General features: G+C 34.5%; 6 protein-coding genes and 1 long non-coding RNA gene across 12 annotated transcripts in view; 4 read left to right on the top strand and 3 right to left on the bottom strand.

Annotated features, from left to right (window-relative positions):
- The first annotated feature begins 14,160 nt into the window (after positions 1-14,160).
- Positions 14,161-17,298, top strand: LOC130950962 (uncharacterized). Its single transcript, XR_009073784.1, has 4 exons — positions 14,161-14,366; positions 15,313-15,558; positions 15,776-16,610; positions 16,708-17,298. It is a non-coding gene; the product is annotated as an uncharacterized LOC130950962 (long non-coding RNA).
- Positions 17,299-18,691: 1,393 nt separating this feature from the next.
- LOC130949234 (uncharacterized) lies at positions 18,692-21,316 on the top strand. Its single transcript, XM_057878012.1, has one exon. It carries the CDS (start codon positions 18,692-18,694, stop codon positions 21,314-21,316), a length of 2,625 nt encoding a protein of 874 aa, XP_057733995.1.
- Positions 21,317-22,106: 790 nt separating this feature from the next.
- On the bottom strand, positions 22,107-27,729 carry LOC130950568 (DNA-directed RNA polymerase 2A-like). The gene is made up of 8 exons (XM_057879099.1): positions 27,678-27,729; positions 23,766-23,850; positions 23,410-23,562; positions 23,245-23,319; positions 23,036-23,125; positions 22,766-22,813; positions 22,375-22,489; positions 22,107-22,287 (listed from the first exon to the last, which is right to left on the bottom strand). Exons 1-5 carry the CDS (start codon positions 27,725-27,727, stop codon positions 23,093-23,095), a joined length of 396 nt encoding a protein of 131 aa, XP_057735082.1. The 5' UTR covers positions 27,728-27,729; the 3' UTR covers positions 22,107-22,287; positions 22,375-22,489; positions 22,766-22,813; positions 23,036-23,092.
- Positions 24,564-27,414, top strand: LOC130950567 (beta-carotene isomerase D27, chloroplastic). The gene is made up of 8 exons (XM_057879098.1): positions 24,564-24,838; positions 24,969-25,067; positions 25,521-25,625; positions 26,061-26,160; positions 26,298-26,389; positions 26,719-26,799; positions 26,914-26,982; positions 27,073-27,414. Exons 1-8 carry the CDS (start codon positions 24,713-24,715, stop codon positions 27,208-27,210), a joined length of 810 nt encoding a protein of 269 aa, XP_057735081.1. The 5' UTR covers positions 24,564-24,712; the 3' UTR covers positions 27,211-27,414.
- LOC130950569 (signal recognition particle 14 kDa protein-like) lies at positions 27,706-30,218 on the bottom strand. 3 transcript variants are annotated; one of them, XM_057879101.1, is made up of 5 exons: positions 30,064-30,218; positions 29,597-29,690; positions 29,369-29,478; positions 28,106-28,262; positions 27,770-28,038 (listed from the first exon to the last, which is right to left on the bottom strand). In XM_057879101.1, the coding sequence occupies exons 1-4, from the start codon at positions 30,064-30,066 to the stop codon at positions 28,107-28,109; spliced, it is 363 nt and encodes a 120-aa protein (XP_057735084.1). In that variant the 5' UTR covers positions 30,067-30,218; the 3' UTR covers positions 27,770-28,038; position 28,106. The 3 variants fall into 3 exon arrangements, with proteins under 3 accessions (XP_057735085.1, XP_057735084.1, XP_057735083.1); XM_057879102.1 differs by having other exon boundaries at positions 27,706-28,262; positions 29,593-29,690; positions 30,064-30,184; XM_057879100.1 differs by having other exon boundaries at positions 27,775-28,262.
- Positions 30,219-33,609: 3,391 nt separating this feature from the next.
- LOC130947981 (pentatricopeptide repeat-containing protein At1g02370, mitochondrial-like) lies at positions 33,610-36,701 on the top strand. 4 transcript variants are annotated; one of them, XR_009072892.1, is made up of 4 exons: positions 33,610-33,950; positions 34,239-35,726; positions 35,857-35,946; positions 36,050-36,701. XR_009072892.1 is itself a non-coding variant. In XM_057876693.1 (2 exons), exons 1-2 carry the CDS (start codon positions 33,699-33,701, stop codon positions 35,436-35,438), a joined length of 1,452 nt encoding a protein of 483 aa, XP_057732676.1. In that variant the 5' UTR covers positions 33,610-33,698; the 3' UTR covers positions 35,439-36,701. The 4 variants fall into 4 exon arrangements, 1 of the variants encoding a protein (XP_057732676.1); XR_009072891.1 differs by having other exon boundaries at positions 35,857-36,701; XR_009072890.1 differs by having other exon boundaries at positions 34,239-36,453; positions 36,567-36,701.
- Positions 36,702-65,800: 29,099 nt separating this feature from the next.
- The window catches only part of LOC130947402 (uncharacterized), a 5,878-nt gene continuing 31 nt past the window's right edge, over positions 65,801-71,647 (bottom strand). Inside the window, exons 1-8 of the mRNA XM_057876097.1 lie at positions 70,701-71,647; positions 70,523-70,590; positions 70,186-70,252; positions 69,903-70,057; positions 69,694-69,770; positions 68,095-68,163; positions 67,217-67,317; positions 65,801-66,393 (exon numbers count right to left, since the gene is read on the bottom strand). The exon at positions 70,701-71,647 is cut by the window's right edge and continues 31 nt beyond it. Of these exons, the coding sequence (XP_057732080.1) occupies positions 66,079-66,393; positions 67,217-67,317; positions 68,095-68,163; positions 69,694-69,770; positions 69,903-70,057; positions 70,186-70,252; positions 70,523-70,590; positions 70,701-70,967 (1,119 nt within the window). The 5' untranslated portion in view covers positions 70,968-71,647 and the 3' untranslated portion in view covers positions 65,801-66,078. The remainder of the gene's footprint in view (positions 66,394-67,216; positions 67,318-68,094; positions 68,164-69,693; positions 69,771-69,902; positions 70,058-70,185; positions 70,253-70,522; positions 70,591-70,700) is intronic.

Genomic DNA, 71,647 nt, shown 5'->3' with positions numbered 1-71,647 from the left:
CCTCTATGGCCTGCTCTGTGATGGGTACCTCAATCCCCCTAACAAGTACCGAATCAAGGGTGTGGCGGAAGAAATTGCAGTAGAACTCCTGCACCCAAGATTGGTTCACCCGGCTCAATTCCCTATCCAAGAAGGCCAAACCCATCCGGTCAATACGCTGGTGGATGATGTCGGTCAAATCTGATGGAATAACCAGCTTCTTTTCAGTATTCAGATTCTTTGAATTGTAGCTTGGGAATCTGAGTTCACAATAGAGATTGGGGAATTTGACCGTATCCTGAGCCGGTAGTAATTGGTTTGCTTTATCCATATCATGTAGCGGGTTTTGAGCATAGGCAAGCAGTGAAGCAAAAGTGGGATTTGGTGTTTTCTTTCTCTTTTTGGAGGATGATGCATTTCCTTTCCCTTTATCCGACATCCTGAAAAGTAGAATAGAATATAGGCAATTAAACACTTAGCATAAAGCAAGTAAAACAATTTTCAGGCTGTAAGATAGATGGCAAGCAAACATGATGTGAATTAAACTTGAAACATGGACATCAAGTAAGAATCAGAGAACATAGCCATAAACCAAGAATTCAATGTTTCCAACAATGTGCACAATTTATAAGGAATAGGCATGTTCATCATCATGGTTCAAAGTGATGGTCAAGAGGGTTAAAAATGCCAGTGAATGTCAATTCCAGGAGTCAGATAAAAAAGACGGAAATTAGCCCAATTATGAACTTGCGTGCATTAGGCAAATGTTCAAAGAATTAATATGCCAAGTTCAATTTGTCAATAAAGACTAGGAAGAAAATAATTCTTGAAAATTGGGCAGCATTCCGGTTTAAAATTGGACGTTCCCGGATTGCAACATAGCACAAGCAACATGAATATAGTATCAACCAATCACAGTAGCAATAAGAAAGCATCCAGGCAGCACAAATGGCATACAGAGCGACTCAAATTTGGTACTTAGCAAACAAGCAAACAAACAGAAAATAAACACAAACGGAGCACTTATCAGGCCTAGAATCCTCTATCCAGCCCTAGCTACCTAACCGCAATTATTTCTAACTAATCCTAACATACAACATTTGAAATCAGACTAACTAACAGAAATATACAGTAATTAACGGAAAGGAACAGTTAAAGAGAACAGAAATTGGAGCAGGAACCTGGGAGCGGGGAAGAACCGAGAATGGGAAAGGGAAATGGGACTGGGCAGGGTCGGCAGTAATCACTGAGAGGTGCCGCCGTGGACGGTGGCGGTGAGTGGGTGACGGCAGCCGCGGTTTTGCAAGGGAGCAGAGAGAGAGAGTGAATGGCGGCTAGTGGATGAGAGAGAGAGAGAGCGAATGGGAGTGGGTGGTGACGACGGCGCAGCCGCCGGCGGTGGTGAAGGTGGTGACGGGTAGAGGTGGCTGTGGTGGTTGGCGTTCGGGCAGGGGTGGATGGACGAGAGAGGGAGAGGACGTGGGCGATTGGGGTGATGGCGAGAGAAGGGGTTGGCCGTGCGGTGGTGGCCGGCGAAGCAGCGGCGGTTGAGGGTGAGAGGGGGAAGAAGATGAAAATGGGGGAAAAAATGGGGGTGCGCGACTGCGCAGTGCGCGTCGCGCATTAGGTTATCATTATTTTGAATCGACGCGCGCGCGCACCGTGCGCGTCCGCGCGCATTGGAGGATCTAGGGACCTACGCGTGCGCGCATAATGCGCTCACGCATGGATGATCAAAATAGGCAAGGACGCGTGCGCGTACTGCGCGCGCACGCGTGCAAGGAGTTGGGCTGGAGGCTTAAAGTTGGCCCACATGAGGCCTAACTCTCTGGTCAATGGCCTGGAGGTTGCACTACTAGGCCTGCGCGTACGCGGCATGTGCGCGTCCGCGTATAATTGGCAGTTCACCATAAGACGCGCAAGCGCGATACGTGCGCTCGCGTCTTTTTCTTTTCTTGGTTTATGGACGCGCACGCGGTACGTATGCGTCCGCGCGAGTTGAGTTGGGCCAGGGGCTTATTGTTTGCCCAGAGCCGGCTCAACTCTCTGGGTGTTGGCCCAGAAGTTGCAGCAGCCGATTGACGCGTACGCGGCAGGTGTGCGTACGCGTGCGTTTCCTTATAATTGTATGGACGCGCACGCACATAGTGCGCGTAAGCGTGGAGTGAGTTGGGCTTGAGGCACAATGCTGGCCTATGAGAGGCCCAACTCTCTGGAATATGGGTGATTATGCATCCGCTCATGGACGCATGCGCGTAGATGGTGCACGCGCGTCCACCCCCTCTTTTTTTTTTTTTTTTTGAAATGCCTAAAAGCTCCAATTGCCCAAAGACTCCCCATGGTGCCTGCAACTCCTTATTTAGTCAAAATCACACACTTTCTAAAATGCAAGTTGGTTTTGAGATTTATTCTATTTCTACTAAGCACAACATACATGTTAATATGCTAGCAACTAGTGTTCACAAACAAGCTAATTATGAAGTGAAAAACTACCTACAATGGTAACTCAAACCACTTATTAAACCAAATTAAAAGAATATGGAAAGAGTTTACCATGGTGGGGTGTCTCCCACCTAGCACTTTTTAGTTAAAGTCCTTAAGTTGGACATTTTGAGATGCTTGTTGTCATGGTGGCTTATGTTTGTACTCTTCTTCGAATTCCCACCAATGTTTGCTCTTCCAATAGCCTCCGGGGTCCCAATTTAAACGTACAAGGCCTTCAAGGGGGCCTAAGCAAGTAACAGTGCCCTTAAGTTGATAGTGGTCTATGTATGTTCCGGGGTCCCATACTTTATTTGTCAACCCCTTTTCTTCTTGATCTTCATGCTTCCAATAGGGTGACAAATTTATTGAATTCTCTTTGTAACTCATACTCATCATCCTAGTTCCATTGAATTTGGCTTCACTCCACTTTTGGAACTCTAAGTTTGATCTTCCGTCCTTTATGTGCCTTGTTTTCCATTGTCCACCAACATCTAATCCGTTCTTACTCTCTAACCCGCAAAGAGTTCTAAGTTGACCGTCCGTTTCTAACAACGCATATTGATATGGGCCAAGAAAATTAAAGGATGAGATGATTACCCACTCAATTTGTGATTGGGACGGCGACTTAGCAAGGAAGATATTCAATGATCTTGACGTTGTAGGTTCCACTTCCTTTGGCTCCCCCATGACGATTTCCATCTTTTGATAACTCTTTTTAAATTCTTCTTGTTTGCTAACTTCCTTCAAACCTTTATCATTGATCAAGTTATGTGTTGGAGGTTGCACACCCTCCTCAACATTGGCTTTACATTCGAAGGGGGAAGCTTCAACAAGATCACCATTGTCACTTGATGTAGAGTTATTTTCATTGACGGAACTTCCTTCTTGTTCAACCTCCTCTAGATCTTCTTCCACTTCTTTATCTTCAACAACCTTCATTTCCTCCGCTTGTTGCAACACACACTCCATTTCCTTGTGCCCAACTTGAGACTCTAAAGTCTCTCTCATACCTCCATCTTTGGTTGCTTTCTCACAATCATCCGTGAACTCGTTTCGCTTGTGATATGAATCCCAAGAATCTATCTTTTGACGGATGGTTGCTTGAAGTCGATCCATTTCTTCCTTGAAACGATCCCTTAATTCTTGTTCCGCTTTACTAACATAAGTAGGATCATATTGCTCTTGGATTAATGGACATTGATATGCTTCCATGGAGGTTTGTGGCGGAGAGGAGAAATCATGATATGGTTGGAAAGAAGATTCATCAAAGCTTTGAGGTGGGAAGTCATTTTGGTTATTGGTAGAGGGTGAAATTGTACGGGACGTAAATTCTTGGAGGGTAGAGGTGAAACTAGTGAAGGCGGTTTGGAGCTCTTCTTGCTCTTGAAGAATGATACTAAGTGCATCATCCATGGGGACTTGGGTTGGAGGGTAAAAATGTTGGAGTGGTGGTGATTCAAGGGTTGCTTGTTCGTAATCGTCACAAGGGTATGCATAGGGGGAATATAGATTTGGATCATATGTGGGCACTTGGTGGAAGTAAGGTGTGGGTTGAAAGTATGGTGCATAGAATGGTGGTGGTTGAGAGGTATAACCATGATAAGAATCATCATATTCATAGGAATGATATGCATTATAGGAAGGATTACCATCATAGTAGCTTGAAGGGGAAGGTTGCCATGATGATTGCTCATATGGATATGGCTCCCTTCCTGAAAATTCATCTATCCCATAATGTGAGCCATCATTCAAGTTTTCATCGCCTACAAAATAGTCATAGTCATATCCAAAACCACAAGGATGAGAGTTCATAGTGGCAAATAAGAACAAAACTAATAGAGATCTAAAACTAATGGAAACCAACAAACAAACAAAAGACAAACATATTCACAATATTCACATATTTACATTAACCAAAGACATGGCACTCATGCGCATTCCCCGGCAACGGCGCCATTTTTGACGAATGAATTTTTGCCGGTATAGAAATTATCAAGTGATCAATCGTAGTATAGTCTAAACCGACGCAAAATCCATCATCAAACAAATCTACAATCTATAATCGAGAGTATTAGTCCCGAGTCGTTCTTCCCTAGGAATGCTACAAGGGTGCATGTATTGGTTAAGTGGTCTTTTTGTGGCTTGAAGAGTGTGGCATAAAAGTGTGAATAAAAGAAAACAACAATCAATCAACATCAAAAGCCTTGGCCAAGGTTGAACATTGGAAGTTCCATCACTATAGCTTCCCTCAATTGTGATAACGAAGGAGTGTTGCTTCACTTAGTTAACCCCTAATTATAGAAGAAAGTCAAGTAAAAGTAACCAACTCAAGTCACAAGTCCTAGTCTTACCCTAGGGAAGTCTAGCTTTAGTGCACTCTAAGTCAATTAGCAATCCTCAATTCTTAATCAACAATTGACATCCATTATTCAAGTGTCTCCAATGACTCAACCACTAGGCCAAGTGAGGGAATACTACTCCATTTCTAAAGTTGGCATTTTCTCAAACATTTGGAGTGCAAGAATGAAAGACATAGTAAAATTGAGAGAAGATTTAGAATCAAAGTAATTCAACACAAGAGATTAACAACAATTAACAATGAATCAACAATGGAAATGAGATCTTCAATGAATCAATAGAATCCAAAACAACAAAGTTAAACCTAAGTTCTACAAGAATTGAACAATTACAAACACTAATTGAGACTAGAGAAGATGATCTACAATATGAACAAAGTAAATTGAGTGTTGTAATAGATCTCACCAGAGAATGGTTGGGAATTGAGAAAATGAAGGTGAATCCTAGAGAGAAGTTGGAGTTTCTCACTCTACAAATGTAACTAACTAAAACTATCTATCTAATGATGTAAAATTAGTCTATGGATGTGAATGTGTGTTAATCCCCTTCAATCCTTGGCTCTTATATGCATTTTGGCACCAAAGTTGGTTGCTGAAACCTTCCAAAATCGCCAGGCACGTGTTGTAATAAAAGAATCACGTGCGGGCTACGACGCGTGCGCGCACGGTACGCGTGCGCGTCCTTGTCCTGTGTCGCAATGTGCGCGCGAGCGCCTTGTGCGCGTACGCGTGCTTGGCCGAAATCAATTCTTTGGCTTTTTGTGCTTCTCTCCACTTGCATGCTTCCTTCCTTGCTTTCTTTGATCCATGCCTAGCCTATTTCAATCCTGGAATTACTAGCAAACACATCAAGGCATCTTATAGAATCAAAGAGGAACTAGAATTCATCAAAATAAGGCTTAAAAAGCATGTTTTTACACTTAGGCACAAATACGGGAGAGATAACAAAACCATGCTAATTTATAGGCTAAATGTGACAAAAGGTTATCAGAATACTCTAAATTCAATACAAGACAAACTCTCAAATTGGGGTTTGTCACGTACGTACGTGTATTTTTTTGTTTGTATTTTTTGGGATGGAGAAATTGAATAGTAGAGAAAAGTATAATAATGGAAAAGTTTGTTATTTATTTGCTTCAATGGCAAAATAAGAATCAAATTGGAGCTTAGCTTTAACAATTCAGTTTTGAATCAATGGGAACCAAAATTCCAGATATGAGAATTAAAATACTTGAAAAGTGAGGTCATGTTCTTTTTTTTTTTAATTTACCTTTAATTAAAGTTGGTTTATAATTATTGTTTGGAGAGTGAGGCCACTTTTACCTTTGATTTTTTTACATTGGTTTTGGATTTTGCTTCTAATGTGTTTTGTTTAATTTATAATATTTTCTGTTTGTTAATTTATGCCAATGCTCCTATTGAAAGTGTAAACCGACGGTTCACTTCAATGACTTATGATCAGAAAAACGACGATTCTGTTTCTGAAATCCAATCACAGTTTGCCTAAACCATATTTGAGCTATTAGAACCTGAGAACTACATGGTAGTAAATAAATCTTGATTGCAAAATTTCACTTAATGTACCTCATAGATAACTATTTCCTATTGTTTCAATCTGTGTCAAGTTTCACTCCATATTGCAAAGCTAAAGGTGTTGTGCTTTGCATCACTTGTGCTGGTTCTGGCCTATACGTTGACTCCATATTGGAAAGCCATGGCATAATTGTCAAAGTTCGTTGCTTAGGTATCTTCTGGTGCAAAGAATTCCAAAAGAAATGGAGGATTTAGGTTAATATGATGCTGGTACCCTTGTATAAACCCTTACTTTTTTCATGCTGCAGGATCTTAAATACTATATGCTAAAGGAAGACGTCAGTCCTTGTATCTTTGGTCCAGTAGAGAAGCAGAGATGGTCTTATGCATGTGCAAAGCAAATGACCGATAGGCTAATATAAGGTAAAGAATATACTTTTTTCTCTTTTATGGTTAGCTATAATTAGATTTTATTTTCTCTGTTAACTTAATTATATTGCTGTGCAAGACTATAGCTGAGCATGCAGAGAATGGCCTCAAGTTCACAATTGTGAGACCCTATAACTAGATTGGCCTAAGAATGGACTTCATTCCTGGTGTGGATGGACCATGTGATGGTGTCCCCATAGTTCTAGCTTGCTTCAGTAATGTAACATCAACTGCCTGGTTCTGTTTCTAGTAAATGTCTTTCATGATTTTGATACATATCAGCTACTTGAGATGTTAATTCTCTTTTGGGTCCTAAAGAAATGAACTGAACTAGCCCAAACTCTAAAGCGATGAACAGGCCTTGGATGCTAAAAAAAATTTATTTTTTCAGGTACCACTATTTCAGCACATGGATGATATGGTCTTAGAGAACATTTGTGACCGTGTGCGAAAAACTGGGATGATGGAGAGCAGTAGCAGTAGAAAGAGCAAGTTTGCAGATGAGATAAGTGGAATTAACACAGGACCTCCTTCACCAACTTCATCTAATGAATCCTATGTTACAAATTAATTATTAGAGCAGCGAAAATTGTTCAAATGAGTTAGAAAATTGAATAGGAGTTGCTTGTAGCATAGGTCTTTTAATTTACTAGTATGAGGAAAATTATTTAGAGCCCTTTGGATACCCATTAACAACTTTTAATTTACTCAATACACTTTGTTGATGAATGGTTGTTATCTATTTTTATAGGTGATGTATCAATACACTTTGTTTATGTTTTGAATTATATTGACTTGTTTGTTTATAGTATTTTTCTTTTAGTTTGATAATACGATGAATTTGTTTATTTTTTGAAATATTATAAATATTCGAATACAAAATAGATAAAAATTTGTATTTATTAAATTTATATTTATTTTGTATGAAAACAAGTTTATTTTGCAATGAAAAAATAAAAAAAATTATTTTACCTTACCGACGGATTTTTAGATGGATTTTCCGTCTGTATTTAGAGTTTGGAATGGTTTTCCAAGATTCCAATTACCGACAGAAAATTCGTCTGTAATTATCGATGAAAAATCCGTCAAAAAATTTGTCTATAATTACCGACGAAAAATCCGTCGAAAAGTTTGACGTTTCAGGGAAATGGATGGAGAACTTACAAAGGGAAAATCCGTCGGTAACTGGTAAAAATCCGTCGGTAATTTTCCGACGAAAAAAATCCATCGGTAAATAATTTTCGACGAGGCTTTTACAGAGGGACAAAATCCGTCGACAATTTCATCAGTAACCAAAAATCTGTCTGGAATAAAGACCAAATATGTCTGTATTAAACAATTTTCTAGTTGTGGGCTACCGATACTATGACTCATGACCTCCATGATTTTAACAGCTTGACTATACCCTCAAAAGCCCATATTAAAACAGCTAGTGGAGAATTAATTACTGTTAAAGGAGGAGGCTCCATTACTTTTTCAAAAAAATTGAAACTAAAAAATTGCCTCTATGTCCATGCACTATCATCAAAATTATTGTCTATTAGTCAAGTAACAAAGGAACTAAATTGTGTGGTACTCATGTACTCTACTTTTTGTCTTTTACAGGACATTCTTACGAAGGAGATCATTGGGTGTGGTACTGAGCGAGAAGGTCTTTACTACGTCGATGAAGTAGCACACTAGGGTCATGCCATGCTTGCTCATGGAACGGTTACTGGGCAACTTTGGTTATGGCACAAGCGTCTCGTACATCCTACATTTGGGTACCTCAAGTTTTTATTTCCTAGTCTTTTTACAAGTAGCACTGAACCCCTCAAATGTGAAACTTGTATTCGTGCAAAAAATTACAGAGTTTCTTTTCCTCCAACCAACACTAGAGTCAATTCCAGTTTTCTCTAATACATTCTGATATGTGGGTAGTCCAGTCCCTATTTTCCATAATAATTTTCAATATTTTGTGTTATTTGTGAACGATTTCTCTTGCATGACTTGGGTATATTTTTTAAAACATAAATCTGAAGTGCCTGATAAATTCTTTGCTTTCTATCAAATTATTCAAACTCAATTCAACAAGAAAATCCAAGTACTTCACTAAGATAATAGTGGAGAATTTATAAACCAATGAATGCGCGATTTTTTTATAAAAAATGGTCTTATCCATCAAACTTCCTACCCAAATACACCCCAACAAAATGGTGTGGCTGAGCGGCGAAATCGTAAGTTACTTGAGATGACTTGAGCCATGCTTTTTGATGCACAAGTTCCAAAAACCTTTTGGCCTAAAGCTATAGCGACCTCTGCCTACTTACTGAATCGTCTATCTACCCAAGTTCTCCACCACACAACACCCTTACAAGTCTTGGCTACTCAGACTCTAATCCCGCCTATTCTAACTTTACCACCTCAAGTATTTGGATGTTCCGTCTTTATCCATATCCCCAAAGTCAATAGAACCGAATTTGATCCTTGTGTAGAAAAATGTATTTTCGTTGGATATGCTACACACCAAAAGGGGTATAGGTGCTATAATCCAATCTCTCATCGTATTCATATGACCATAGATTGTGATTTTTTAAAATCCAAATTTTACTTCAGTCGCCAACATAGCATTCAGGGAGAGAACAATAATGAACCACCAAGTTGGCTAAATAATCTTTGTTGCCCAGAAACTGTTCAAACAGAGCAAGTAGATAGAGCTACCGAGCATACTTCACTTAATGTAGAAAATAACTCGGTACATACAACCAGTGAGAGTCCTTTTGAGAATGTCAGACAAGAGGTAAGTAATTGCCAATCTGATAATTTACTCCTTGTTTTTAATAAGGCCACTAACAATAACAGTATAGCACTGGAACATGAAGAACCAGAGCCCAATACCTTTAATGAGGCCACTAACAATAACAGAGGGATGCCTCCTAATCAGTACTTACCAGAACATGTTTCCCGTAACTCAAGATATCCGATAAGGGTGGCTAGAGAAGGAATAGCAAATATTGCAAAAGCTTTTTCTACCACACTCTTGATAGAAGACATTCCAAGAACTGTCTGGGAAGCCAATGAGAAAGCTGAATGGTGAAAAGCCATGAATACAGAAATGGAAGCTCAAGAGAAGAACGAAACTTGGGAGAAGTGTATCCTACCGATAGGAAAAAAGTCAGTCGGGTGCTGATGATTAAATTTTTGATGGTATAGAATTTCACAAATGAATTCTCGTTGCAAGTATAGTTTCTAAACCAATCAATAATCCTTTCATACAAAAAGTTGTTTGTCACTAGTACAAACCCCTAAAATTTATAAACCGAAGTATTCAAACCTCGGGTCGTTCTCCCTAGGAATTACAATAAAGTGTCTTGTTATTGGTTTGAGTTGTTTTGGGGTTTTGATAAGAGGCATGAAAGTAAATGGCGATAAAAATAAACCAACAACTATAAAAGGCTCTTGGCAAGGTATGAAAATTAGAAGTCCTATCCTAGTTATCCTTCTCAATTGTGATGAGAATTGTTCATTGCTACCACTTAGTTAACCCTCACTAGATAAAGGAAAGTCAAGTGGATGAATTGACTTGAGCCACAAGTTCTAGCCAACTCCCAAGGAAAGACTAGCTTTAGTGCACTCCAAACCAATTAGCAATCTCTCCAATTGTCAATCAACAAAGAAATTAGATAACTCAAGTGTCACTAATTACTCTACCTAGGCCAAGAGGAACAAAATCTACACTAAAACTAAAAGAGACATTTTAACAAACACATAAAGTGCAATAAAAGTAAACAACATAAATTGCAAGAATTAAAGAGAGATCTAACTACAAAGGCAAGAGATTAACAATGGAAAAGCAAAGAAGAACAATTATTATGAATTACCTCTTATTGAATTGAAAGAATGTAGAGGGAACAATACTAGATCTACAACAAAATGTAAGAACAACATAAAGGAAATTACAACAAAAGAGTAGAAGAAGATGAATCTAACAACAAAGAATTGAAAGGTAGAAGTAAAAGAAAGCAAAGATTAAAACCTAGATCTAAGAACTAATCCTAATCCTAATCCTAATTCTAGAGAGAAGTGAGAGCTTCTCTCTCTAGAAACTAACTAAAAGCTAAACTAAACTAATTGGTAACTAACATCTAAAGTATGAGAGTATGCGAAGTGTGTTGATTCCCCTTCAATCCTTGGCTTAAATAGCATCAGAAATGAGTTGGATTGGGCCCACAAGGCTTCTAAAATCGCTGGCCACATGTTGCTTTAAGTGAACTAGGTGGCAGCAACGGCGCGTGCGCGTACTTTGCGCGTGCGCGCCACCATACGTGTAGCAACTATGGCAAATCTTATATCGTTTCGAAGCCCCGGATGTTAGCTTTCTAACCCAACTGGAACCGCATCATTTGGACCTCTGTAGCTCAAGTTATGGTCGTTTAAGTGCAAAGAGGTCGGCTTGACAGCTTTCCGGTTCTTTCATTTCTTCATGAGTTCTCCACCTTTTCATGCTTCTTTCTTCATTCCCTTGATCCAATCTTTGCCTTCTAAATCTGAAATCACTTAGCAAACATATCAAGGCATCTAATGGAATCAAGGAGAATTAAATTTAGCTATTTTAAGACCTAAAAAGCATGTTTTCACTCTTAAGCACAATTAAAGGAGAATATACAAAACCATACTATTTCATTGAATAAATGTGGGTAAAAGGTGATAAAATCTCCTAAATTCAATACAAGACAAACCGTCAAATTGGGGTTTGTCAGGTGCAAATGGGTTTTCACCATTAAACACAAGGCAGATGGCACCATTGAATGGTACAAGGCAAGGTTGGTGGCCAATGGTTATATACAGACCTATGGTATCGACTACACTGAAACTTTTTCACCGGTTGCAAAGATTAATACTATCAGGGTGTTATTTTCAGTTGCAGCAAATGAAGATTGGCCACTCCATCAATTTAACGTTAAGAATGCTTTCTTACATGAAGAGTTGAAAGAAGAAGTGTACATGGAAGCTCCTCCAAGTTTCTCAACGGGATTTAGAAAACATGAAGTTTGTCGGTTAAAGAAGGCTCTTTATGGGCTTAAACAATTTCCATGTGCCTGGTTTAGAAGATTTACATTGGTCATGAAAAGGTATGGGTACAAGCAAAGAAACTCTGATCATACCCTTTTTTTGAAAAAACGGGGAAATTTAACCACTTGCCTAATAATCTATGTGGATGATATGATCATAACGGGAAGTGATGCTGACGAAATTACAAAATTGAGAAGAAACATATTTACAAACTTCGAAATGAAGGATTTGGGAAGACTAAAATATTTCTTAGGAATAGAGGTTCTACGTTCCAGCAAAGGAATTTTTATCTCTCAAATAAAGTACATTTTGGACCTTCTGGCAGAAACAGAAATGGTGAATTACAAACCAATAGATACGCCCATGCAAGTTAATCACAAGTTGAAGATAGCAGAAGGTGCCACCCTAGCAGATAAGGACAGGTACCAGCTGGGAATAGTAAGTCAGTTTATGCATAAGTCATAAGAAGATCGTATGAAAGCCGCCATGAGGATAGTTCGATATTTGAAGGGAGCTCCAGGAAGTGAAGTCATATTAAAAAAGAATGGCTATTTAAAAGTTGAGGCATATACTGACGCAGATTGGGCGGGCTGGTTGCTTTACACTTTGGAGGCAACTTGGTAACTTGGAGAAGTAAGAAGCAGAAAGTTGTAGCACTTTCAAGTGCAGAAGCAGAATTTCGAAGGATCGTTAAAGGCATAACTGAAGTATTGTGAATAAGAAAATTGATGAATGAAATTGGATTTCCACCACAATTGCCAAGCAGTTGAAATGTGACAACAAAGCCACAATCATCATTTCAGAGAATCCCGTACAACATGATAGAACAAAACATGTTGAGGTGGATCGACACTTTATCAAAGAAAAAATTGAAAATGGCATTATTGAGCTTCTATCAGTTGGCTGATATTCTTACTAAAGCGATTTCAAGACAAGCTCTTACTAAAGTACTAACCAAGCTAAGTATTGGTGATCCCACTACTCACCTTAAGGAGAGTATTAGAATATCATAATTAGGAAACAAAATCAGAAAATATCAAAGAGGGTAAAAAAATTCAATGTAATTTATTAGGATATTATTTCATAATTAACGTACTCATTAACATACTCTTGGTTTATATATTGGTAAGAATGTTGTAATCACAAGTGAGAATGATAACAAATAATACTTTTCTGAATAATTCTTCTTTTATTTCCTAAACACTTTGTCTCATGATAACATATAGTAGGTCTTTCAAAAAACAAAAGTATATATTATATTAAGTGAGTGAAAGGAAAGAGAAGAAAAGGGAATGAAGGTGGTGAGAGAAGACGGAGTGTATGTTGAAATGTGGGAGGTATTGAGAGAAAGTGAGTTAAAAAAAAAGAGAAGTAAATAGATGATAAAGACATTTTAGACATTTTAAATTTTAAGTAAAATTTCAATAGAATAGAATTTTAAATTGAACCTATTTGAACTGAAATTGATTTTAAGAGAAAACAATGGAATTAAATTGAATTCCATCTAAACTAATTTAAATATTTTTATTTGAAATACTAAAATTGAATTCATTTTCCATAGAAATTAAATTTTAAAAAATTTTCAAACACCTTATAAAAGTATGTTTTATTTGTATTTTTATTTTTATTTTTAATATTTTTTATTTTTTAAATTTTATAAAAAAATAAAAAAATAAAAATTTTTTATTTTTTTATTTTTTTATAAAATTTAAAAAATAAAAAATATTCACAAACCAAACAAAAATCAATAAAAAAATCCATCGACTCAACGTTTTAAATATTGACAAAAAAAGAGGCAAAATTAATTTTCATAACCTCAAAACAGGAATTTCGATTGAAGAAGAGGCTTGAAGAATATAATGGATGCAGAGAGAAATAAATAGAGAGAGAAGATTCAGCCACTCAAGGTTTTAAAGATCGACAATAAGACAAAATTAGGTTTTCAAACATTAACTCAAAAATTCGGATGGAAAGAGAGGCTCGATGAATATAATGAATATAGAAAGAATATGAAATCTCGATTAATGGTTGTAAAAGAATAAATAATAAATAATTAAAAAAAGATTAATTCTAAATTTTATTTTTAAATAATGTATAAAAAACTATTTTATAAAGTGACCACTCACATAAAGTAAAACTAATAAATAATTTGATATGTTTAATTCGATTATTTAATAGGCCACAGATTTGTTACTACCACTTTCATGTGGGAGTAAGGTTAACCAACATAAAAATATTTATAAATTAAACCTTGTGTTTTTGTTTTCGGAAAAATCAATAATTAAAAATTTGCCTCTCTGTTTTTTACTTTTTACACTTTTTTTCTCGTTCAATCAAAATTTTTAAGAGATGAATCAGTTACTTCTGCTAGGGTTTATCATTCATTCTTCACCCTTCTCCAGATGAGACAATCCTTTTTAGCATTCCTCTTTCCCCCTTCTCTTTTTATATATTGCCGCTTTGTTCTTCTTCTTCACTACTAACTCCGGTCTCGGTCCTTCTCTCGCACCTCTGCCCTTGCGAACTACTCTTGTAAGGTTTTATTTTATTTTATTGTCTTTTCTATGAAAATTATGTGAATTTAGATGCTCTTGTTTCAGGTAGGATTTCATGATAAATTTGAGACTCGATGCAAGTATAACTTGTACCTAACTCAGTATTTCTATCTATGTAAGGATCTATGTAAATAGACAATGCTTGTCCAGAACACATGTTTCTGACCAGTAAAGATTGATGAACTATTTAAAATTATTTCTCTTTAGTTGATAATGGCATAAGATGGTAAACATTTATGAGGAATGCATTTCATGGCTTTCACTTGGTCCGTGAAGCATCCACCCTTATATCCGGAACATGAAATTTATCATGCAACATTTTAACTGGTGTCTGAAGTTTCGATAATGTTTGGTAGTATTTGATATAATACAAATGTTCTAGGAATACTGGTTTGAAAAAATCTTGAAAATAAGGTGTGAATTGTAGCAAGAGGCCTAAGTTGCTTGTAAAATTTGTGAAAATTTAGATGTTAGTAAAACGAGAATGATGTTAATATTTTACCTTCAAGATGGTGTAAGATGGTGTTTCTTTTTATAAACTTGTGTTTATTATGATGAAGTGCATGAAGAAACTAGGTTGCAGTTCCTATATTCTCTAATTGTAATAAAGTATTGAGTAGCACTTTGTTTCTTGTTTGCATTTAGAACTTGTACCTCTGATTTTTTTTCATCATTATTTTCTTTTTGTGCTTAATTTGTGACATGCTGTGATTTTTAGAATTTTTTTGTTTTGACAGAGGATATACTCATAATCTAAACTGCTTAATGCTATTTACATGCTTTTATCTCCTTTTTAAGAAGCTGTTCTTTTAGACTGTGGAGAAAATATGATATTTCATGTGCTATCTTGGTTTATGTATACCATATGTATAAAGTGATGCACTAAAACTAAAAGCACTATGGTTATTACTTGCATTGTATAGCGACGGTGATGATGAATTTTTTTGACCGCACAAAGAAAACGTCTTCTCGCCAGAAGCTTGGTGAAAACCAATCTATTGAGACTGCTGATACTCTTCTGGATAAAAAAGATGCCATTATCCAAGAGATGAATGAGAAGAAAGAGTTTCTTATAATTGAAAAGAATAAGATGTTATCAGAGTTTGCCAAACAAGATGAAGTTGATGATTCCCTTGATGCTTACATGTCTGGACTTTCATCCCAACTTGGTAAGAGTTATATTTGTTTGCTTTTTTTGGTTGCTTGCTTATATTTGCACATATTCATTGTATGCAATTGTGTGCTTTGATGTGTTTGGAAGTAATGCTAGAAAATGAGTTGTCTCGTTCCTTCAAACTCTAACTTTATGTGCAATTACAAGTCTTAAATTGGACATTTCATTAGCACACGTTAGCTTATCCTTGCTGATTTTGTTGTTGCTGTCAGTTCAAGACAAAAGTGTGCAGCTTGAGAAGGAATTGTCAACTCTTTAGTCCGAGTTGGATAGGATTTGCTACTTATTGAAGATTGTTGACCCAACAGGCGAAGCTGTCAAGAGAAGGGAGTTGAAAACACAAGAACCCAAATCAAACAAATCTCAAGAAGTTGCCTCTAACTTAAAAAAGAAACCACAAGCAAAAACCCAGAAAATCAGTGAATCTTGTACTAAGGTCGATAAGAAGAAACCACTTGTGGAAACCCAGAATAACAGTGACACTTGTGCAAAGGCAGATAACTCCATACAAGAAGGGAAACCTGGAGATGCAACTATGGATTTGGACAAGTCAGAACCTGGAAGTGACAAAGTGGAGGGTGAGAATGTTGTATACACGATTCCAAAGCCCCAGTGGCTTGGGGCTCTAGAGGACAGGGTTACAGATGATAACCAACATCAATAGCCCATTTGCATGATACGGACGAGTCCAACCAGTTCGTTGACTATAAGGACAGGAACAAAATTTTGGGTTCAGGTGATGCTGCAAAGACTAGAGAATCTAATATTGAGTCTACTGCTCCTGGTCTGATTTTAAGGAAAAGAAAACAAGTTGAGATGACAGGTGCAAATAGTAATGATGTCACTCGGCAATCGACTTCTGCTCCTGTGGGTGAAAAAATGGCTGAGGATGTTGTGGCTTTATTATAAAGCACAAAAGGGGATTGTATGCAACTGATGATGTGGAAAACCAAGATAAGGAGAAGAGGAAGCCTAAAAGAGTGCTTGGGCCTGAGAAACCATCATTTTTGAACGATCAGACAGATGACACATGGGTTCCCCCTCAAGGTAAGCATAATTGGTTTCAATGTCCTTACTATATGATTGGATTGTCATTTTTTCAGAATGTTCATATTTTCCTATATCGTGTGTGCAAGACAATCAGGTGATGGACAAACTTCTTTGAATGACAAATATGGCTACTGAACAGATTTATGCATAACGTTGCCGATTTCAAGAAATAATGGATATCGAGGGAGGATTTGGAAGAACCTGGTAAGATTCATTGAACTTGCAGAGTTGGTTGGACAACTCATTGACCTGCATCCTTTTATCAACTGGAAGTGGAAGGATGACGATGAGGTTACTTGGTGTTTAAGTTACAACAGTAGTGTATTTAGCAGACATGGCAAGTTGAGATGCACTTTACCATTGGTACAGCCACAGGATATCAGAATGCTACTAACAAGTAACTTTCTCTTTTTTTTTTTTAAAGTACAGAATGGAATCATTTGGAAAACAATTTTGTTGCTGCCACTGTAAAGGTTTATTTGAAGTAGGTATGTGGTGTTAAGAGGATTAATGGAGGGCTCCATTGTCATAGGGAAATGACATTTCAATATTTCATCATGTTAAAGGTGGTTTGCAAACATAGATGCTTATGAAAAATCTTCATTGTTTTTCCATATGCATGAAGATGTTTATTTAAGGAAGGAAAGATGAGTACTTCATCTGGTCTCTGAAATTTCATGAGCTAAAAAGGACTCATATTTTTTTTCTATTTTTGGTGCATATAATGTCTACAATAAATTATCTTAAACATGTTATAAAATAATAAAAAAGAATGTTTCTTTTATATTTAATTATTTACAAAAGAAAGCTTGTAGAAAATACACATGTAAAACCTTATCTAAGGTACACATTCGCTATTCTCTTGATATCAAAAGATGGTCTTGCAACTATCCCTGGGATAGTTTTCATGGAGACTTGTGAGCTGAACTTATTCGCAGATTTCTTCCCAAATTTTTAAAATTAATAACTACTACACTCACTAACTAGCAATGCCAAGCTTTATCCCTTGGCTATTTTTTTCTTGAAAGCATCATGGTTGCAAAAGCTACGAAAGCTTCTATCTGGTATTAAGGTATATACCCTCAAAAATTTCCAGTGGGACGAGTGAATTTATATTATCATACCAGACAAGAATCCTCCTCAAGACCCTGGATGCCTTCAAAGATATATAATGCCACTGAGGAACGGCCTGTATTGTGAGCGCATTCGGAAGAACTGTTGTCGCTATTATGCACATGTCGAAATAACTCAGAATGCAGTCAATAAACCCTAAAAAAAGAGTCCATGCCCTACAGAGGGCTGCAGAAAGATCAGTTGAAGAAATATGGTGACTCTAAAACTTTCCTTAGGTCGAAGTCTCCCCGTTCCGATAATGGGGGGAACATTAATGTTGAGAAAGATCCCTGGAAGCTCTCCTTTAACTGCTCACAAATAAGAACAGGTTAACAGATCTAGCAGTAACTTAGAAATTACAAAGAGGCTATTGATACAAATATAAAATAAAATAAATTAACCATTAATATCAACCTTTGCATCTAGTCACATAAGTTTCCCCATCTACTAAAAACATAGAATGGTTTTTCCCGTCATTTTTTTTGAGAAATTCAAACCAGGTTTCAGGTTGCAGAAAACAAAGCACAATACTAAAAGAAGTATCCACTATTTAATTACACAAATAAGTATGAAAATAGGGTAAAAAACCATAATAAGCCAACTGGCTCAGAAAATTACGTAAATACGCCAAAGCAAAAATCGTTACAGCAATAAGCCAGATCGTATTTTTATATAATTCGAACCAGGTTGGTTCGAACTCCATTTATTAGTAAATCGAACCAGGTTGGTTCGAATTATGGTTTTTTTTTGTTAGTAATTCGAACCAGCCTGGTTCGAATTAGTAATGAAGGTAATTCGAACCAAGGTGGTTCGAATTATAGAGAGAGAATGTCTGCATGTAATTCGAACCAGGCTGGTTCGAATTACACCAATCATAGTTCGAACCAGGCCGGTTCGAACTATGTGTGAGACTGACTGTATATATATGGTTCCAAATGTGAGTTACTCTCATTAGAGGGAGAAGGATGGCTAGTGAGGAGAGTTTTGTTGTTTTGGTGCACCACAGAGGATCTGTTAATAGAAAAACTCGTTCCGGAGTAAAGTTCACAGATAAGAATCCTCTATGTATTGTCATAACATCTACGACGAGTTACGATGACCTTGTTAGCGCTGTACTAATGAAGCTTGGTCTGGAGGGTGCGAAGCGGGTAAAGAAGTTTTTCTATCGCATTCCAGTCACGGTGCTACAGAATACGGTGAAGTATGATTGCTTCACGATTAATAATGATGCGGACTTGCAAGTAATGTTTCTCTGTCGGCGGCAGTTTCCGGAGGTGAGGACACCGGAGTTGTTGGCCCGGCTGGTTGATGTTGTATCCAGCTCCGGCGGTTCGAACAGGAATACGAACACTATAGCGAATGCAGCAGGTTCTAGTTCCCGGCCTGCCGTTGCTTCCTCGTCCGTCCCTGTGTACGAACCAGTGGTCCAACATGTCGCCTCCCCATCTTTCGCTGTTGACCTCAATGCCACCGAAGGCGACGAGGTAGTGGAAAGGGAAAATTTGCCGAACGCTTTAGTGGGAGTTGCACCTGTTGGCGTAGGAGACGGTTTTTTGGACGATGAAGACGAGGATGACGTCGAGCCGGATATGATTGACGATGATAGCGCTGATGATATTGGAGCGACTGGGCCTGCATTGGAGGTAGGTGGTTCTAGCTCTGGCACACAGCAGTATCCACCACATTTTTCCTCATTGGACTTGGACGCCATGAGACATGAGGGGGTTTTAGGGCACGCTGTTGGATTCGGAGCTAGAGATGCGGAAGGGAGTACTGGTCTGACAGAGTTCCAGGTTGGTCAGCAATTCCAGGATAAAGATGAGGCCCTTTTAAGTGTGAAGACTTACAGCATCCGGCGAGGGGTACAGTACAAGGTGGTGGAGTCCGATCACCGCCGGTATGTGGGCAAGTGTTCCGAGTTTGGGAATGGGTGCACATGGTTGATTCGACTGAGTCTCCGGAAGCGCAAGGGCATCTGGGAGGTCAAACGGTACAATGGACCTCACACTTGCCTGGCCACATCCATCTCTAGTGACCACAGGAGTTTGGATTATCATGTGATTTCGGCTTTCATTATGCCAATGGTTAGGGCCGATGCATCCGTGAGCATCAAGGTGCTCCTGAACGCCACGGCAGCGCACTTTGGTTTTAGGCCGACTTACCGGAGGGTTTGGATGGCGAAGCAGAAATCTATTGCCCTCATATACGGTGACTGGGATGAGTCCTACAACGACCTGCCTAGGTGGGTCTTGGGTGTCCAGCTGACGATGCCTGGGAGTGTTGTGGTCCTGAAGACGAGCCCGGTTCGAGTTGGAGGACAGGTGGACGAATCTCAAGCGTACTTCCACAGACTTTTCTGGACTTTCCCGCCCTGCATCGAGGCATTCCGTCATTGCAAGCCGCTAATCAGCATTGACGGCACACATTTGTATGGGAAGTATGGGGGAACGTTGCTCATCGCGATTGCACAGGATGGGAACTCCAACATTCTACCTGTGGCATTCGCACTAGTAGAGGGTGAGAACGCGGAATCCTGGACATTCTTTCTCTCACACCTTCGACAGCACGTGACCCCGCAGCCCGGTCTGCTGGTTATATCGGACAGGCACAACGGCATCAAGGCTGCGCTTGAGGCCCCTGACGGCGGTTGGCTACCGCCATCTGCGTACCGTGCATTCTGCATACGACACGTTGCGGCTAATTTTGCCCTAACCTTCAAGGGCAAAGACGCTAGGAGGCTACTAGTGAACGCGGCGTATGCGAAGACCGAGGTTGAATTTGATTACTGGTTTGATATCCTGCGATCTGAAGATCCGGCGATGTGTGAGTGGGCGAACCGGATTGATTACTCGTTGTGGACTCAGCATCGTGATGAGGGGCGGAGATTCGGTCACATGACGACGAACATCTCCGAGTGTGTGAACTCTATCCTGAAGGGGGTCAGAAATCTCCCTGTAGCATCCCTGGTGAAGGCAACATATTGTAGGCTTGCGGAACTGTTTGTTCGCAAGGGGAGAGAGGCTGAGGCCCAGATGGGAACAGGACAACAATTCAGTCAGCATTTGGTGAAGTGTATTGAGGCCAACATGAAGACGGCCAGGTGCTTCACGGTGACGCTGTATGACCGGGATAACTCCGAGTTCACTGTAGCAGAGACTACTCCGACTGGTTCTTTCTCCTTGGGTACTTACAGAGTATCACTTGCCTCTCGGACATGTGACTGCGGGTACTTCCAGGCTCTTCATTTCCCGTGTCAGCACGCACTTGCGTGCTGTGCATACTCACGGGTCACCTGGACCTCTTACGTTCACAGCGTCTATCAGATTAGCTCGGTCTTCAATGTGTATCGGATGGGATTCACACCTCCCATCCCGGAGGGCTTCTGGCCACCTTACGACGGGCCCACAGTGATTCCAGACCCTGCCATGAGGCGTGCCAGAGAGGGTCGTCCTAGATCCACTAGGATACGGACGAACATGGACGAGGCGGATCCGAATCGGCCAAAGAGGTGCAGCCTATGTCGCCAACCTGGACACACGCGACGTAGTTGCCCACAGGTTGCAGGCTCGTCTCAGACAGGACACCATTAGTATGCATGTTGTTAGTGTTAGCATTATCTACATTAGTGCGCATCTTGCTAGTCTTAGAGTTATTTAGATTATATCCCATGTTGTTAGTGTCAGTATTATTTACATTAGTGCACATGACTTTTAGTTTGATTGTTGCGAGTAGTAATGAATATGGCTTTTTTAATTATGTATTTTTTTTCTTTAAAGTTCAATCATGTATGATCCTGGTTTGTACTTTTTTGTTATGTTATAGTCTGTTTATCTATGTTTTTTTTTAATTTGTGTTCTGGGACATTCATTTTGTATGATCAATGAATCTTGAAACAGTTTAGCGTTTATTTTCTCTTATTGAACTGTGTCCGGGTTGGCGACATAGGCCGCATCTCTTTGGCTGATTCGGATATGCCTCGTCCATAGATACACAGCTTAGTCAGTCTCACACATAGTTCGAACCGGCCTGGTTCGAACTATGATTGGTGTAATTCGAACCAGCCTGGTTCGAATTACATGCAGACATTCTCTCTCTATAATTCGAACCACCTTGGTTCGAATTACCTTCATTACTAATTCGAACCAGGCTGGTTCGAATTACTAACAAAAAAAAAACCATAATTCGAACCAACCTGGTTCGATTTACTAATAAATAGAGTTCGAACCAACCTGGTTCGAATTATATAAAAATACGATCTGGCTTATTGCTGTAACGATTTTTGCTTTGGCGTATTTACGTAATTTTCTGAGCCAGTTGGCTTATTATGGTTTTTTACCCATGAAAATACCAACGAAACTAAAGATAATAAAATCAATTTCCCCTCAAATATTCCCAAGAATACCAGAGATTAAAAATAATAGCATATCATGTAAATGACGTTAACATCTAAACCATACATTTTCCAGTACTGGGGGCTCATAGGGTTCAACAAACTTCTCTCTGAGTATTCTGTTCATTCTATCCACATCACACGAATGTGTCCAATATGAGTCATGAACCCCTAAATGTATGAACAGAAATCACTCCTTGTAAGCATTTTAATCATTATAAATCAAATCTGAATGAGAAGAACCTAACTAGCAAAAACCTGCAAAATTCAAGCCTTCTTTTTTGCAGGCCACCGCAGCCATCATCATATGAGTACCATCAAGTGAGTGAACAAAATTTGAGGGAAATGCTGTCCTCTGCCTCTTTGCCATGACCTAGAATATTTATAGAACAAAATAATTTCATATTATTGTTAAAAATTTAAATCCTAAGCTGTTATTTAGGTCATTGAAGGAGTACAAATTTCTGAATAGTTTCAATGTTATTTAGTTTCCCTATGTTTTGAATCTTGGTGTTATTTTCATATCATAACTTCTTATAAATTATAATCAATAGGGATGCCTTGGGCAAAGCATAAAATAGTTAATAGATAAAATCTAATTGCCTCCGAAGTAAATGATCCAAATATCTATACATGATGTTAAGCTTACTTTATCTGTTTCTCGTTGCGATGTCAACATCTGAAGTGAAGTTTTGACCTGTAACCCATCACATAATAATAGCATTAACCTATATAAAGCCATAAACTCAGAATTTGAGGGTATATTTGTCATGGAGAATTTTGGAAGGGATGATGAATTGAGGTTTAAAGTAAACAATATTTTGAAGTTCTTTTTTTAAAAATTGAAAGAATAAAATGATAATCCTCCATCCAAACATATCCTAAGAAATATATTTCATGAAAATTCTACTATACTTACAATATGCCTTCCAAGTTTCCGGTAAAGTTGCACAACAGGAAGTCCAAGAGGAGTGGTCTAGTGGACTGGCTGATTTTCAGATACAATTACCTATTCAAGGTCATTGTCATACCAATTCTGTTACTAATACAACGACGACAACAAAAGGACGAAACAAGAATCAGAATATATGCATCACACATGTAGGTAGAAGAAAGATTGTAACATACTTTTGCATAGTCACAAAGCCATTTCATAATATTCCGTGCACCTTGAAACATCTCCTCCAAGGTAGTTAAGGTGACCTGAGAAGGAAATGAGATTAAACAAGCAATACATGTTATGCTACAAGGATAATATATATCTATAATACAGAGTTATTTTCACCCTCTCACCTTTGCAGCATAACAAGAAGCGCCAAAGAGTTCGTCATCATCTAAACCGGATTCTCTTTCTTTCAACCTCCTCTTTATCTGCTCCCGCGCACCAATGTACGTGACACCATATACTGATGTCATCATTGTCTGCTTAACCAATTTTCTATCCACCTAACAGTATACAAGATCAGATCAAAATTATCTTCTACACGAGAACAAAAAACAATAAATAAACGAACCATAATTGCTAATTAGAAAATTTATTTTCAAATGCCTTAAGAACCTAAGATTCCAGATGAAATTGTAACTTATTCTTTCAAAAAACACGAGATTACATTTATGCACCAAGTAACACCAAAAAGATGGCATAGAACCTGATTAACTAGTCTCCTTGCATGTAGGGTATCGGAAAATATTGCAGGATCTTCCTGAGCATCCTTTTGCATAATGTGCAATACTCTGCATGAAAATGACATTTGTAAGACTGAGTTGTTTATTAGGAGTTTTCTCTCTTTCCTGAGAAATTTCAAATCCGAAACTTAAATTAATTTAACCTTTTTTTTGTTCTTTTTAAGCTCTGCAAATATCAGAATATGATCAATATACACAAATAAAATGCAGATTAAGAAAAAGCATAACAAATGTAGTGTGGAGTAAAGGTTGTCTATTGAAAAAGAGTAACGAGGAGAGGTAAATTATGACAATATGTTAAGTACCTAAGAAAAGTGGAAAACTGCACCTTAAAAAGGCTAGTTCGCAAGGACAGAAGTGCGAGAGAAGGACCGAGACCGGAATTAGCAGTGAGGAAGAAGAACAAAGCGGCAATATATAAAAAGAGAAGGGGGAGGAGAAATGCTAAAAAGGATTGTCTCATCTGGAGAAGGATAAAGAATGAATGATAAACTCTAGCAGAAGTAATTGATTCATCTCTCAGAAATTTTGATTAAACGAAAAAGAAAATGTGTAAAAAATAAAAAATAAAGAGACAAATTTTAATTATTGATTTTTTCAAAAATAAAAACACATGATCTAATTTATAAATATTTTTATGTTGGTTAACCTTATTCCCACATAAAAACATAAAAGTGGGAGTAACAAATTCGTGGCCTATTTTATAAATACAACTAGCGAAATTTTTTTTGAAATTACAAAAAAAATTGTAAAAAATTTCCTTTTTAAGCGAAACCAATAAACCTACACTCTCCGCCGGTGCCCACTTACCCAGTTGCTTTACACCCCATCACCATAAACTGATAAACTAAAAAAAAAAAAGTAGTGTTAAATTCAGTTTAGACAGTTGTTACGTAAGTCTTGCAGAGAAATGAAAGCGTTAGGCCTTGTTGGTGCTCGTGCCCCAACGGGGTTTACAACTTCTTTCCACGAACCTAAGCAGAAGCGTCTTCGGAACAATCCGTTTTGCGTTTCTTGCTCTTCTTCGTCCAAAACGGTGCGCATCTTCCTTTAATTTTTTCACTTTTCTTCTCTTGCTCCCAATTCGCTTTGGAAATCTATGTTTCACGGAGCCTCTGTGCAGTGCACGGTAACCTAAGAATGTGAATTAATTGAATTGAATTCAGGTACAAGAACAAGCTAAAACTGCTGTTCTAAAATCTGAATACAAGCCCGGAGTGTTTGATGATTTTTTCCTCAATTTATTCCGCAACAAATTGGTACAGGTAATGAACATTTTTTTTCTCATTTGAGTTTACTTTTGATACCCGTAAAGCATTTTTTTATGATTATTTATGCGATTAATATAAAAGATAGTTATTTTTACTAATGAGATATTATATAATTAAATACATGTATAATACTATTTTACGGTGCATCAAAATTAAATTTTGTTAATTAGTGACATTGGTTGAGGTAATGCATAATAAGTTAACTGCCAGCGTTAAGTCCTAATTGATTTAGGACACTTATTTAATTACACTGAAGTTTTAATCATGTTACCTTACCTTACTGTGATAACTGATAACTACAGTTGAATTAGAGATGTTTAGAGATTTACAATTTGTAAATTCAGAGAATTTCAGAGACCAAATTGGATATTACTTGAAAATTCGTTTTTTTTAATTGTTGCATCATAGATTTATACGTGGTAAACTGTTTTGTACCGATTGTAACAGGAGGTAGGATGGGACTCACAGAGACCTGGATATGATGGGCTTATCGAAGTTGTGAACCGTCTAATGATGAAGGGCAAAACAAATTCTGATACCATAGAAGCAGCGGTACTTTCTGTTTTTGTTTTTGTTTTTGTTTGTTTGTTTGTTTTTTTTTTCAATGTTGTCCACCAGTCATCCTTTTGGAATTAACCTAAGCATTCATCTCTTTCCTAATTGGAAGTCTTCCTAATGCGCAATAAAAGGTTTGGGTGCAATTTTTTAAAATTATTTTATATTATAAACTGACCAAATAAGAATTTATCATTTCCAAGATAATGATTGCCATTGCCCAAGATTATAACTTGTAAGAATAAAATTCTACTACTGTTTTTACCAAAAAAGTTTGGCAAGTGCCTTATAAGACATTAATCCTTATGTTTATATGCATAACTTAGGTTGTCAAATTTATACTATTTCACGCAAATCTATGTTCTTATAAATTCTAGATTGTCATGTTGTCCGCTGGCTAGCTTGTGACTTGTGACTTGTGACTTGTGACAGGTACGAGTATTGAGGGCTCTGTTCCCTCCATTCCTTTTGGAGCTCTATAAAATCTTTATAGCTCCTTTGGGAAGGGGCAAAATTGCTGCTATGATGGTTGGTGAGTCTGATCAGATACCAACTCATTTATTTTTTTCATATGAATCACCTTCCATTCTTTATTCATGCCTGATCTTCCCCCGAACATATTAGGCTAAGAAACTTGGTTAGATATCCTAAAATGTTTTGGGTTTGAAGCAAGGGTTACCGCACTGACTTGTCAATGGCTCATGGGCCCATGCAAAGTCAATTCCGTGGAGCTACCGGATGGAACCTTATGTAGTAGTGGGGTGATTACCTATACTTTTGCCTGTGCTTGATCTCTCTGGCTGTGCTTGGTAAGTTTCTTGGACAGAAATACATAGACACTGGCAGAGACAAAATATCTTTGTCCCAACTCTCCTTGTGTTATGGTAAATAAAAAATTGGCAAATTTTGTCTCTGGTAAAAAGATATTTTATTTCGTTTTGTATCACTTTGTTTTCTAGAAAATGTTGTGTCTCTATTCTGTCCTAAGAAAGTTACCGAATCAGCCACTTTTGAGTTTTGTAAACTTGAAGCAATACTCTTTGTAATCTTAGATGTGTTGTATAAGTGATGCAGTTTCAAAATCTTGAAGGTGTTTGTGGAGAGATGTAAGTACTTGGAGGAAAGCAAGTGTGTTGGTATTTGCATCAACACTTGTAAGTTTCCAACTCAGGTTAGTGATACTTGAACATTCTCACCCACATTTTGTTTTCACATTAATCTTTCGAGATAGAATTATTATGCCGCACTATTTCAATGATTTAGTCCGAGTCATTTTTTGATCTAGACGTTCTTCAAGGATCATATGGGAGTTCCATTACTTATGGAACCCAATTTTGCTGATTACAGCTGTCAGGTAAGTATTGTATAATCTCTTCTGGATCTCCATTTTATGAGATAAACCTTCCCATCATAAATTTCTTACCATGTCCAAATAAATTTGCAGTTCAAATTCGGAGTTCTTGCCCCACCGCATGAGGACGATAGTGTCTTGAAGGAACCTTGCTTGGAAATATGTCCGAATGCAGCAAAACGAAGAACAGTTGCCCGAAATATAGATGTAACTACGTGCCCGAAGACATAACTTCTGGTCAGGGGCTTTCAGAGCATTGATGTACATGGCTTCAAAATACCATGCACATTATTGCCCCAACTTGTCTTTGAGCAAGGAACTGAGGTTATGGATATTCTTGCTTCATAGTTGTAAATTACATTTTAAGTATATATACAAAATTTAAGAAACATTTTTTTTGTGTATTTTTAACAAGTAATCTTGGCGAAACGCTTTTTACATTTAAGAAAAACAAGTTAAAACACAGAGACCGAGTACAAATTTTATCTCATATAAGTCGAACTGTCATAGTTTGTATGTCTGAATTGCTCAACAACTAAAGTATGAAACCTTGATAGCATAAATCGCCTATACCTAAATTATTTACGTCCGCACATGTATCACAATTTATCAATATGTGGCATTCAATCATTTTGAAATCTAAAACAAATGCTTCCAATAATGGCGACAAAATCAAATATGATGGACAAGTCTCATACCTATGATGCAGCAACCTCAACCTCATTTCCAATTTTCTAAACCCAATCATGATTCAATGAGTTCAAGTGAGATTAACTCTGAACAAGTTAAAAACATGCAATATAATGAAAAAAAGGAATATATCCTACAAATTCAATTTATAATCTCCAAGGATCTAACAAAAAAAAATTATGATCTCCAAGGGAATTGAAGGAAGATTCTAACCTATTGCCACCCGAAGGAACATCAGTCTCAAGAAAAAATATATATGTAACAAATCGCATGCTTTAGACCCCAAAATTGCTTTAGAATGTATTCCTCTTTCCCTTCACTCCTCACTTTGCCCATGACCAAAACAAAAGGACTGAGGGGCATAGCATCCTTCAGATAAAAATAAGTCAGCAGAAAATATTGTTTGTATAGAAGCTCAAGCAGCAAAGGTTGTTACTTTAAGATTTCTTAGGTCTCTTTGAAGTGCCTTCTCTCTTATCAGCCTCCGCAGATTTCTTCTTGTCTTTCCTTTCTCTCTTCTTCAATGCAGTCATGTGGGCCTTTAATATAGTTGCATAAGAAGCTTGAAAGCGCTGATGATCCTTTGTTCCAACCTTTCCAATTAATTACCCGAAATTTGGAATATCAGAAGTGGAAACAACATATATGCAAATTAAAAAGTTGATATAAAAAAGTTAAAAAAAGATAACTACTAAGTGACATCAACTTCAAAGATGTTTATCAAGAAGTTAGACTTCTAACTGCAACTCATCATCACTTAGATTTATACTCCTGTTTTGGTTCTAATGCTATTCCCACAGATCATGTTGTTATGGTCATCAACTCGTCGTCCATGCTTTGATCTAAATATTTGAACTACTATTAGACAGTATTCCCAGAGTGTATGAAACTCAGTCATTGAATTTTTACAGAGCAACGTGTTTCTCATTAATAAATCTGAATACTTGCATCAAAGAACTCCATCAATTACCCACCAAATTCATTCCTCTGGACATCTACCACATGGAAACTCTTCTGAGGGCTGAGGTCGTGAGGTAATTCATTTAAGTGAAGTGCCAATAATGGCAATAAGATAGCATGAAAGAACAACATTCGAAATAAGAAAAAAAAAAGGCTAACAATAGAAGAAAAATGTTTTGCAATCTAAAACTCAAACAGAAAAACATTCCACACAAGCAAGAAATAATGCAATAAATAAAACAAGTTTCACAGCTAAGAAGCTGTTCCACCATAATCACATCTCCGGTTCATTTTCCCAGTCCAATAGAAAAACAAAGACCAGGTCATCTTTAAAAGAAATACAATGAAGACTGAAAGGAGGTCTTTGGCATATTCAGAACAAATCATACAGAATGGTTTCACATAAGTTGCAAAAAAATATACAATTGAATTGGTTTAGATCGATTTTGTGATCTCTACTTTTTCTTTATTGAGAATTAGTTTGAGATTCTACTTCTATGTCATTCTCTCTTTCACTTTATATCTTTTTGGTGATTAATCTACTCTAACCAAGAGCACTAAATCATTATGAATGGGATCGAAGAATAACATGCCAGGGGATTAGAGAAGTTTTATGCCTACAACTACTCAAAGGATAATCTAAGTTCAGTACTTGAAACTTGCATCACCAAGCATGAAGGTTCTGAAAGCAGACTGAGAAACCAAAATGACGAGTTCAGAATATACAAGAGATACGTACGGATGTAGAAATTGTCTTCTTCCCATTGGTGGCACGAATAAGGCATTTATAGTCAATCGCTTCACCAGCTGCGGCCATTTTATTCCTCACGGCTTTAGACTTCAAGGATGCTAAAGGCACACCAAGAACATGAAAAGGAGGCATAATGAACTAAATTCGGTTTGCAGAAATATAAAACCAAAAACATTTGATCAACCAAGAAGCCAACACTAACACACACATACACACATCGTTTAAGTGTAACCCAAACAGAGCCCGTCTCGGTGCTGCGCTCGAACATGGTGGTGAGTTCATTGAGAAACGGATCTAGCTGTAGAAGAACCTAGTAAAAAAAAAATTCAAAATAGCAAGGGTTAGACTTCAAACAAAAAGATGTTAATTCTTGCAAAATATTGCATATTCATCAAGATAACATGCCGATTTTTCCAGCATACTCCGCATTTATTTTTTTTATAAATAATAACGATAACAAAAAATGAAGGAGAAAAAAAAAACAGAATCGGTTTTCATGGTGAATCGTAACCAAAATTACAGGATTAGTCAAAGTAGATGATGAATTGTGTGTTATAGGGAATGGGAATGGTTAAGGGATCAATTGTATTTGTGAGACGATCTGAAACTAGTTTGAAATACGAAACTAACTTGTAGACTGGAATTCACCGGGGGGGGAGAGAGAGAGAGAGAGAGTAGGTTACCATGGTTGATGGCTTAGGGTTGCAGAATGCAGTGCAGGTGAGAGCTTCTGATGTGGGAGCTGAACATGCAGTAGTCGCGTATAAGGCTCTTCAGTTTAAGGGATGAGAAGAACGACGACTAGTCAATTAGCTCAAAGACAAGCAAGCATAAAAATAATAAAACAAAATAATACATACATTGAACAACGTAAATAACGATTTAAAAAAAAATTTAAAATTTAGATTTCTAATCAATTAAATAATTATTAACGAATTTTAAAATTTAAAAAATTAGGATTATCACCTAAACACGTTTATGCTACTTACAATTATTCCTAATTCTATCATAATTACGTTTTTGACATTTATATCAGTTTCTCTTATATCGATGACCATTACTTACCGTCATTGTCGGAAACGCAAAAGAATATCATCGTTCCTCCTTTCCGCCGTACCAACTTTTCTCCAAACCTCTTTCAGCGCCGCCATTATTCATCCCACCAGCTCCCTCACGGGCGTTGATCTCTCTCTATCCGGACACTATCGTCGCTTCCAAGTTCTTGTCGTCGTTGTTCCTTTGACCACCAACTCCGCTCATTACCATCCTTGCTTCACCAGACACCCTTATTAATGTGGGTTGTATACGTGGCGCCACTATTGCTGTCTCATGATTCGTGGGCGGCGCTGCTGTTGTCTCATCGTCGTTCTTCTTCCGTCAGTATGGTTCTCCTCCTCTTCCTTTTTTTTCCTCCTTTTTTTTTTTTTAGAATGTGGATGCTCATTTTATTAGGTATATAAATTGTTATTTTTATTTTAAAGTAAATGTTCATTTAATTTGGATTAAGTTTATGTAGATACAATGAAATTTTCTAGATGTTCATTTTACTAGATATATGGATGATTATTTTCATTCTAAAACGATCTTGATGGAGAAAAAGTTCGGCGAGATTGAGACTAGTCGGTGAAAAAAAGACTTATGGTGCAATTAAAATTCAGATTTCTATTTAACTAAATAATTATGAACAAATTTTAAAATTTTAAAAATCAGAAATTTAAAATTTAAAATTTTGAAATCAGTAGTATCGACGGATAGTTAAAATTTGAAAATGTAAGGCAAAAAGCTTTTTTGTTAGTTGATTTGAATGGTTGTTTTTTTTTTATTCTTTAGTAGGCCAATACATCAGCTTATTGTTTACGTTGTTCAAATTCTCTATTGTCAATCTAGCAGAATACTATACTAAATTATAATAAGTAAGTAAGTTTTAGTAATTTTTAGAGTTGTATCTAATTTTTAAAATGGTTTTTGAAATTAATAGCTATTTAAATTTGGAATAAATTACTTAAATAAAATAATTAAAAATCAAATTTATTAGATTACAACTTTCTGAAACTACATATTTGTATGCAACTTTTTTATAACTATGTAAATCGTTACAAACACCAGCAAATTTAAAAATGAACGTAATCAGTTATTGGTAGCCGCAGTTTACGTTGAAATGGAGTTGAATAGAAATTGTTATAGACTGTAGTGGTTCCTAAAGGACGTGCAATATACATAAACTGCTGCTGGTTATAGTGATTTATGTATAAATAGGGGTATGTAAAAATCACTGTTCAAGGCTGCACTGGAGATACCTAATGGTAGTTGGTTAAGAAGACCAGTCAAGCTGGTGACATTTCTGTTAGCCATCCGACACATACATCGATACAACCATGTCAATGCGGCTAAACCCTAACTATAATTACCCATCTCGTCAAGTTTCACCACAAATGGCAACCACCAACCCGGTTCGCACTTTTGTCGCCAAACAGTTGAGTGAAAACCAGCATCATCATATAGGCACGTGCGTATATGCAAGTAGTATCCTCACTTGCATCAGCTGGTAGCATCCTAAACTTCTCGTGAAACCATGTGAAGTGGACTGCCATCTGCTTGACCTTATTCGGCGGTGGCAATTCACCGAATAATTCCTGAAACCACTCCCAAGCTGGTCTGTCATCTTCCATAAAATTTTCAAAATCAGTGAGACACCCACTAACAGCCTTCCCATCGACGGATGCCGAAGGCAGGGCTAGTGACTGGAGTGAAGTCGTAACAAGGTAGCCGTACTGGAAGGTGCGGCTGGATCACCTCCTTTTCAGGGAGAGCTAATGCTTGTTGGGTAGTTTGGTTTGACACGGCTTCACACCCCAAAAGAAGCGAGCTACGTCTGAGTTAAATTTGGAGATGGAAATTTTCGGACAACCCCAGCTGATACGCCATATCTTGCAGCGTGATGGTGCACTCTTCGAATAGCAAGTGAAAAGTGTGCATCTCAGGACACCATCTCTCAATGAATACGCATACCATAGGCTCATCCAACCAGAATCAACGGTTGTTCACCCTGGTCAAGTGGTACAAATCAACCCTCTTCAAATAAAGTATAATCCTTTCATGCATAAACATATTTTGTTGCTTTCGAATGCTGTAAATACACCTACTTGGATGTACTATATGATATAAATAACCACACCGTAATTAAATTCTAATACGTACAAGCCTAAACTCTAAATAATCACTACAAATGTCCTAATTCGATTCAATATATACATTTTAAAATATTTAATATATATGACTGTATATAAAAATAGAATGAATGCTAATGTACTTTAGAACAAGTAATAAATATGCCAATTTTTTTAATTTTTTAGTCTACATTTAGAATTTGAAATAATAAATTTCAAAATTTAAATCTTAAATTTTAAATACTAAACTATAAATCTTAAATTATATATTCTAATTTGTATACTCTAAATACTAGATTCCATATTCCAAACTCTAATACTAAAAAGAACAAACTAACCTCTTCAATGATAGCTCCGACGATATGTATAATGCTGTTGAGTCGGTATAAGTGGATCGTCTACTATGCTCCTACTTGAATATGCACACTCCAAAAAATCTAAATTTTCTCTTAGCCACTTCCTCCCTTTTTAAAAAATTTCCTCCCTCTAGCTAAATGAACACTCCACACCAAATGAAGAATTTGCGACTGGCTATAATCAGCAGCGATTTATGTATATTATACGTTCTTCAGAAACCGCTACAGTTTATAATAATTTTTGTCCAGCTTCATTTTAACGTAAATTGCGACTATTAATAACGAATTGCGTACAATTTCAAATATACAATTTCAAAAAAATACAATCTAATAAATTTAATTTTCAATTATTTTATTTAAATAATTTATTCTTAAATTTGTCTTTAAAATTATACTCCAACACATAATTTCAAACATTCTTCATTTATAGTTTATGATTAAAAAATTGAATTGATTTTTAGCAATGTAATAATTCACTGATGTGGCAAAAAATATTTTAAAATTTGATTTCTTTCTTCCTTAAACCTCTAATTCTCGAATACAACATTTAATAAATATTAAATAAGATAAATTTTGATTACTTTTAACTAATATTTTTTTATTACCAAATATTTCGGTAGGAATAACAGATGCTATTTTTTTGGTGACTCAAAAAATTACAAAAGAAAAAGAAAACAAAGAAAAGCAAAACGATGCAGTACCTGTGTGTTCTGATAAACCCTAACAAAACCCCAAGAGGAGTGATAATAAACAGAACAAGGTTGCTCTCAGCGTTGCGACCAAAAATTGATTGAGATGAATTGCAAGCGTCTAATTTCCGGAGGGTCATGGCTGCTCCGCCGGCTGTGCACGGCTGCCACTGAGGCTCTGCCACCGAAGAAGAAGGAATCTCTTTATCGGAAGATATCATCGCTGAACATGACCGGAGGGAGCGTGTCTCAGATACTGAACCAGTACGTAATGGAAGGCAACGTCATCAGCAAACGTGAGCTCGAAAGATATGTCGTGGAGCTCCGAAAGTATCGTAAGTTCCAGCACGCACTTGAGGTATATCCACAATTTCAACGATGAGCGTGAATGGGATTAAGATTTTACATTTCTTTTTGTTTTATTTCATTTTAGGTTAATATTATGATCATTTTTCATATGCATATAGGAATAACGGCTGGGAAAAAAATATATCATTTTGTGAAAACTGGGCTGTGTTATGACAAAAATGTAGTGAATGATCATTTTGGTTCTTGGTAATAGCTAATTTCACATTGTCATTAGCTCTATCATGTCATAAACAGTGATAGAATTTCATGTATCTGGATTTTATTTTGTGCTGAGCAGATAATGGAATGGTTGGAGAGGAGGAAAATTAACTTTGCTTTGAATGATTATGCGGTGTACTTAGATCTTGTGTCGAAGACCAAAGGGGTGGCTGCAGCTGAGAATTACTTTAGTGGTCTTCCACCGCGTGCCAAGAACAAGTTTACATATGGTGCTCTTTTGAACTGTTACTGCAAGGAACTAATGACAGACAAGGCACTGGCTCATTTTAGAAAGATGGATGAGTTGCATTATGTCACTAACCTGGCCTTCAACAACTTGATGACTCTGTATATAAGGCTGGGTCAGCCCGAGAAGGTGCCTCAGCTGGTGGAAGATATGAAGCAGAGGAAGATCCCCTTGAATGATTTCACATATCATATATGGATGAATAGCCTCGGGAATCTGAATGATCTCGATGGTGTTGAAAGAGTCTATGACGAGATGAAAAGAGAAAACAATGACAAAATTGATTGGCATACTTATTGCAACCTTACTTCTATCTATGTAAAGGCCAAACAGTTTGAGAAAGCCGAGTCTATGCTTAAGATGCTAGAAGAAAAGGCGAAACCCTCAATGCGGGACGCTTATCATTTCATGCTTTACCTCTACGCAGGCACTTCTAATCTACAAGAGGTTCATAGAGTGTGGAACTCCCTCAAGACGGTCTCCCCAGTGACCAGCACAAGTTATTTGACTATGATGCGTGCCCTTCGGAAGCTTAATGATACGGAAGGTATAATAAAATGCTTTAAGGATTGGGAATCTAACACTGTTGGTTATGATATAAGGTTGGTTAGTATTGCTGTCAGTGCTTACTTGAGTCAGAACCTGTATGAAGAAGCTGAATCACTCTTTAAAGAGGCTACTTGTAAGAGCAAAGGACCTTTCTTTAAGATTCACGAATCGTTCATGATCTACTTCTTGGAGAAGCGTCAGTTGGATAATGCCATGAGCCACCTTGAAGCACTGGTTTCAGAAAGCAAATGGCACCCTACACCAGAATTAGTAGGTGCCTTTCTGAAGTATTATGAAGAGACAGATCTTGATGGTGTTGAGGAGTTATGCAGGATTTTCAAGAGTTACAATTATGATGATTCCTGGCTTACAACGTACATTACAGCATCGAAAGTGTCTCCTGAAGCTCATCAAATGTTGAAAGAAGATTCTCAAGCAAACCATGAACTTCAGAACCTGCAAACTGACATGCACTCTGGATAGGTTCCTCCTGGAAGATCAATCCTTTCTGCAGCATGCAGATGAAATATATTGAATCATGATTTGATGATTAATAGGAGGTTTAGTTTTGAGGTTGACATTTTGCAAATCATGGTGTGGACCAAAGCCTTTTGTTCTTTTCATAATTTTCTTCCAAACATTGTTTTGGAGTTCCAAATTATGAGCAGCTATAGAATTCACCATCTAGGAAAGATGGCATAGACGATGCCGTTCAGACCACCCTTACAATCTATGGCTGAAATCTCAGCCAAGTTTTATTTTGCTTTGCCTGTATCCTTTTAACTATTTTCGTTATCTTATCCTTGTTTTTTAGCATATTAGTATCACTCTATTTGTTATGTTCTGCCTAGTCTCAATCCACTCGTATTTGGTTTGGATTGTTAACTTAATTGTCTGGCAGACTGCAAGTTGTCATGGTCACATGGCAGGTTTTTGTTCTGTTTCTTCTGTTTTATGAACTAAGAAGTCATTCACAAGGCTCAATGTAAAGGTCATTATTGTCTTGTATTCTTCTTCTTGTTCCTTCTCCCTATTTATAAGCAAGCCATTGATAAGCCGAAAGAATCTAAGAAATCTTATTATGACTCCAAAAGCACGGCTGCTAAGGGAGGAGCAAGAGACGAGTTGAAGTCCAAGTCTGACTATCAACTGGAGGCCACTTTGCTGGACCAGGATGGGGAACAGGATCAATAAAGATAGGATTGGGATGAGACAGGGATGGGGGAGAGGGACCGAACAAAATTCAGGGATCATGATTGGGGGTGGATTAAGGAGCATCTTACTAACAGTGAAACAGCTTGATTGAAGAAAGCTCTAATCTCTGGTGTATCACTGTGGGCTGTGGCTAGTTGAAAGTGAGGATTTCTGATCCAGATGATGGTTATTCTTGATCTTGGAAGGGTCCAAAGAAATTCAGATATTTAATGGGCCACTTCTCCATGATGCATTACAAAATTGCTTATTCCATAAGGAATTCTGTTGGTTCAAATAAATTACGGTATATTTCCATTATTTTGATTCATCACTTAATTTTTATTTTTTTCAATTTGACTTCTGCACTGGTGTTTGCTTTTTATTTTCAATCTTTTGTTCTGGGTGATTCCATATTAGGTTCATAATTGTTCCTGGGATGGAAACAGTTCGGGAGATGTCCCTATCTCATTCTCTAAGTACGTTTCACACCTTTATCTCTGTAATTTTGTTCCAAAGATGGTTACTGTTGCCTAAGGAATTACTGTAAGAGAATAACTGGATTGAGAGTACACAATTTTCATTCAGAATGGGTATAACAAACAGAATCACAATTTTCATTCACGAAGAAAGCTGGTACGCTGGTGAGGAAAATAAGATTGATAGAGTTTGAGAACATTACTGAATGAGATTAAACAGGGAGTAATGGCTCTCGCAATATTTTGAGTTTTCCTATAATTGAAATGGAAGAAAAGAAAAGCAATTAACAGCAGCAGTAACAATGTTGTGATGGTAGCTTAATGACAAACTACTAAAAAGTCACATTTGTAGAAGCAATGCATCACTTGGAAGAAGAGTGAGAAGGATTATAAAGAATAAAGATGAGAGACAAAGCCCTAAAGAAATTATTACACTCTCGTGCCTCTATAGGATGTAATCTTAGACGACGGTTGGTTATGAGAATAGGATATGAGAATAGGATAAGATAAGATAGTGAGAAGATGACAAAAAAGACACAAATACAAAAATTAGTATCTTTGTATTTTGTTTGGTAATAAATTAGAATAAATTATAAAAATTTAATTTATTCTTATTTTTTTAATTAAAAAAATTTAAAAAAAATATAATAATAAAAAATATAATTAGAAAAATTAATAAGAGCAATGAAAGAAAAAAAAGTTGCATCTTTTGTTAATGTCTCTGTATCCTTTTTGTCAGAACAAAAACAAAATAAATTAATTTAGTATTTCTAGATACAATATCTCTGTTTATATTTCATATGCTAAATATGATTTTATGTCTTTGTGTCTTTGTCTCTAGACTTGTTTTGTTTTGTGCCGACAAGGAATATGAGAATTATACATCAATTCTTGATAAGTGAAAAACCACATACAAATACAATACTAGAATACATAGTTGTAAGAACCGAATCAGTGATCGAATCGGCCAAGTTATTAGTTTTATTGGTTCAACTGATGAATTGCTAGTCTAACCGATAAAATCCGTCTCATATAAATAAAAAATCTAAAATTAAAATTTAAAATACATATTTTACTAATATTTTAAGAACAAATAAGTCTCGAATTCTAAAAATAACTAATATAAAGATAGATATAAAATTAGTCTCTACTATTATAATAGTATCTTAATTGAATACAATAAAAATAACAATCCATGAATTATATCTAAAGATTAATTTTAAAGTCTAAATATTTTTATATAATTAAATAATTATATATAAATTTATTTTTTTTCTCAAATTAAGCAATTTTTATTTTATTTTAATATTAATTATCATTTTTTATTTTAAAATTAATTAATTTGTACTTCAATTAAAAATTAATAAATTTAAAAAATGTTAAATATAAAAAATATTGAATTTATTATTATTATTATATATATATATATATGTGTATTAGTTAGAATATTATATAAAATGCAATATATATTATAAAAAGTATAAAAGATACCAAAAAAATAAATTAGTGCAGTGGTATTAGAAGAGTCAAGTTTGACTTACACGGTTACACCTCTTGCAATGTATTTTAAAAAATTTCTCAATCCCCCATGCTGATGTCAACATGACATGATGTCATTAACGTGCGCATTGACTGTGCTTGTTAATTATTTAATCGGACCGATTTGTACTAATTTTGATTGGTTCGTACTTCGTACTAGTTTAATCGATTTGTATCAATTTTGACTGATTTATTTTTTTAAACAGTTAGAACACTAATTCGGATTGGGTGAATTTTAGTATACAGAGCAAAATTGGTACAGATTTAAAAATTTAGTTACATCACACTTTTTAAAGTCACACTTTAAATTGTAACTCTTCACACAAAAAAGCGTCACCTAATAGAAAAAAGTAAATTAGAAGATTTAAGAGAAGAAATAATCAAGTTATCAAAATTAATAGATCAAAAATTAATGATTTTAACTAATATTAACTGTAATGACACCGAATTCTTAAAATCAATACAAAATGATTTTTCTCAAAATCTTTATTTTACTATAAGTTTTATTGAAGGACTTCAAAAACCTGAAAAAACTTATTTTTCACACGGAATTTCTAAGAAATGTTACCATGGAAATGATTCCCCACATCTTTATCATACTTTTAACCCACAATTAAATTCTATAGTAGATATGCTTGAAGAAATATTAGTATCTATAAAATTTCAAAGAAATAAAGAAAAAGAGAATCCCAAAGAAGAAAAATTTCAAAATATAATCAACATAACAGATCTAAAAGTAAAACCACCACTAAAATTATGAATATTGAAGAAAAATTAGAAGAAGTTACTATGCTTTTTAAACAATTAAAAATGGCTCAAGAAAATAATATTATGGAACAAGGATTTCAAATAGAAGGAGAATTAGTAAATTCTGAAAATATAGAAAATGAAGAACACATCCTAGATTATTCAAGTGACGAAGAACCAGCAATTCCGATACAAGTAAAAAATGAAGCTGGAACATCTAAAGATAACCAATCTCAATATAAATGGGAAACTGGTTTTGATAATTATGCTTTTAAAAAAGGGTTTATAAATAAAGATTCAAAATATACAAAAATACCATCAAAATACGTTCCTAAAATCCAGGAAATGGAAGGAGAAAGAATGCTTGATTTAGATTGTAAAAAGAATGAAAAAGAAATTTTCAAAAATTGGTTGAATTCCTTTTTATTAGAAGCTTTTACTAATCCAAAGCTTAGTGAATTGTCTGGAAGAGATATTTGGAATTACATAGGATTTCATACTAAAGGAACTATAAGAGATTATATGACATCAATAGAAAACCAAATAATAGAAGATTTAGCAACAAAAACAACAGCTTATGATAAGATATTATATATAATGATGATTCTATATAAAGAATTTTTTGGAAAAAATATTATAGATCATAGACAAGAAGTCTATAATAAGGAATATGAAGAAGCAAAAAACCATTTAGTTAATATCCAGATATATGATCTATGTAATGTGGAATCTTATATATGTGAATATAGAATACATTATTACAAATTAAAAGAAGAAGATAAAAATCATTATCTTAGTATGTATATAACAAAACTTCCATATCCTGCTAATGAATTTATAATGGGAAGATTTATAAGAGAAATAAATAGAGGGACAATTGAAAATAATTTTGGTGGAGCAACCGCTGCAATAAGAGAGGAAATAAAAGAACGTTGTATGCAAGAAGCCACTCAAAAAAGATTTGCAAATATAATTAGAATTTGCTGTCAGGATAATGAAGAGATATCCCAAAAATATGGGCTTAATAAAAATTTTCAGAGAAAAAAAAATATCAATTTAGAAAAAGAAAATACTATCCAAACTGGAGAAAAAAGAGGTATTTTAGAACAAGAAATAACAATAAAAACAAAAGGCAAAAAAGTGACTATTGCCCAAATAAAAAAGAAAACTGTAAGTGTTGGTATTGCCAAGAAGAAGGACACTATGCAAATGAATGTCCGAAAAAGAAGGATAAAAAAGATCTTACTAAACAAATAGAAATTGCTAAGTCTTGTTTTATGGAACCTTTAGAGGAATCTGATGATAACCTAGACTATATTTTTGAATATGTCTTAGAAACAGACTCAGAGGCTGAGTAATAATGCCACATTTATTACTATAAAAATAACAGAAAAATTTATAAATGCTTTTATAGATTCTGGAGCAACACAATGCTTTGCTAGTTCAAATATAAAACTTGATTGGAAAAAATTAAAGAAACCATTAAGAGTTAGAATAGCTGACAAATCAATACATAAAATTGACCAAAAAACAGAGATGACTGAAATTTTTATTCAAAATTATAGGTTCATTGTTCCATCTATATATATGTTAGATTCTGGAATGGATTTTATCATAGGAAATAACTTTTTAAAACTATATCATCCATTCATTCAAGAATTAACATATATAGTTTTAAAAGCTCCACACGATTCTTCATTAAATCAAAAATCAAAACGTATAAAAATACCAACTACTACTATAAATAAGATCTTAAAATTTAAAATATTTTCTATATTAGAAACATGTTATTTAAATTTATACTTTCAGATAAACATTCCAAAAAATAATCTTGAAATAAAGATAGAGAAACTTTTGGATGAAATTTGTGCTGAAAATCCTTTAGATATTAAAAATACAAATAACGAATTAGTAAGCATTAAATTAAAAGATCCTACAAAAGAGATAAATGTTCCAAATAAAATTCCTTATTCCGCAAGAGATAGAGAAGAGTTCTCTTTAGAATATAGAGATCTTTTGGAAAAAGGAATTATAAGATTAAGTAAAAGTCCTCATGCGGCTCCAACCTTTTATGTCGAAAACAATAATGAAATTAAAAGGGGAAAACGAAGAATGGTTATTAACTATAAGAAGATGAATGAAGCAACTATTGGTGATGCTCATAAACTTCCAAGAAAAGATTCTATTTTAAAAAAGATAAAAGGAGCAACTTGGTTTTCGTCTCTTGATGCAAAATCAGGATATTGGCAACTTCGTTTAGACGAAGAAACAAAGAAATTAACTGCTTTTACTTGCCCAACAAAAGAATCAACAAGTGTGTTACTCTATGAATGGAATGTATTACCATTCGGATTAAAACAAGCTCCAGGTATTTATCAAAGATTTATGGAAGAAAATCTAAAAGAGTTAAATGAATTTGTTTTAGTGTATATTGATGATATACTAATTTTTACAAAACAGGATAAAGAAGATCATCTTCAAAAATTATTAATAGTTTTAGAAAGATGTAAAGAAAAAGGACTAGTTCTTAGCAAAAAGAAAGCAAGAATAGCAAAACAAGAAATAGAGTTTCTTGGATTAATTCTATCCACTCAAGAAAAGCTAAAACTTCAGCCAAATGTCCTAGAAAAGGTAAATTTATTTCCTAATAAAATAGAAGATAGAAAATAATTACAAAGATTTTTAGGATGTATAAATTATATTTCTGATCAAGGATTTTTAAAGAATATAACAGAATACACTAAAAACTTATTTCCAAAAATAAGTACTAAAAAAGAATGGAAATGGGATGAAAAAGACAGTATGCAAATTCAAAGGATTAAAGAATTATGTGAAAAACTTCCAGAACTTTATATTCCAGAAGAAAATGACTACTTAATAGTAGAAACAGATGCTTCAGACATAACCTGGTCAGGATGTCTAAAAGCTAAGAAAGCTATAAAAAGTTTGGAACAAGAAAAAGAATCACTAGATTCTAAATATTCCCCAAAGAAATTACTTTGCAGGTATATTTCAAGGACTTTTACTCCAACAGAATGGAGATATACCACTCATGAAAAGGAAACTCTAGCAGCAATTAAATCTCTTAAGAAATGGAAAATTGATTTACTACCCAGAGAATTTACATTAAGAACAGATTCAAGTTATCTAACAGGTTTCATACGATATAATTTAAAAGTTGATTATAATCATGGACGATTGGTAAGATGGCAATTATTTTTGTTACAATATCCAATAAAAATTGAATATTTTAAGGGTGACAAAAATGTTATTGCAGATACATTAACAAGAGAATGGAGTTCGTCTACAACGCATTAGATCAAGAAATTCAGAAATACGAACAAGAACTTGAAAAATGCAAGCATTGTCAGCAAATAAGGACACAGATCCAATCCCTAAAGAAGGCCGTCGAAGCAATGAAATCAACACAACAACCAAAACCATCAGAGTTCAGCCAGCTAAGCGTAGTGGACAAATCAGGTGAAGAAAAAATTCCAGAAAATAAAACAATTGCTGAAATTATCAAAAAATCCACCCAAGATAAAAAATATTATGTAATTTATAATGGCCCCATAAAAGGAGTATATGATGCCTGGGAAAAAGCAGCACCATTTACACATCAATCAAGGATAATTCATAAAGGAGGGTTTTTAACATTGGAAGAAGCAAAGGAATCTTTCAGGGAATATGAAGCTCTTCATCCAGAGCAAACCCTAAAAAGAGCAGATAAAGCTCCAATTCAAACCCAGAGAACAAGAATAATAAGAAACATTCCTACAAGGGCTGAAATCAAAGAAAAGAAAAGGGTCTGTAGATCAAATCTCAGAGAAACCCTTAACATAGTCCTAAATTGGACTGAAGAAAAAAGGGCAATCTTGGGATATTATCCTATTGCCAAAGAACAGCTAACAAAGCTGGTTATATTTCCATATGCTTCCCCATCTGACACCTATCAGTTTTTCCAGTATGGATTAATTGATACAATTTTAATTTTTAATGACTTGAAAATTATTAGTGAGTTTCCTGCAGGATTCATTGATGCAATAAAGAGATTTAAAAATATGATTGACAACGTAAATCCAAGGGATATATCCCTAAAATTTACGAATAGTCAACCTATTTTTAATGAAGAAGAAGAATGCTTGGTTCCAGCACATCAAGTAATCTTCATGTCCGTCTTCCCAGGAAATTTTCAACCAATTGATCAAGTTCAAGATTTAACAATCTACAGTCATGAAGGAAGACTAACCAGCACACTAGCAAGGGTCTTCGAAAGAACTCAAAAGATAACAAGGGAATCTCACACAAGAATCAATTATAAAAGCAGAAATACTTTGCTTGTGTCCAGTAAAAGGAATGAGATTGAAGAAAGAGAGATGAGACTCTTAGTGGAATTTGAATCAGCATTCTACAATTTATCTGGACTCTTAGAAAAGCTCCCCGAAGGGATAAAGAGGAATCTCTGCTATTTGATAAAAGACAGAGAAGACCACAAGTGCCAGCTATGTGTCTCAGAGTTATCTGAAGAAAGCAATAATGAAACGGAATCAACCCACATGATAAAGGAAGGAGACAACGCCTCTGAAGGCCACATAATGAAAGAGGAGGACAACACATCTGAAGCATCTCTCAACATTATTGCATAATGACGTAAGCGCTTAGGTCATAGAGCACCAACAATGTAGCTGGTGCAAGATAATAAACAATGACGTAAGCAATGACGTCATAAGAAGGGTAAGGATGGGAATTGTCCATCAGACCCAACCATTATAAATAGGTTGCTTAGGCAATTGTAGAAGGTATCAAACCATAGAAAGCAGGAGGCTAAGAGTACTCATATGCTAGGAGAGCAAGGAGGAAGCTGCCGAGGCGATTCTATAGTTTGAAGAAGAATTCCCTTAGGAAAAACCAATTCTAAACTCCCTTCTGGAGTTAGTATCTACAATCTCCCCTCTGGAGATAAAAACATCTTATGTAAAATATACTAAATAAAGGAAGTTTTTCTCCAGAAAGGTACGCCTTTATCCTAATTTCTTAGTTATGAATTATTTAGAAAGCTTAGAATTAACAGAAGAATCTGATTATTATAGATTAACTGCTTTATTAGATAATGAAAGACAGGCTGTTCTAAAAACAGAATTAAATCTCAAATCAAATGAAAATTTCAATAAACAAAATCTTTTAAAAGAAGTTTTTAATAGAAAAATATAATATACTATGGAAAAATTCAACTTGAAGCCCCTATAAAGATAAAATCCGCCAATGGAGAACTTGAAATAGCTTTGATAAATGATGAAGAATTGAGTAAACAGATTGAGAAAATTAAAGATCAACAAAAAAGATCTAAAATTGGATGGATTCATATTAGTACTATACAAGTCTTAATCAAATCTACATATATGAAAGGAATTAATTCACCAATAAGCTTAGCAATCTGTGATAAAAGAATTACTGATGACCCAATAGATCAAATAATTGGAATTGTTCATGGAAACTTGGCAAACGTAAATGTTAAATTCAATGCCCATCTTGGATATGCTATACCTTTATCAACTGAAAACCTTGGAAGATCTATAAGCTTGGCTTATAAATTTCATAGAAAGAATCTAATGGAACAAGACGATGAACCTTTTTCAATTACATATGCAATAAATTATGCTTTAACAAATAGCCATCATAGTATAATATTTAAAAACAGAGAAAGAATTTATGTTGATGAATTATTTCAGAAAATTGTAAAAACAGAAATACCAAAATATAAAGCTATTGAAAACCCAGTTCTATTATTAAAAGAACCATCAGGAAAATTAGTTTCATCAAATTTTCAAATAAGAGAATCTAAAATTAATAGCCCGTTAAGTTTATCCAAGTTAAAAATTAAAGAAAATTCTGAAATAAAAGAATTAACAAAAAAGGTCGAAAAATTAAATGAAACCCTAAACATTAAATTATGACAATAAATAAAGAAAAAATATATGTAACTTATCAAGACAAGAAACAAGAGCTCTTTGAAAGAGAAAATCGGTTGAATTATTTACAGTTTTCTGAAATAAATCAAAGAGCATTTGAAGCTCTAAAAATAATTTATGACAAGTTAAAAAGAGAAGTCGAAGAACTAGAAAAATTAATAGAATCTCTAGAAAATAGTGATGAATCAATGATAGAATTTGCAGAAATTTTAAGATAAATAATGAAGCATACAAAGATTGAAAGACCAGAAAATAAAATAAATAGGAAAAGGGCGAAAAAATTAAAAAGTAAAATAAAGGAGTATAAAAGGGAATTAAATAATCTTCAGTTCGAAATTAATGACCTTATAATAAAAAGGATAGAAATAAGAATAAATATAAACAAGTTGGAGCTAAACTTAAAAAATTTATAAATGCCTGAAAAACCATATTATGACTTAAAAGAATTAAAGCTATTGAAAGAAAAAATGGAGAATGAAATTGAAAAATTAAAGAGATATCTAGAAACAACAGAAAGTGTAGAAATAAAAGAGGTTCTTGAAGATTTAAAAAATTATATTAAAGAAAAAGACAAACAGATAAAAGATTTTATATACAATAATCCATGCAAAAAAGAATATTATAAACTAAAACAAGATTGAAAAACTATAAAAATAAAATCAGAATTAGTAATAGTAGAAATTGTCAATACTTTTTATGAAATTATAAACTATAAAGTACCACCAACCAAATCTATACAAATTATAAACTTATTCGAAGGAAAATATGAAGAGTTAATAGAAATTTTGAAAATAGAAATTTTGGAAAAGAAATTACATCTAAAAATTGGTATCAGAGCCAAGTTAACGATTAAGGGTAATACTTTCTTTTTAAGCAATACTTTTTATGACACGCTTTTTCAGTCACAAAATGACAAAAATCTGGATACTAGATGGCCCCTTCGAATTAACATAGAATTTGATTTATCGATTTTTCTATCAAATTAGTCGGTCCAATTCAATTTTAGTAACATAGTAGGATATCACATATTAATATAATCAAGAAAGTAGAAACTTGTGACAATGGATTAGTTAACGGGTCTTTAAAATTTTAATAATACAATTGAGACTTATAACTCACCCCTAAAATTCTAATAGTATTAATAATATCTTTATGTGTAAGATCTAATATACATATATGATTGCTCTCTTTCAGGAAAAGCTCTTATGTAATTTTCAACTTAAATTTATTAATTTTTCACCAATTTTAGGCTCCACCTAATCGCTTGAGTCCAACTCTATGCTGTTAGAATGTAAAAACAATGTTCAACTATTTGGCAAAGAGGAAAATTTAGGTAAGTATTTAGTTTTTATCTAATAAGTATGTAGTCAATAATTCTAATTTACTTTTTTTTTTCACAAAAGTGAAGCTACTTAATTAGTTAGTTCATTTGTTTCTCTTTAAGTTAATTATATACTAATTAGAAAACTGATATTTGTATCTATTTATATATAATAAGTAATTAGTACATGGTTAGTTAATTGACAAGTATATAAGTCTATTATTTGACAAATGTATAATTTATTCGGTTGCCAAGTGATATAATAAAGAATCAAGTAAAACAGTCATGTAAATAGACAAAAAAGATTTTATAATCCAGATAAATCTAAAATATTTAAAATAGTCATAATAGGCTATCCAAATGATGTTTATTCCATTCAAAAAGGTTATCCCGCGCCCTAATAAGTAAGCATTTTACAAAAGATACCACTCAAAGAAATTTTCTTGCCATCAAGTTGCTACTAGACCTAAAAAAAATGGAAGAACAATATGGTTTAGTAACGGATGTGAATCCAAGAAAGCTTCACTAGTATTTCAAAGTGTATGTTAGAATATAGGAGACTCCAAACAAATATAACGAGAAAGAGATTGGGTCTATTAAAATAATTCTCAAAGATATAAAGATATCATTTTCACAATTAAACATATATTTTGCATGTTTACTGTTAATATTTTTATAGTGATGTGATCCAAAAATCTGTAAAAATATATTATTTATGTTCGAAATTGCTTGCTATGATAAAACAGGGTGGTAGAATTCATTGCACTATTCTTAGGGGTTAGCAAAGAGATAGAGTGGTGTTATTCTAGAATTTTAAATGTATACAATGTCTGATTTCATTGTGTTTAATAACAAAAAATAAAGATAAGAATGATGTGAGAATCGAACACTGCAAATCAGCTCGTTAATGCAGATTTGTTTAAATACACAGTCACCTAGGCGGGTAATTAACAACTACTAAAAAAATTAAATTTAATAATTTGAAAAATATCTTATGTTGTGGAGAGGTAGCAACTAGCTAAGTAGAATATCTTAATTAGAAATGTTCATGAGCCGGGTTTGAGTAGACCCCAACTCAGCCATAGTCAAATCCAGCCATAAAAGGTCACCGGGTCCATTTTGACTCGACCTTAAAGTGGTTTGAAATAAACTAGGTTAAACTGAATCGATTCAATGTAAAATTAGTATAAACACATTTGTAAATTTTATATATTAAAATAATAATATTTTACTTTTAAAAATTAAATTTAACAAATGTTATATCATATTTATATCAAAATAAATTATTTTAAAACCAAAAGCGTAATATGATATTACTAATTTTATTCAAACATATATATTTTTATTGTAAAAAATAACCTTAGATCGGTCTGGGTGACCTGAAGCATAATATGAATCCGACACGAAAATAACACCAGGTAGAAATGATAAATCTAAACCCAACAAAATATACCTCTGGTTTGGCTCGGGTTTTAGGCTAGATCGGGTCTTAAACACCCTAATCTCAACAATTTAATTAGTATTTTGTTTGGTATTATTCAGAGAAAGAAAGTTCTTATGTATTAAAAAAAAAACAAACGTAAGAATAAACAAAGCATAAGGAAATTGCAGAACCCATTTGATGAATTGGGTAAGAAAGGAAGCCTAGAAAGAATGGAGATTAACTCATCAATGAAACAAAGGTGAATCACAAAAGTACCAAATAACAATGAGCCTACATATATACACTCATCTCTAATAAATTGAGATCTAAATCAACCTAGTGTAGTTTGACAGCTGTACAATACTAACAAACTATCATGCAAAAACTGTTGTATGCTCATCTAACTAACTACAAATGTTAATTACATTTATTGAACTAATTTGTTACCTAATAAAATGAAAGGCTGAAATAGGTTTCAAAGAGTTTGAGATGCAAAGTGAATCTTATGAGTAAGTTTTCAAAATACTACTACATATTATATGAATGAATCCCGCTAGGAAGACAATAAGGTATCTATACAATATGTACAATGGGCTATTTGTTTGACCCAAATTAAATTAAAAATGACAATGAACCCTCATTTACCCTAATTCCTACCCCTAATTCAAATTACCTCCCATTCACCTTTATTGACCGTCGGTTACCCTAATCTCAAAACACGCCACTGTTGCTACTCAATAACCCCCCGCCGTGCCGTCGCCTGTCTCGCAACGTGCATCAGCTCCGACGAGAAGTGCTTCGCCCACCCGTCTTCGCGAACGTCCACCGTCGCTGGCAGCATCGGATTCATACCGCCGGCGCTAAACATCCGACCGGTGCGTTATCGTGCAACCTGGCACAGCCGTCACCTCCGACCCGAGCTGCAGCGTCCAGTCTCCGCGCGCGTACCCAGTCGCTGGAAGTAACCCCGACGCACCGTTCGCAGCTGAACATCCATTAATTGTAGACATAAACATCCATCATTTGTGATTAGAGATAATCGTGTAATCAATAAGTGGGATCATATACTCAGAATGACCATCAATTTTGTTTATAAATTAACCATCTAGATACATGTTGAATCGAACATCCAATTATTATGTCGGCACGATGTCCAACGGCGGCTGGTAATGGTGGCGGCGCTGTACCGGCGAGATTCAAGGAGAAAGGGAGAGAAAAAGGTCACACGATATTGAGAGAGGGAGGTTGTTTCTTTGTTTCCATAACTGACAGTAATCCTAATTTGATTCAAATTTTAAATTGGAAACTATTCAAAATTAATTCGTTGCCTATAATTTAATTTTAATTTCAATTTAACTCCATTGTACATATTATATAAAACATCCATTGGCTCCTCATACTTTCTCTATATAATAACAAATGAGTGTTATTATTAATGAAATTTGAACGTAATTATACTTGCAGGAACAAAAAAGAAACCATAAAATTTACTCAATGAACAATATGGCTTGAAAATAAGGAAAACCAAGAAGCTTTTGTGAGTATGCAAACTAAACTTTGTAGTAGGAGTCACTCACAACCATGGTTAACAGTAGTTAGATCGTCACATGTTTTGTCTGTGAATCAACCACCGCTAATGGGTAATTCTAAAGGTATGCACACATAGGATAAAATAGACTGTTCATTTTGGATTTTTTTCTTAGAATTTAAGTTTGTTATAAAGGTCTTCTCACCTTACATAATATTTGTTTAATTTTATCCAATGATAGAGTTCAGTAAAAATTATTCAAACACCCAATATACGATGCTCTTAGAAAAATAATTAGTAGTTAGATTATCTATAGGTCATACAAAAGCATAGTATATCCAATAATAGGTTGCCAAAACACAACATGGCTAAATTTACTGCAAGAATTTTAGTAAAAAGCTATTTATAATCTCTATTTTGTTAAATAAAGCAAAAATTTTGACACGAAAGAGACTGATTGTAAGAACATTTGAATTTTTTTTTATGTAGTCACAAAAATGATCAATAGAAGAGAAAGAGTTATTAAACTTGCTAGGAGAAGGCAACAATCTAATAGACCGATTCAACCATGTTGGGGATTAAACATATTAGTATTAAACTATATGGATCACAAATGTATTTAAACAAATTCCAGTTTTTATTATTGATGTAGTTTTATGTAAACTCCGTAAATTTAGCAAATAATTAATCAATAAATTAATTTTTAATAAAAAATTAGAAATATAAATTTTATAGTAAAATAGGATATAACTAATTAAAATAAAAATTTTGCCACAAATTTTAAAAAATTTGACCTAAGATTGGGCCAAACGGGTCGGACCGGTCAGATTAGGCCCAAAATGGGCCCAAGGCTCAACCCTAATAAACCTTATTTATGCATGCAAGTTCCTCTTCCATAGAGAGAAAGAGAGAACATGTTCAGAGGGTGAGAGAGAACTTAGGTTGGAGTTCACTATTCACTTCCAACTTTAATCCATCATATCTTTTGATACGGTGCTCCGATTGATGAGCCGTCAACAATCACGCATTTGTCTCGAAATCCTCTACAAAATGCACACCCTAAGTTGGTAAGGAATTCATCTTTTACTATCCATATCTTCCCTTCTCGGTTTCAAATTTGTGGGGTGTTAGAATTGAATTTATATGATTTTGGTGTCTTAGGTTCGAATTAGTTTGCGAAAATTAGCGGGTTTTGTTCAATTGAGGCACGGGTGAGGTAAGGGCTCTCTAAACTTTGTGGGTTCTTGAACCATTGTATATTGGGTGTTGAATTTTTGTATATGGATGTGGTAACGTGCATTAGGTAGCGAATATATGATTGTGGAACACTCTTGAAGAGATTGAGAGCTTGAATTGGGTATCTTGGTGGCTGAATTTTGTTTGGAATGACCTTGGGACTATGGAATTTTGAGGATCGGAGACCTTGAGTATCTCGGGTAATACGTGAAAATCAGCCAAGGTATGATTTAGTTTTCTTGTATTTAATATATAACGTTCTGTGAAAACTTAGGCTAGATGACCATAGGATAGGTTGGAATGCATGGAAATGATCAATGCTTAGCAACCTTGATGATGATTATGATGTGAATTTAGTATGTGTTGGATGATTGTTGTTTATGTTGGTAATAGTATGTTAATTGATAATGTTGCTGATGTAGAATGTGGAATTTAGGTTGAAATGATGTAATAACAAAGTATGATTGAAGGTGGTATGATGTGATAATTTAGGGTTGTGTTGGTGTGCTTTGATATATTGTTGAGCTGAATGTAGGTATAGAAGTTTGGATTTGAGTTTGGTTTTAATAAAAATTGAGGTTTGAAGGTTTTTGGTGTAAAACTGATTTTTAGCCAAACTTTGGCGAGCCATAACTTGGTTTCTGAACCCCCAAATGATTTCAAACTTATTTCATAAGAAAATTGGGTCCGTGAAGTTTATACCGTTTGAAGAACGGATGAAAATTGATTTAAAACGAAAAAGTTATGCGCGTCGAAAGTTTGGGATCCAAAGTAAAAATTCTGCAACTTTTCAGACTTAGCAAAAAATTTGATAAAACGTACGCCATGCGTACGTGTGATCGAGGGTTTTGTGTACGCAAACATAGTCACACGCAATCATGCTTTTCTGCCTGGCGTGCGCGCGTACGCATGTTGGGTTTGGCATGTGCAAAATGGTCCAATGTGCACGCCCACGCGTAGCGTGACATTTCAGAAATGCACTCCCACACGTACGTGTGAATTACGCGTACGCGTGACCCCTATTTAAGCAAAAATAAGTTTTGTATTTTAAAACCCAATTTCGAACCTTTAAGCCTCTGTTTTTACTCTTTTAGCCCCTAAACCTTAGTTGGATACTTAGTGATGAGATGTAATTAGGAAGAGCTAGTAACTTGGGAGTGAAGCAAGTTGTGAAGTAAGGAGCTAATGATTGTAAAGGGGTGAATTTAAGCTTGAGAAATGTTAATTGAACTTATATAATTATGAAGATGATAATAATTAATTTCATTGAGTGAAAATTGGGTTAAAATGAGGATGACCTTAAAGTGTGATGGTGATTGAAGTGATAGTGATGAGTTGTGATTGTTAGGATGGACGAGTAATTCCTATCCAAGCTATGATTATGAGTTTGAGATATTGAAATATGATTAATGATGATAATTGAGTTTAATTACGGATTATTTTGAGATGTCGAGGAATGTCTGTGAGGGTAGACAAGTAATTCCTGTCCGAGGATAAACGAGTAATTTCTATCCGATTCATGGCCAATGAATAGACGAGTAATTGCTACTCGGGTTATGATTGAGGCACCTACCTGAGTAGATGAGTAATACCTGTTTCATGTTGTGGTGTTCTGTCCAGGGTTAGCTATCGGACATTTCGAGTTGGCTTTATAACCGACAGATGAGACTCATCAGCCATAAGGCAGGCATACATCATATGCATATGTTTGCTTTGTTTGATTGTGCATTATTTGGGTTTCCTGTTGTGAATTACTATGCTTATTTGCTATACTTGCTACCTATGTATCTGAATTCTACCTGTTATTGCTTTGTCTATATTGCTTGTCTGTGCACTGGTGATTTCATAAGGTTGGAGGAGGTAGAAGGTGGATTGTAGAGTAGAGTTTTATGAGATAGCAAGGGGATTGTAAATTGAGGGATTAAGTTAGGATTGAGTTATAACCTTATGAACCTTAGATAATTATCCTGCTTATAGTTTACCGTGTTGATCCTTTAAGTTTTAAGTTTCATAATCTTAGTGTTCGCATTCTAGGATTGCCTCTGGCATTCCCAGGACCTTATATCTTATGTGTGTGGCACCTTTAGCATGGTGAGAACCCCTCGGTTCTTATCCCATACTATGTTGTTGTTTTCAGATGCAGGTCGGCTGGTACTTCGCTAGGCGCCTAGAGTTTTGCAGCGAAGTATTTTCTGGGATGTTATTTTGGTGTATATTTTTATATATATGATCTTTTGTACTTAACTCTTCGAATAACTACTTTATTTTGTACCTCCTAGAGGTTTATGAAAAACTAAGATTTTAAACATATATTTTGGGCTATGGGCTGTATATCATGTATGTAAATATTCTCCGGTCAGCCTTAGCTTTGCAGGCAGAGTTAGGAGCTTGTTATTTTGTATTCTTGACCCTCTATTCCTGCTTTCTATTTATTTATGCCCGTGAACCTTAGTTTCTTCACACACAAGTAATCTTGTTTCCAGAGCGTTGCATTTTTTTATTTTACAATTTTTGCTTTATTCGTTTTTCAAGGATCCTCGTATACTATACCCTTTTCAATAATATTATGTATATATTTTATTTTAAAGGTCGTAGCGTCTCGCCACCTCTGGTTTACATCCTAGGTGTAAAGCTTTGTGTGATAGGGTATTACATTATAGTATCAGAGTAGTTCGTTCCTGTAGAGCTTGAGAGACAGACTGACTATGCTTCTGTGCATTCTCTGTGTATGTGTCTATATGCTACTAGGATATCTGACTAAATACATAGCATAAAATTCATGAGCATGCATTTGGAACTTGGAAGCGCTAGAGTTGAGATATTGAAACTGATCACCATGATATCACTTGTTTGATGTGAAAATGAGCCATATGGCGACTCGTGGACGCGGTTGCGGGCGAGGAACAGGTAGACTAGGAAATGCGAACCCTGAAATGGCGGGAAATAACCCTGTGAACTTCGTGGCCACCCTGGAACACATGGCTGCGGCTATGCATGCGACTGCTGAGGCGTTAGGCAATCAAACCAATAATGGGAATGACAATAACGGTGGAAATGGGCCGATGACACTCGCCACTTATTTGACGATAGATCCACCAACATTCGGAGAAACCACGAACCCCACTGAGGCCGACAATTGGTTTCAGGGGATCAAACGGGCTTTACGAGCACAGAAAGTCCCTGAAGTTCAACGTATCGAGTTTGCAACTTACCAATTGGCGGGTGAATCCCAGTATTGGTGGCAAGGGACGCGACGCCTTTCTGCAGCAGGGTGATGCTACTATACCCTGGGATGCATTCCGAACTGAGTTTTATAAGAAATATTTCTCCAATTCGGTTAGAACGGCTAAGAAACTTGAACTGCTGCAATTGAAGCAAGGTTAGATGACGGTTGCTGAGTACACAAACATGTTTGAGAAATTGTGCCGATTCTCCAGAATTTGTCAGGGAGCTCCAGAAGACTTTGAAGAATGGAAGTATATCAAATATGAAGGAGGACTCCGGAGAAATATATTGAGTTATGTGGGCCTGATGGACAATTATTTTTAAACAATGGTTTACTACCATTACTAGATAGACAGTGATTTAGAACTGTTCTCTTCCATGATGGAATGGTTTGAAACTATAACTGGATAAGCAACAGTTTTTAGCGGTTGTAGTTTTATTATTAACAAAGATAACAGTTTAAAAGCGTTGACTTTGGTGTTATTTTTTTGCAACGGTTTAAAAGCGTTGACTTTGTTGATTTTAACGCCATTGTCTTTTATAACTTTTGACAACGATTTTTTTATTTATATAATTCTTTATTTACAATAATTTTCTCATATTGCATTGAAATTAGTTCCAACTATTTTTTTAATTTAGTGTCAATAAATAACATTAACTATTTAAATCAAATTACTAAAGAAAACTAATTGAACATATACCATCAAATTTGATTTATAAAGTATTATGTAAGATCCACAATCACATTATATCATCATTGCAAAATACCATAATACTAGTCTAAGTCATAACTACTTCTAATTATATCATCATCATTTTTTAAAATACCATAGTACTAGTTTAAGTCATAACAACCTCGAACTATATCATCAAATATCGCAAAAAATAAAATAACAAAAGAGAGTTGAAATAGCTAAGTAGCAAGTAAGTTTATCATCATCATGTTCACAAGTTCATGACTTTTACTCTCTAACATTTGCTCTTTCAAATTTGTGACCTTAATTAAGTTCATTTTTCCCTTCAACATCGTTTTCCTGTAACAAAACAAAAAATAGTAAATCAAATATAAAACTACACATTTATAATACTAATAATGTTTAAACTAACAATAAGTGATATTTTCGATCAAGAGCTTATTAATTCTAAAGGATTCCTAGAAGTCAACCACTGATGCTCAAAAATAACATCCCAAGCAATCATGAAACTAACAATTCGTATGTAACAAAGTATGCAAAGAAGCTTAATCAATCAATCAATCAATCACTAAATATTCTTAATAATTAAATCTTCAAAAGAAATCAAAGAGATAATATGTTAAATTATTTACCTATAGTATAGTTCAATTTCTAAGATGGTGGTAGCTACAAAGAGTGGTGCAGTTAAATGCTTAATACGGTGCTCTCATTAGCTTGTGTTTTGTCGTTACCTAGAAAGTGATCAAGTTAGTACTTTTGAGCTACGACATGCATGCCTCAATAATTAGGTAGAAAAATCAAGAAAAAATTTAAAAGTAATAGAAAAAAAATCAAGATAACCATAAAATTATACAATATATAAATCAACCTCAGTATATATTATAACCAAAAAGAGAATTAGAAAGAACTGATACCGATGGATCGATTTTGAAAGTGCCCCGATAATGTGACTGGCTAAAAATGGCCACTTTCCACTTCTACCAAGACTTTCAATTTATACCAACCAAATTCAAAACAAGAAAATAAAGCTAAAAAGACTAAGCTAAGAGTGAAAAACAAAGTATAATTGGAAAAAGAGAAAAAATCTCAAACAACATTTTTAGTTTGCACTTTTCAATTCCTATAGATATATAAATTAAACTTCACTTGAAGGAGTAAATCTAAAGATAGAAATATAAGTTCTTATCTTATTATTCATTATATATATATAAATACCATACAAATTAAATCTAGTTTGGCATTAAGAATACGTATGCTCCTAATTCGGTTGTACCAGTGCCAATGCCATTAGGAAAGGTTTCCTTAGTAGCTCTATAAAGTTATACAATTTATCAGTACATGCAATTAGATAAGAACAATAGCATAAAGTAAAATTTTATTCCCTTCAAAGCTAAATTCTTTAAACTTCATAATTATCTCCCTACCATTAAATCAAGCTAGTTAGTATTTAGATTTGATATTCCTTAATTTTATTCCACCAAAACAACTAAAAATTGTGCTAACTTCTCAATAATACGATGAAGCTTGCAACTACTGAATATATGTTATTTATAAAAATATATTTATAAAAATATAATTAACATTCAAGTTAAACTATATATTATGCATACTTATACCAATTTCAAAGCCGCATTTGTTTAAGGAGAATAATAAAAGAGAGGTCATTCTGAAAGATCTCACAACATGAGAGTGAATTGATAACTTTGACCATGCTAGGCAACAACAATACCTAATACTACCATACTTACCAGTTACCGAAACTAGTTAGCTAGATTGCAATTTCATGCAAACTTTACATATTTAAACCCTGCAATCGTTATTTTAAAAGTTTTTGTCTAACTAACAATTTCATGTCTAAATTATCAATATTAGTGATTAGTGAATGTTAACATTTTCTTATTGGAAACTTTTCAAACAAGCTATTAGAAAATCACTACAAATTTTGTAATAGTCAACCATATTAAAAAGTCAATACCATTTTTAATGAAAAAGTTACATAGTTTAAAAGTTAGGTAGAAATAAGTCAAAACCTCTTTTAAAAATTAGCAAGCTTAGTATCTTTCGACTTGCACAACTTTTATTACAAAATTTCAATTAAGCTAAATTTTAGTTTGGAGACTCCTAGCTTATCTAAAAACAAGTGTGTCTTGGTTGCGACCCAATTGCTATTCAATTCTAAGAGTTAAAAGCATTGGAAGTTGATGCATAACTTGCTGAAAACTGATTCTTTCCAACTTTGACCACCAATTTTAAAAAATTCACAACTCCCAATACTTAACTCCTAAACTTATGAAGTTTTAGAACAATAAAACAATTTGATTAAATTTTAAAAAAAAATTGGTTTTGCTCCAGAACTCAACTCGTAGGAGCCACAGCAAGACAACCAAGTTGCTGCCCTATTCGAATTTTTCTGCAGTAGGATAGATTCAACGACCTTACTTTAATAATTTGTCATAAATTGTATATTTAATGAAAAGGCCTCAAATTTTTTAGTCCAGTTCCATATATGCCCAAGTTTAACCCAGACTTGGTCTAATGCAATTCCGATCATCACAGAATCAGTTACAGCTTTTCAAAGTTTCTAACTTCGTTTAAAAGTGATGCAAAAAATCAGATTTCATAATTTAACTTAGCAAAATCATAAGTAATTCTTCAATTAATACAAAACTTTGAAAATTGAATCTTAACAACTATACTTATTGTAGTTCACTTAGCTTTTAATCTCATATCATTTCAATCACTATTAAGTTATTAGTTCACTTTCAAAGTTGTTGTTTAACTTCAAAACTCATATTTTCAACAAACAGTTAAACATTTTAAGATTCAATCCTTAAATGTTCACTAAACCCAAGTCCAATCAATCACCAACTAAGTTCACCACTGTTACAATAATCAAATAACCAACTCAATAGCAACAAATTCAATATAAACCATCAAAATTCAGAATTCACAACAATCTCTCATCAAATAATTTCATAATCCACACTTAATCCATCAATATCACAGAATTCACAAATTCAATCAATTCACAACCACAATTCAACATCCATATATAACCAATCAATTATTTATAATAATTAAACCTATTTGCAATAATTCAATAAACTCTGTGAGCATTCTTAAATTAAAATCGTTTAAATTAAACCCCTTACCTCAATGTCGAAATTAAGAAAAACTTATTGCATCCAAGTTTGTGTTGAAGTGACAACCAAGGAAATGGTTTTCATGCAAGTCTCATTCAATTTTTAGAAAAAAAAATTTTTGTTCTGGCAGGATCAGGAAAAATATACTATCTTTGATTCCTTCTAAATTTCGTTAGAAGCCTAACTAGTTATGATGATATTAGAACTATTGATGGTGTTTTATATCTTGTATTTAGAGATGCATGTTATACACAAGGTATCCTAGATGATGACAAAGAATACATTGATGCTATTGAGGAAGCAAGCAACAGGGAGTTGGGTCAATATCTCAAAAAATTGTTTGTAACACTTTTTGTTCTCAAACTCTATAACCAAACCGGAACGTGTATGAAAAAGCACTTGAAAATTACTATCAAATGACATCCTATATAGGCATAGGAGGTTACTTGACAACCAAAGTAATTAACTATTCTTGCAAACTTTATCAATTTTCTATTTTGTTCTCTTTGTATATTATCAGATAAATATTTTGTTTTGGTATAATGGTGTAATAGTAATTTTCATAACTAATGAAATTAGTAATTAACACTATCTAAAGGATTATTATCATGAGTCAATCTAAGTGAGGATTTGAACTTGCAATGGCTAAAGTTAGGTTCAAATATAGGTTTTACTATTTGTTGAATACTTTTGTAGATAACCATAATTTCACTAGAATGCTAAGGAAGTGACATTACAGTCCAATAATAGTTTATGAATTACAATTAGGTAAAATTTGTAGAATAATTCATGTAATATTATAGATAAATTTGGGTTTTTATTATTAACTTTGTTGGTGCGACTGCACAATCAAATAATAGACGTCATTCTCGATCCCCATCCTTAATTGCATCACCTTAGTCATAAAATTGCACAGTGTCCATTGTAGCGAACAAATATGATGTGTAAGAGCATATTTAAAACAATATCATCTATAGAAAATAAATTATAGGTACATGAGACACTGAATAGAGATATTCACATGTTGGTTAAACAGTATTTAATTAGCATGAACTAAACCAATTTCCATTATTATGTAACCAAGTTTACAATCACTATATAGTTTTAAACAGGCATATTTATTATTTCTTCTAGGTGAATATTTGCTAAGTGACTTTAATAACATGGAAAAACTTATTATCAAGCAAGTAAAGTCTTGAAGTATAGGCATAAGCCGACATACATCTATATATATCAGTGGTCAACAAAGAATAATAATGTATGATGTATTGTTGGGAATATGAAATTTAGGTTTTACACTATAATATAATAGTATGAATATAATTAGCTTCAAAATTTGATTTGATTTGTAACTAATACATATATTCATAGCAGATCCACATATTTGCATTAGACTTATATAAAAGGTGTATTGTTCAGTTTTAAATCCAGCTTTGTTTGAATATTTATATCTCATATGTAAATTTTAAATCCACTTGAGGCCAATTAGAATTTACATGGCAACATAATTATGGAGATCTTTATATTCTACATAGATATATATGTAATAAGGAATTTCTAGTCTTATCAATTGGGTTTTCATATGTATTATTTGTCAAAGTTTATAAATTTAATATTAATTATGACTACTAATATTTATATCTAGTAGTAATCGAATTTTATGCTAATACCTCAGATTTACATATGACAGAGGAAGAAATAAAGGACTTGACTCTTATTGAAATTGAGAATATATTAAAAAGATACAATAAAATCCTAAGACACATCCCTTCCAGGTCATTTCATAACATGGACATGTTCTATCAACAACAGATGTCAACTAGTGTCAACAGGATAATTTGTGACGAATTTCGTTAGGATAGATGACAACTGGTAGTGGAACATAAAGATTTATTGCAGAAGCTAACAAATGAGCATAAGAGGGTTTATAAAAAAATATTAGCTGTTGTCAACAGCGTTAATGGTGGTGTGTTTTTTCCATATGGATATGGTGGTATAAGCAAGACATTTGTTTGGAAAACCTTAGCTTCTGCAATTTGATCTACAAGTCAAATCATCTTGGTGGTTGCTTCGAGAGGGATAGCATCTCTTTTACTACCAGGTTGAAGGACAACACACTCGCGTTTTGCAATCCCTATTAACCTTGATGAGTTTTTAACATGTAATATTAAGCAGAACAATCATTTGACATATTTGCTAATTCGATGTAAGCTTTTTATTTGGGATGAAACTCCCATTGTCAATAGACTTTGCATTAAAGTACTTGACAGGACAATGAGAGACATCTTAAGGTTTAAGAATGTTAATAGTCTTGAGCTGCTTTTTGGAGAAAAGACTATTATATTTGGTAGAAATTTTTTATAAATATTACTTGCATACCCAAAGGCAGCAGACAAGATATTGTCAATGCAACAATCAACTCATCATATATTTGGGATAGTTACAAGTTGTCACTAACCAAGAATATGCAACTCCAAGTGGATGCTTCTGATGAAAACAATAATGGGATAAAATAATTTGTTGAAATGAATTTTGTTAATTGGAGATGGTAGGTGTGGTGATTCAATAGATGGGATACATAAGAGAGAAATTTCTAATGATGACATTTTCATTGACCAATGGGATGACCCTATAGTATCTATATGCAAAGTAACATATCCGAAATTATTTCTCGGGATAGATTGTGTATCACATTTGAAGGAAAGAGTTATACTTGCACCCACTCTCCATATGGTTGATAAAATAAATAGCTTCATGATGAGCTTGAATAGTGAAGAATCTAAAACTTATTATAGTTTGAACACCACATGTCAGTCAAAAGTGCACAATGATATATTGGCATTAGTACATACTCCTGACTTTCTAAAAAACATTAGATGCTCTGATGTTCCCAACCAAGAATTAATATTAAAAGTAGGGACCCCTATAATATTATTAAGGAATATGGACCACTCAATTGAATTATGCAATGACACACAATTGGTAGTTACTAAACTGGGAAAACACATCATTGAAGCAAAAAGCTTTTTAGGGAATGGGAATGGGAATAAGGTATTTATATCCTGAACGATACTCATTCCATCTGGTCACAAAATTCCATTGAGATTTCAATGGAGACATTTTCCAATAATGGTCCTATGCAATGTCAATCAACAAGAATCAAAGTCAATCATTCTCAAAAGTAGGGTTGATACTAAAAAAAATCTGTATTTACACATGGCCAACTTTACGTTGCACTTTCAAGGGTCACTCATAGAAGAGGTTTAAAGATTCTAATTTGCTATGATGACCATAAAAAGAAGAAAACTAACAATGTGATATACAAAGAGGTGTTCCAGGAATTTAAGGTAGACCTGTTTCAATAACACACAGAGGTAAAGCTAATCCGATATAGTTGGATATTTATAACATTTGTATGTTTTAATGTCACTTTTTAAGATTCAGTAAAAATACAAACTACAGTTAAGATTATTTTTTATTCTTTAAAAATCTATTAAGCCACAAATTAGTGTCTTCATGATAGATTTTATTAACATGCAACCTCATGAATTAACTTTTTTCTAGAGAATTATTTTATTTGTTAATGGAATTTCTTTAATTTTACACATTATTTATTATCTCAAGGAAAAAATGTTATCAAGTTGAATAATTTTACATTTCATATTTTAACAATGTAAAATATTCGTAATCAGAGAGATTTATTCTTATTAAACATAAAAACTGTGCAAAAATAACTTAAATTTTATTGGGTCAAGAGTTAATAAATAGTAATACATAACATTGGCAAGTGTTTAAGATTGTAAATTTTTAAGGATAACACTTATTAAGCTGAATCAATTTTTCCGTTGGTATGTCATATGTGTACAATTTTATTTTCAACTAGGGATTCAGGGCAAAACATCAAAGTACACCAACAATTATTAGAGTAGATAATTTATAAGATGAGGACAATGTGTAATGTGGTCATTTGAATGGCACATATTAGCATACACATTTGTTTTCCCTTGATATATTTTGTTAAACAGTAATAATTAATTAAGAAACCAAACCAAAGAAGTGCCATTATCATTCATTAGACGATTTATAATAAATATATTATAACAAAATATATTATATGACACTCATCGAATTCATAGAGTGTTGAATTATCCAAATTCAGATCATATTTAAGCACCAAATTGTAAGAACCGAAAGAAAAAGCAAAAAATTAAATCAGTTATCTAATGAAAATTTACCAATTAGCAACAAATGTATATAGGTAGAAAAAAAAATTTGTGATGATCATGTTCTTACCCAAAGATGTTAGATTCGGAATCCACCTCCATGAATATTGCTTAAATCTATTTTTTCAGCAATTGTTGTTATCTAATGGAATAGAAATACAAATGAAAAACAAGATCTACCTAAGGAAGATTAATATTTATTATGATGAATAATAAATAAAATCTTAGATAAATTTTTATATATTATTCTCTGTAAAGGGCCGATCAAGTAGTGAAGAAGGTCTCATTGTACATACATATGAATATTCCATGAAAACATGATTCTATTAACAGTTGCTCATTCCAACCACTGCCTCCCTATTATAAATTACAAAAGTTATTATTTCAATATTTATATTACTTATTAGATGTTTTTTTAGTTAATGTTTTTATCTCTTGACATTATTTATTGAGTATGAGTTATAACTTAAAGTAATACCCCAAATAGATTCCCAAGAAATTCATGATTCGACAGATTTGCCTCTAAGAAAATTTAAATAGGATTTTGGGCCTGACTTTCTTTGTTATATGACAGATACGTCTCCAATCCAATTCGAGTTGGTTAAGACTGACGGCGACATCTTACGTGTTTGTTAACTTGATGATGTGTCCGATTAAGAGAGACGTGTCAAGCGCAAGAGTTTGATCCCTAGCCCATGTTGCCAAAACGACGTTGTATCAGATGGGAACATAACAACATCGTTTTGAGGAAGATAATTTCGTCCCCAGGTTAGACGCTAAAGGCATAAAACATTGTCGTTTTAAAGGGGGGGATCTATCTGATTGATAAAGTGTTTTTTGAGAGGACCTATCTGACTGATAAAAGGTTACATTAGTCTAAATTCCATTCATAGACAATGTTTTGTGATTTTGAAAACACAAGTTGATTCATCGACCTGCTGGCATGCAAAATGTAAATCTTTCCTCTCATGTCACTCAAATTAAAAATACTCGCTCTCATGTCACACAAAATGTTCCAAATAATCTCATGGTAAGCTAATTGCGAATGCCTTCGTGTGTATGTTTAGTTGAATATTGTATATTCTAAACTAATAATATGAAGACAATTTTATATTTCTATCAGGGAAGACAGACTCAGCAATCCTTTAGACATCCAAAGCAGACAATAGTTAGGCCCAAGGTTTAGAGGAGTGTTAGTGCTAAGACAATGGCAACTGCAAGCAGTGGCATAGCATCTAGAATGTTCAAATTCATTCCAACTTCGAGTCTGAACCTCTTTATGAAGAAATGATGCTTTCTTGAATTAGTATGAAACTTATTGTGGAGGAGATAAGACTATGTTTTGTTAGTACGAAGGAAACAAACCTCCACTTTTAATGTTTTTTGTCTTTCTACTTTAGGTCAATGTGCCTTGAAGGAGATAGACCTTTTTTGTTTGGTTTGATTTATATTGCTACTAAGCTTAGCAACTTATTTGAATACAATATTTTGATACTCTGTTATGTTAGCATTTTGATATATGATATTGAAGCAACATATCTGGTTTGGATATGTACGTGTTTCTTTTATACTAATTTTCCACCATTGAATTCATTCATATACATTTAACTAGAATCATCCATCGCAATACTATCATTTCTCAAATAGATAGGTCCCTCAAAAAATACTTTTCAGTCAGATAGGTCCCCAAAAAATACTTTATCAGTCTGATAGGTTCTCATTTAAAACAGTGACGTTTTGCACCTCTAGCATCTAACTTAGGGGGGAGAAAATGTCCTCCTCAAAATGATGCCGTTCTGTTCTCATCTAATATGACATCGTTTTGGACATGTGAGCTAGGAACCAAACTGTCCGGCGCTTGACATATCTCACTTAACCGAACACATCAGCAAGGCAGCGTTTGTTTGCTATCCATGTCTACTAGAAACATGGATACGGTAGTACGCATACAACGTTTGTTTTAGAAGACATAAATTTATGAAGAACACAGATGCACTTATACACTAAAGACATGTAATTTATGTCTCTTCAAAAAAGTGAGGCACAAATTTTTAAAGGTGGACACAAATTCATAATAAAATGTTTGGACAATTTTATCCTTAGTCAATTTATTATTTCCTAAATATACCCTCTTCCCTAATTTATCCCTTCCCACTTCTACACCGTCATCTTCTTCATCTTTCTTATTTTCCAAACCACTTTATCTTCTTGAATCCATAACTCTACAAGAATCATTGTCGCTCCTCTGCCAAAATCGTTGCCGCTCCTCTTCCAAAACCGTTGCCGCCACCTCTACCAGAACCGTCGCCACTGCCTCTCTCAAAATCGCAAAGCCATTGCTACCACTGCCTCTATCAAATTTGCCACTGCTTCTTCTCCCAATTTAGCAGATCGAACCATCACTATCGTGCCTTTCTGAGATCCGCCACCGCTGCCGCTCCCAGAATCGCAGAACTCTTCTCTTCGCTTCTGCTAGAGCTACCATTGCCGCCAAATTTGCCAGAACCCCCACTGTTGCCTCATGGAATTGCAAAACTGCCAATGTAGTCACTTCTACCAGAATCGATGCACTGCCTCTCCCAGAAGCACCTCAATGATTGCACTCTGCCAAATTTGTCTTTCTACTTCCACCTCTGTTTTCAACTACATCTCCTCCCTTGGTTTTTTGTTTTTTTTTTTTACAGAAAAACAAGAATTATATATTTAATATTTTATTTAATTGAATCTTAATTGATTTTATTATATCTGTGGCATTTTGTTTTGATAAATTTAGGAGTTATTAATGGTAATAGAGGAGTGGTGCTGGTGGTGGTTTAGATAATAGTTGAGAAAAAATAAGGCGATGGCATTTTTGATAAGGTAATATTGAAATTTTTATATGGTTATAATTCATTGTTGTCTCTGTATTTTGTTACTAAACAACTTAAAATTTTGAGAAAATGACAAATAGGTCCTTGACCTTTTGATCCGCAGACATTTAAGTCCACGAGGATTTGAAAATATATTTAAGTTCTTGACCTTTTCAAAATCTAGACATATCAATCCCTCATGTTCACTTGGGTTTGTCAGATTCAACGGAAAAATTAAACGTGACTCCCATTGTATTGACCTGGTTGATACGAATGCACAAGTGAGAGAGTTTTTAAAATTGGACAAATTAGACTCAGAGATCGATATGTCCAAATTTTGAAAAGGTTAGAGACTTAAATGTATTTTTAAATCTTCAGGAACTTAAATGTCTGCGGATCAAAAAGTCAATGATCGATTTGTCATTTTCTCTAAAATTTTTGTGTCTCATTCTGTTTATATCTTCAATATCTATGTATTTGTGTCTATGTCTCAGTCCATTCATGAATCAAACGTAGCCCAAGTTAACAAACAGTCAGACACGTAAGATGTCGTCGTTAGTCTTAACCAAGCCAAACTGGACTAGAAATGTATTTGACGTATAACGAAAAAAGTCGAATCCAAAATTCTAGTTAATTTTTTTTAAGGACAAATCTATCGGATCATAAATTTCTTGGGATGTATTTGGGCCTTTGGAGTTTTCCACATACATGATGGATATTGCTACGTATTTTTAATAGCCTTTATTTTGACATTCTTAAAATATCCTTCATACTAGTTTTGTTAAACTTTGGTCATCCTTAATTATTTTAGGAATTCATACTAGTTTTGTTAAACTTTGGTCATCCTTATATTATTTTAGGAATATCAAAATAAGAGCCATTGAAAGAGTATGAAAATAACCTTAAAAAGATGTGAAAATAACTCCCAACTTCTATCAAAATTATTTGACAAACTTTCATAGATACTTTCCTACATAGGAAATCTTTAAGGATCTTTCTATCAGTTTATTGTCATATCATTTTTGGTTACTCACGGTATTTCCTAATCCAATAAGCCAATGACGAATTCGTCATAAATCTAAACTCCATTTAAAAATCTGCTACTGACCAATAAACCAATAAACTGCTTTATACACAAGGCGGAATTCAAATAGAAATAAAACCGTGGTAGCAATTTAAGGATCTTTCTATCATTTCATTGTCAATAACTACTATAGTGCACACCGTTCAAATTGCTACACTCAATCACATATTAGTAGTTAATGACATAAATAAAATAAGATAAAACCATAGTTTTCTTTATAATTTGAACGAGTGCCAAAAAAGCAAACGGTCCTTTGAGAGTTTGAGTGCAACAAGCCAACAACTAAGCACAAACAACATGAGCTCCACAATGTAGATAAATGTATTAACACTTTTCTGACACCACCTAAAATAAATATGCTTGATTACATTAAAAAAATGGAGCTAAGAAAAAGTACTCTATAGTACAAAACCTATCCAGTACAAGCTCAATGAATAGTACAATCCCAATCTCAAAATGTTAGGACTGTATTTAAAGGTTGTTCATCGAAACCATAGGTGTAAAGGGAACATTGTTGTTATTATTGAAAACACGATAGGTCACAAAAACAGACACACAAAGTGCAGCTACTGATAGTACTAGAGAGAAGGCACTGGCAATACTCCATGAAGTACTTGATCCTGTTGATCCTGAACTTCCATGCAAAGAACCGCTGATGGATATATCAATGGGAACCCAATCGCAGCTGATCGAGTAGTGTCCGGAACCGTGCCATGGTTGACCGTTTTCTGGATACCAGAATGCGACGGACATCATACTGGTTGCACCAATGGTAAATTGCACATCCTGCAAGGTATTTTTTTTTATCATTTTACTTGCTATCCAAGAGACACTACTACAGCATTGATAAGACAATCATATCTCAGATTTCAAGTTGTCCGAGTTATTATATACAAATGAGAAGTGACAGAGTTAGGGTATGCTTAGAAGAATGTAAATGGAGGGAGATAAGGAGTGAAAGACACAGAGCTAATAAAACCATGTTTTGAAGTATTGCTTTTCGGGGAAGAGTGGCATGGCCAGTAAGGGGCAACCTGTCCCTTCCTTGCCATCCAGAAACTCTATTGTCCACCCTCCAAATCGGGTGGTCAAGGAGGAACACATTCTCATAAAACAATTCTTGTGATTTTCTTCTATCATAAAAATGTTAAACAACCAAACAAAAGACTAGCATGATCTTGTTCATTCTAGCCTTTCTTTTCTCCACTCTTCATAGAACTCCCAAATATATCCTTAAATTTGACTACTGTTTCTATAACCAGCAGATCACAAAGAAAGGGGCATGGTCTAAAGCATAAGTTTGCATAAAAGCATTCTTAAATTAGGAAGGTAAGACAAACAAGGCCATATTTGTTTTTGAAAACCAAAGTTGTTTCAGAGTTTATCAACTTACTTGGAGTCCTCTGTGAAAGAACATAAACCAAAATTGATAAATAATGAAACTCAGATGTAGCCCAACAATAACACTCCAGATATGCAAAGGACTCTAAGGTTAATGGAAAAGAAAATTACAGATGTAGAACTCAACTGATGAATATATGGATAGATCAATGCAATCTTTAAGCAAATAAATTTTCTGAATGCAGCATATTGGTTTCTATGTCCAAACCTGTTGAAGGTGATCCATGGTCCTCAAAGGCCTAGAAAATTCAAAAATGTATGTGCCTTTTTTTCCATCCTCTGCATATGGACTCTCATCTTCCACGAAACCTGGTATATAAAAATTTGTAAGCAACAATTCAGAACAAAATGATACAACAACAAAAGCAATACTCAGTTCATCATTCTTTGCAACACTCATTTCATTCTCTTGTTGGCTTTTAATTATCTAGAAATAGATATATAGACAAACACATGTGGTAATATTTTTCCTTGAGTGGTACTTGTCTAACAACACTCAACGTACTCATCCACTTCATATATCAATCTCGAATCCTCTGGTTTTACATCTCCCTCAATCTCCATCATTTCAGGTAACGGATTCAAGATATGTAAACCTTGTGTCATGTAGCATGTTCCATTTAAATATATTGTATTGTGCTTGGGACAAATATAAATTAATGAAATAAATATAAAAAAAATAATTTCACAACAAGGAGCAATATACAATAAAGCTGGATATCCTTTTTTTAACAATTACTTAACTTTCGGGAGTTAGTGGGAGATTAATCTGCCAGATGGCAGCAATCACACATTACTGAAAGCAAGTGGTGTTACATGTATAATAAAGGTTTAAAGTGTAGTTAGCAATATCTCACAAGGGTCATACATGACAAAGTGTATGTCACATACATGAAACATTCAATTCATGAATTAGGATTTGAACTTGGTATAACTTGGTATACTTCAACTCAAACTCAAAAAGTATTGTTTAAGGGCTCCTATCACTGCCGGTCTGAATTAGGATTTGAACTATGATATTTTGTTCAATTGAAGTAATAAAAAGGACAATATATTTGATTTTCAATCTCCAAAAGAATTACTCACCTGAGTGAACAGTAAAGCTGCTATGCCACCACACACCCTTCCAGTCATTCTGTGCACTAGAGTCATTAGCTGAAAAAGGATAAAAAATCAACGTTTAATACAAAATTAGATATAAACAGAAAATTATCAACAAATGAATGGGAAGAACACATTAAGAAATCTAATTTTGTGGTGGGAAATATCTTTCCTTTCAGTTTCAAGTTTCTAACTCTGAAAAGAGATTAGAAATGCATCATCACAATCACATTACCCTAAAATACCGGAAGCAATTGGATATTTGCTAGTCTCAAATCAAAAGCATAGATGGAATGACAAAATGTCCAATAAATTTCTGGATAATATCCTCCAACACATTCAAACATACTCATGATTAAAATAATGATGTTGTAGAGAAAAGGAAAACAACATCATCTCATCTTGCATTACGAAGCTTTATAAGTTATATTTTATTTCATACATCACAAAGCACTTCAGCCAGAAAGTATGTGATGCCTTATGAAAACCCACATAGACAAACAAATGAATTGATGGAAACAGTAACTACAAATACAATGGATACTGCTTGCTATTATTGTGTTGAGTCTTAAGATTCATCAACTGTGGTCCCTACTAGTACTTGCTACAACTGCACTTGTAAATCTTGAGTCAGCCATTTTTTTACTTAATTACCACCTTTACCTTAGTTATGCACTCAGAAATTGTAATCTTAGAACAGAAAATACTTAATTCTCACTCTTTTTGTCCTCAACTAGACAAATAGGTGACTTAATTTTGGAGCTTCCCCTTCATCAAATGTGCATAAAGCCACCTTAAAGTAATTAAAGACATCGTACACATGCTAAAATCCAATCACTGCATAGTGCATCATTACATAATCATTTAGGGATCACATTTTCTAGTGAAGCAGCATCAATTTTAAATGAGGAAGGGACAAAGATTATTTTAGCAAAACTTATCCACAAACAATTAAATAGTAATTCAGGATGTTAATGTCACATCACATGCAAATCCCGATCTGTCATGGATAAACTAAGGCAATGAATAACCCCTCCTTGTGCGTGGCTTTATTGGCTAAAAATGAAAATTCTATTTGCATTAACGTATAATCTGAAGTTTGTGAAGAATATTAATAGACAAACAAACTAAATAATTTACAGTAGAAAATACATGTGAAGGAAGATAAACCTTTGAAGGGTAAAAGACAATACTTGTAATCGGATGCATGTACCAAGCATGTGAAGAGGATTAAGAAAAAAGACATCAATACTTGAACAGATGGCACAAGTATCAATTATTTTAAGGTTAGTGAACAAGAGTTAAGTCATGTAAGCAATTATCATACTCATACATAATGTCTGTATACTGAACTGTCCATAATCTGACCAGAGAAAATTCAAGATTTCAGCCAGTTCTCTAGACTGCGGAGGATCTCAGGTTTCCAAATTATGAAGTGAACTATTAAGTGGAAAAGATAAAAGAATATTTCCTGCCCAATAGCTTTGAACTCTATTTGAATATTCACTAGTACATTTTCATGTTGCTTTTACTACTTAAATAAACATACAACTCCCACTTAGTGTGAGATACATTTATACCTACCAGGACCTGAAGGACTGGTTCCATCGAGATATCTACAGTGTGGATTCCAGGAATAGAGATCAACCAAGTGACCAAACCTGCACCAGAAAATATAGGAAACCAAATGAACATAACAGGCAAAAAGGGAACCCTACTACAGTCGGGCTTATCTGAAAAATGTCAACTGATGCAGTGAAAGTCAACAAATTTTGCCATTCATCATTCATCACCTGTCACCTCCATTTCCTTCCCCATTGTCTAGGGGATTACCACCATAAAGCCTTCCCGGAATAGCATTTCCAATAGAAAAGTGCATAATGTCAACTTCATGACCTTTGCAGCTCTTGTTAGTGCATGAGGTTGAGTCTTGTGTGCAGCCACCCATCTTATAACAATTCAACACAATTTATCATTTAATGTTTCAAAAAGTTCTTCCAAAAACAAAAAAAGAAAGAAGCAAAGCTTCAAGAAAATTCGAATGACATCGAACATTATCAAATTGCACCATCTTACTCTATGATAAGTGGCATCCTCACCAATTTGAAACATGAGAGCTACAGAAGGACATTTGTTGCCTTCCCTGCATTAAAAAAATAAACACCAACTGAAGAAAAGTATGTTGAAAATTAATCCATAACAGATTCCTTTTTGTTTTCTTTCTCAAAATATTCTCTTTATTCTTTTCCAATCAGCTCGGACACTCTATGACATAAGCAACTATTCCTTAAAGCAATCATTTGGAACTACTACAATCTAAACTTCATTAACTAGAATGAAGATTTAAACGCATAACAAAATGAAAATAATAAGAAATTATAATAAAAAATTTGAGTATATGCAACTTTCTTACCCTTTAGAGTAAGCATAATCAGAATCAACTTGCACCAGAAAGAAAATATCGTGGCCATCATGCAAACTCTGCAACAAATCCATAATCACTATATGAATTGAAAGAAAATAAAGAAGAGAAACTTCAATCCAATCCAATTTAATTAAATTAATTCTGAATATGTAAAAAAATTCCGGACCTTAACAGTCATTTTTCCACCTTTGAACTCCTTATCATCATCAGGGTCAAGCGCGGGGAGAAGACGGAACTGCGAGTAATCAATGTCCTTCCATTCGTCGGCATGTCCATCAAGTGTAACAACACCTGGTCTGAAATCGGCCTCCAGTCGGATCTCCGAGTTCGACTCGCAGCTCCACTGACCCGATTCCTCGTGCGAGTCAACTCGTCCAAACAAGAACGATCCCAAGGATGCAAAAACTAACACCACAAACAGTACCCGAACCATTTTCTATTGATTCTATCCGTTACAACTCACGACAACGTGAGTTTGTGCAAAGCAAAAAAAGGCAACAAAAAAAGGAAAATAATAGCAATAATAATGACAGCAATAATAATGAAAATGGATTTAGTTGTGCTTGTTGTGTTCTCTTATTTGAATGTTGTAATAACAACAATGAGAATTTGTATCGTATGGCGGCTTTGAATTCAGCCAAGGAAGGAAAAAATGTGGAATATAGTGAATTGGAGTATGCAGGACTGAAGGATCGCGATTTTGACTTTTCGTTATTGTTCAAAGGGAGTGGGCTCGGCTGAATAAGTAGGACTGTAGGAGGAAAATGAGATTTGTTTGAGATGTAAAACTGAAATGCCGAAAGTACCCTTATCAATTATCAGCCATCAGCATCATTCAATACTAGTCGTTAGCTCATTACCAAGTTCCCTATCGTGGAGACTAATAACCGTTGCGGTTCACTCTTTAACGGCGCCAGCGTGTTAGCCATCGCCTACCAGACTGCGGTTACTTCTTCCCCCCTTTGCCCAGCTGCAGCAACAAGCAGCGACACCACCTACTCCCTTTCTGTATTTTCCTCCCTGTCAAGCCTCGGTTGCTTTTCCCCTCTCACCATCTTTTTCAACACACCACCAAACCAAAACAATCATACTTTCCAGGATCTGATCCGAACA

The sequence above is a fragment of the Arachis stenosperma genome, chromosome 9 (assembly GCF_014773155.1).
Source record: "Arachis stenosperma cultivar V10309 chromosome 9, arast.V10309.gnm1.PFL2, whole genome shotgun sequence".
Lineage (NCBI taxonomy): Eukaryota > Viridiplantae > Streptophyta > Magnoliopsida > Fabales > Fabaceae > Arachis > Arachis stenosperma.
The sequence above is the reverse complement of the archived record's forward strand: the minus strand, read 5'-3'. Positions and strand labels throughout refer to the sequence as shown.

What these genes read in the sequence shown, in the direction of transcription:
- LOC130949234 (XM_057878012.1), top strand. Translation starts at nt 18,692, where the DNA reads ATGGCTAGTGAGGAGAGTTTTGTTGTTTTGGTGCACCACAGAGGATCT.
- LOC130950567 (XM_057879098.1), top strand. Translation starts at nt 24,713, where the DNA reads ATGAAAGCGTTAGGCCTTGTTGGTGCTCGTGCCCCAACGGGGTTTACA. An exon ending in TCCGCAACAAATTGGTACAG is followed by an intron (nt 25,068 to 25,520) that starts GTAATGAACATT and finishes CGATTGTAACAG; the next exon opens with GAGGTAGGATGGGACTCACA. An exon ending in AATTGCTGCTATGATGGTTG is followed by an intron (nt 26,161 to 26,297) that starts GTGAGTCTGATC and finishes TTGGGTTTGAAG; the next exon opens with CAAGGGTTACCGCACTGACT.
- LOC130950568 (XM_057879099.1), bottom strand. Translation starts at nt 27,727, where the DNA reads ATGATTGGGTTTAGAAAATTGGAAATGAGGTTGAGGTTGCTGCATCAT. An exon ending in CTTCTTGTTATGCTGCAAAG is followed by an intron (nt 23,320 to 23,409) that starts GTGAGAGGGTGA and finishes TTTCCTTCTCAG; the next exon opens with GTCACCTTAACTACCTTGGA. An exon ending in GGCTTTGTGACTATGCAAAA is followed by an intron (nt 23,126 to 23,244) that starts GTATGTTACAAT and finishes GACCTTGAATAG; the next exon opens with GTAATTGTATCTGAAAATCA.
- LOC130950569 (XM_057879101.1), bottom strand. An exon ending in TTGGGTTACACTTAAACGAT is followed by an intron (nt 29,479 to 29,596) that starts GTGTGTATGTGT and finishes GTGTGCCTTTAG; the next exon opens with CATCCTTGAAGTCTAAAGCC. An exon ending in AGAAGACAATTTCTACATCC is followed by an intron (nt 28,263 to 29,368) that starts GTACGTATCTCT and finishes TTAATTGGAAAG; the next exon opens with GTTGGAACAAAGGATCATCA.
- LOC130947981 (XM_057876693.1), top strand. Translation starts at nt 33,699, where the DNA reads ATGAATTGCAAGCGTCTAATTTCCGGAGGGTCATGGCTGCTCCGCCGG. An exon ending in AGTTCCAGCACGCACTTGAG is followed by an intron (nt 33,951 to 34,238) that starts GTATATCCACAA and finishes TGTGCTGAGCAG; the next exon opens with ATAATGGAATGGTTGGAGAG.